This window comes from Artemia sp. Qi Xiang Cuo, chromosome 5 (assembly GCF_049724085.1).
Source record: "Artemia sp. Qi Xiang Cuo chromosome 5, ASM4972408v1, whole genome shotgun sequence".
Taxonomy (NCBI): domain Eukaryota; kingdom Metazoa; phylum Arthropoda; class Branchiopoda; order Anostraca; family Artemiidae; genus Artemia; species Artemia sp. Qi Xiang Cuo.
In genome coordinates this window covers 77,062,726-77,124,412 of record NC_142798.1, presented here as the reverse complement: position 1 = coordinate 77,124,412, position 61,687 = coordinate 77,062,726, and the positions used below count along the sequence as shown (strand labels likewise).

At 36.4% G+C, this 61,687-nt stretch overlaps 1 protein-coding gene across 2 annotated transcripts; it reads right to left on the bottom strand.

The window, feature by feature from the left end:
- Positions 1 to 2,038: 2,038 nt before the first annotated feature.
- On the bottom strand, positions 2,039 to 22,788 carry LOC148952552 (tRNA (uracil-5-)-methyltransferase homolog A-like). 2 transcript variants are annotated; one of them, XM_089089010.1, is made up of 2 exons: positions 22,746 to 22,788; positions 2,039 to 3,670 (listed from the first exon to the last, which is right to left on the bottom strand). In XM_089089010.1, the coding sequence occupies exon 2, from the start codon at positions 3,667 to 3,669 to the stop codon at positions 2,077 to 2,079; it is 1,593 nt and encodes a 530-aa protein (XP_088945136.1). In that variant the 5' UTR covers position 3,670; positions 22,746 to 22,788; the 3' UTR covers positions 2,039 to 2,076. The 2 variants fall into 2 exon arrangements, with proteins under 2 accessions (XP_088945136.1, XP_088945137.1); XM_089089011.1 differs by lacking the exon at positions 22,746 to 22,788 and adding an exon at positions 4,622 to 4,686.
- Positions 22,789 to 61,687: the final 38,899 nt, after the last annotated feature.

Genomic DNA, 61,687 nt, shown 5'->3' with positions numbered 1-61,687 from the left:
AAATTTAATGCCGAAACCACACCTATCTCTCTTTCTAGCAAACCTCTAAACAGACAGAGTAAAAAAATTGCTGTTTAAAAAGGCAAACATACTGCACCAGGCTTGATTTATGTTTAAGCACTACTGAACTGCATGCCTGCACAGCAGCACACCCTAATCTCTGAAAATGGGGAAAGCCAGGACTTACGTTGAAATCAGTGAGAATGAAGAAAATGAAAGAACTAGTTTTATTTTGATAAGAGCAGGGAATCATCAAAATTTCCAGCTTTCCAACAGAAAATTTGAAATTTTTTGTCGAGTGCTGCGTTCTCTCTTATATTTACAGTCATAAAGACCATTTCAAAAAAAAAAAAAAAAAAAAAAAAAAAAAAAAAAAAAAAAAAAATGCATTAGAGACGCAGTTTTTGGAACTAAGTGTAAAAAAACAACAAAATATTACTCTGGCATCAAAATAAGGTTTTCGAGACAACAGGTCAAATTATTCTCACCTTCTTGCAGCCTATACGGAAATAAAAATAAAACTATATGGATTATGAAGGTGATAACTACAGTCTAGCTATAGCAAAGTTTATCAGAGGATGTTGTGCTGAGTAGAACGGTAGGCATTCAGCAGCGCGTGTAACTTTATATAAGAGGGGTATTTCCGTCTTCTCACCCTCCAGTTCTTTCTACTAACAGTAAAATGTATATCACAATGCTTCGATATTATTATTTTGTGTTTAACACTGCCGTTACCATAATTAGGGGGCGCTGTGATTACTCATATTGCATATTTATTCCAAAAAGATTTACTCAACTGAAGAGAGGTCAGGGGGGGGGGGAGAAGTAAACCATCCACCAGTCACATACTAGTATGAAAGTTTGAACACCTGCGTCTCCAAATGCATTTTTTAAGGCCTCATACCCCCATTTTCAAATAGTCCATGTGCAAATACGAAATACTTTATAACCGTTAGCACTACTGTTTAAACAACATGTAATAAATTTCATTTTGTAAGGATACCTCATATGTTTAAGAATGATTGAGCCGTCCGGAAGCAGGACCGAGAGGTTTGAATAATTTCAAGCGGAGTAACCGTTTCTGAGGTTCTTCTCGGTAGTATTTTGGCCCCATTTGGCCCAAACGTGTTGTTTAGCAGCAGGGAATTACATAAATTAGCGCTTTGCTGTGGGGTTATCTCTTTAGTTATTTGAAGGGACAAAATAAATTTAGACTTCCATTCAAATGACTCCTCTCCCGACTTTTTATGGCCAATCGTTAAATAGAATCACATCTGGGGAAAAAAATAGCAAATAAAAATACATTTATGACCATCTTTCTCATAAAATCAGAACTGACCTGTTGAATTGGCTCGTGTAAATTTTCGCTAAGATCAAGCCCCTTTTTGGAGGTGTTTGTGTTTCTCCTCTTTTCTAAGAACTATCTAAATATTTGCATTTGCTAAGCTGTAAATTTTGACAGTTCACCCTGAAACAGATGAGTTTTACATATTTGGAATCAGCAAAAAAAAGCAAATTATTTCAATATATGTATATAATATATATATATATATATATATATATATATATATATATATATATATATATATATATATATATATATATATATATATATATATAAAAATTGCAAAATTACGTTTATTTATAGCTTTCATTTAAATGGGGTTGCTATTAAAAAGGGTTGCTGTTTACTTGCCGTTCATTACCCAAAACGGTCTAATAATAACAAAAACAATATGGTCAGTCTTCTTATCTGTTGCAGTGTAGGTTCAACTACTATGAGCAGCATTTTGAGGGGGGGGGGGGAGGCTATATATGTTACCGATATTTTTCCTAGAAGAGAGTGCTTCATGAAACCGTCTGCCATTTTGAGCCCCTCCCCTTTTAGAAGATTTTCTTTTCTTCCTCATTCAACCCATATTCCTAGCTTTAAAAGGGAGAGAGCATCTATGGTATTAAAACTCGAAACACATTCCCTACACACAATCCATTCCACCTATTTAAGACTGAAATCAAAATTAAATAAAAATCGACAAGCCAAAGTGGATATTTTAATTAAAGGTTAAAAAGCCAAAATTACCGTTCAAATAAAATGACTGTTTCACAGTGGGACGTATTAGGAAACAAATCAACTGGTATAGCCCTCTTTGGCACAAAAGGATCTCCGCTATAAGTATTAGAAGTAGCTCTACTCAGATCCACAAAGCTTTTCATTGCACACTTTGCATCACAAGAAACGTAAACAAGTCGCCTAATTTTGGAGGCTCTACGAAGAGCTTGTGTGCACTTTTGATGGAGTCCTGCTCGGGGTGGATCCACTATAGCAATTATTTCTTCTTCTTCTTTGAGCCCATCAAGTAAGTGGGAAATCTGTTCTTCTGCTTTGCCTGCAATGAATTCGCAATTTTCTATCGCATTTGCTTTTGCATTATATGTTGCATCTTCGATAGCAGATGGTATCAACTCAATACCATAGACTTTTTTGCATCTTTTTGCAAGACTTAAGCCAATAGTACCAGTACCACAACATATATCAAGCAGAACACTTTTCGAATTAACATTTGCAATATCCCCCACTAGCCGATAAAGGACTTCAGCTGCTTTAGTATTTACTTGAAAAAATGCTAACGGTGATATGCGAAATTCTAGATCACATAACTTTTCACAAATAAAATCGTCACCAGTTAGCTTTTCAAGAGCGACATCATCATTACTTTTTTTCACGCCCTGAAACTGCACAAAGAATGATGTGAAGATGCCACTATCAACTACAAAGTCTTGAATACTTTTTTTAAGCTCCACCAATTCTTTTTCCTCAAAATCCTGAGGGTGCATGACTAATATTGCCATCACCTGTCCAGCATCAGAAGTGCGCATCACAACATTTTTCCAAATACCAGTGTGATCCTCTGGATTATAAGGAGCATGCTCACTTTTTCTGACAAACTCTTCAAGTGAAATCACAGCCTCTATAGTTTTCAATGGTAAGTGTGACAGATGAGCAATAGGCCCAACAGAACAAGCGCCTTTTTTATAGCTTGCTAAGCGGAATCCTACAGTAGTTAAGCCATTTTCAGGATTAATCCCGATCGTAAAATCACATTTATTCCTATAATGTTCATTCACTGGAGAGGCAACTGTATCTTCTACAGGGCATAAATATTCTCGGGATTGAAAAAGAGAACGGTTTGCATGTTTTAGTTCATTTTTAAATGCGTTAAAGACATCCTCTACATATTTCTTTTTTAAAGAATGCTGCTCTGACAGAGGTATTCCTTGATACGGAAGTGTTACATTTTCAATCTTTTGAGAAATAGGAACTGATTCCTTGTCATCATCAACGTTTGAATTAACCTCATCAAACTTTCGTTTTTTAACAAGAGGGTCTTTCATAGGTTTTGCTATCTTTACCTCTAGCTTCGATCCTCTAAACATTACTCCATTAAGTTTTTCAATGGCTTTTTCCTTTTCTGTGTCATCTTTAAAGCAGACATATGCAAATCTTCCCATTGGCTTAATCTTGTGGGGTACGAATCCTTCTTTAGCTAGAAACTTTTTAAACTGACCCATTCCAAGGTATTTAGGGAGGTTTGATATTTCAACTTTGAATTTTTCTGATGTAAACCCTTCTCTGTTTAAATATGCATATGGATCTGTTTCGGCAGCCATTCTAAAATAAATAAGAAAATCAAAACGAAGAGAAAGTAATCAACTTAGTTTGAAAGGAGGGAGCGGGGGAAATTATTAGGATGCTAGCAGGCAACGTTTAAGCTTGGCAGAAGAGCAAACAGTCTCGGATAAGAATTTAAATGAGCGATAGATCTTAAAGAAATAATAGTGGTTGCGTATTGTAATTCTGTACCTTTAGATTTTACTTAAGGAGATTCAAAACCTTAAAAGTCATTTCGCAGCCTCAACGTCGGCTGACCGTTTCAAAGACAAAGGGTCCATTAGTAAATTCTCCCAGTGGACCACTTATCACTGAAAGATATAGATAATTTGTGGATTAACTATGAAATTTGACTGAAAGACAGTGAGATTGTGTTTCCCCTGTATTGACGAGGTTTTCAATCAAATGGAACTTCCAAAGCTGCCAAACTGATCAAATAATATTTTCTAGCAGGTAAGCTAGAATATTTTAAGGGACTACCCTCTCCTGAACTTTAAAAAGAAAATTATGCCTATTTTAATATAAAAAAAACAACATTTGCACTTTCTAATGATTTAAGTTTCATTAAAACTGAATATCTGTATCTCCAGCACAAAACGCGAGAAGTTATATGGCTTTCTAAGGTTTCCGGGAAGTCCGAGTCAGCTTTTAGTTTTCTGTAATTTATTTGGATTTCTTATCCAAGCTCTACAAGTTATGAAAATACTGCCTAATCAATTCTAAATAGTTTGGCCATACCAACCAAAGAAATTCAAATTGGACTAGCCAAGGTGATCCTTTAAGGTATGAATGATTTTATTCAGTGATTAAACCCGTACAGAGTATTTCACTATCCTTTAAGGTATCTTGTTGTTATAGAACTTTTTTTTTACTTGTATATGTGGTCGTACAATTTTAAGACATTGTCAGCTAAAAATAATTTACCAATTAGAAACAATTTTGTACTCTTACAGATCTTAAGTAAGTAAACCAGTGTTATAGACCTGTAGAGAGGTCATTACAGTGTGCACCAATCGATAAAATTGCAGAACACAGCACCTGGAAGATACAAACTAACAGCATAATAATAAAATGTATTTAAGATATTCCTAAAAGTAATTACATCAATAAGAGATAATAGGAATAATAAGATAGAAATATAATAATAATAACAAAATCATGACATACCGACATAGTAAAAATATAATAGGATAAGACATTAAAAAATATAGTAAAATTTTAGATAAAGGGGAAATATCTAGCTTTTCAAAAGAATAAGATTTATTTCAAGCTATTTAGCAGCAGTTATCAAACAGAGATAATAAAAATGATGAAAAGAAACACAATAACAAAAAAAAGAAAAACTTTCAACAAATCAACTAAAATAAAACAAATAGATTTCACTTCAAGAAAATAACACATAAAAGTCAGAGTTCAAATTATAGTGTAAATATATAGCAGTAGCGAAAAGTTTCTTCAGAAATGACGCATATCAAAGGTCTCGAAAACGGATCTGCGTCAGAGCAATAGATCTCTCATAATCCCATTGTAATGTGCTAAAAATTTGTCATTGCGCGTGCGCGAAAGGCGGAGTCATAAAGAGAGGTCTAGTTTGATGTGTGCCAAAAACTTTTAATGGAGAGCATAGTAATTTTTTCTATTCTTAATATTTTTATACTGTGGTTTAAACCAAGAAATCTTCTATATTTATTCGGCCTTTCAATGGTAGTGGTAAGACGATCAGTAGCTCCGTATTTTGCTTTTGTTATGGAATGTCTGGCTAAAGGTGGGAAGTTAAGAAGGTATTTAGAGTACTCACACTAACAAGAGTGGAGTGCTCCTTTATTCCTTTCGATAGAATGGGCCTTAAGAAAGATAAAGACCAAATGAGCAGGATTACAAAAAAAGAAGGGGTTCAAGTAAAAAACGCTTGAACAACAATTTACAGCCAACAAAGAATCCGTAACTATGGCGAACTTTATCTGCAAAGTGTTGAACAAGAGTCAAACCAGTCGATTTGAAATTTGATGCAAACAGAAGCCCCAGATGAGTAATAGTAATAAACACTTGATTACCAAGCCAAACAGAAGCAACAGAAGACTGTTGAGAACTTGAATCACACACAAGCATTTCCCTTTTAGTCTCAATAAACAAATGACCAATCTTATAAAAAAAAATTTGAAAACTGAGTGAAATCTTCCTCAACTCAAGAAAAATATCTACTAGGATTCAGAATATCACCAGAACAACTCAAGAGGTTAATATCTATCATAGGCAGCGCAATAGCGCTGCCTAAGTAAAGAACGATGTTGGCACAATGTATTATTTTTTGGGGGTTTTTGGTTTTAGACCAGGGCACTTCGTATCGAAGGAATTGTCGTAGAAACTTCAAAAAGGGCTCATTCGATTGGAAATTGATAATAGCCGAAAGTGATTGCAAGGCAACTAACACCCCCTCCACACCCAGGGCAGGGCACTTAGACCAGCGCACTTCGTATCGAAGGAATTGTCATAGAAACTTCAAAAAGGGCTCATTCGATTGGAAATTGATAATAGCCGAAAGTGATTGCAAGGCAACTAACACCCCCTCCACACCCACCATGTCCCCAAAAACATCCAAACAAAATTTTGAGATAACCATTTTGTTTGACGTAGTTTAAAGATCTGGAAATTATGTATTTGAGGAGGACACTCCCCCCAAAACCCTCAGGGCAAAGGTTGTAAGTTACGCCCTGGGGGCATAGAAGGTTTTTATAGAAAGCGTTGTTGTAGAAACTTCAATAAGAGGTCATTTGATTGGAAATTCAAAGGGCTAGTGCCCTTTTTAATAGTCGAGACTGATTGGAGGGCAACTAACCCCCCTCTCACGTCCAACATTTCCCTAAACTCATGCAATCAAAATTTTGACATATCCATTTTGTTCAACGTAGTTGAAATTTCTGGAAATTATGTCTTTGAGGATGATGACTCCCTCAGAGTCCTCAGGGCAAGGGTTGTAAGTTATTCCCTGGGGGCATATAAGGTTTTTATAGATAGTGTTGTCGTAGAAACTTAAAAAAGGACTCATTCAACTGGAAATTGAAAGGGCTAGTGCCCTTATTAATAGCCGAAAGTTAATGGAGGGCAACTAACCCCCCTCTCACGCCCACCATTTCCTCAAACATATTCAATCAAAATTTTGAGAGAGCCATTTTGTTCAACGTAGTTGAAAGATCTGGAAATTATATCTTTGAGGACGACAACCCCCCACAGCCCTTAGGGTAAGGGTTGAAAGTTATGCCCTGGGGCCATATAAAGTTTTTTTTATAGAAAGATTTGTTGCAGAAACTTCAAAAAGGGCTCATTGGATTGGAAATTGGAAGGGCTAGTGTACTTTTTAATAGTAAAAAGTGATTGGAGGGCAATTAACACCCCTCTCACGCCCACCATTTCCCCAAACACATCCAATTTAAATTTTGAGAAAGCCATTTCATTCAACGTAGTTTAAAGTTCTTAAAATTAGGTCTTTGAGGATGACAACCCCCCCCCCCCACAACCCTCAGGGCAAGGGTCGTAAGTTATGCTCTAGGGGCATATAAGATTTTATAGAAAGTGTTTTTCGTAGAGACTTCAAAAAAGGCTCACTCGATTGGAAATTGAAAGGGCTAGTGCCCTTTCTAGGTCAAAAGTGATTGAAGGGCAACTAACCTCCCTCTCACCACCACCATTTCCCCAAACGCATCCAATCAAATCTTTGAGATAGCCATTTTGTTCAACGTAGTTGAAAGTTCTGGAAATTAGTTCTTTGAGGATGACAAACCCCCCACACCCCTCAGGGTAAGGGTTGTAAGGTATGACCTGGGGGCATAAAAGGTTTTTATAGAAAGTACTGTTGTAGAAACTTCAAAAAGGGCTCATTTGATTGTAAATTGAAAGTGCTAGTGATCATTTTTAATAGTCAAAAGCGATTGAAGGGTAACTAACCCCCTCTCACGTCCACCATTTCCCCGAACACATCCAATCAAAATTTTGAGATAGCTATTTTCTTTAACTTAGTTTAACGTTCTGGAAATTAGGTCTTTGAGGATGACAACCCACAGAGCAAGGGTTGCAAGCTATGCCCTGGGGGCATATAAGGTTTTTATAGAAATTATTGTCGTAGAAACTGCAAAAAGGGCTCATTCCTTTGGAAATTGAAAGGGCTAGTGCTGTTTTTAGTAGTCGAAAGTGATTGGAGGGCAACTAAACCCCCTCTCACACCTGCCATTTCCCTGAACACATTCAATCAAAATTTTGAGATAGCCATTTTGCTCAACGTAGTTGAAAGGTCCGGAAGTTATGTTTTTGAGGATGAGAAACCCCCCACAGCCCCCCAGGCCAACTGTTGTAAGTTATGCCCTGGGGGCATTTAAGGTTTAAGGTTTATAGAAAGCGTTGTCGAAGAAACTTCAAAAAAGGCTCCTTCAATTGGGAATTGTGAGGGCTAGTGCCCTTATCAATGGTCAAAAGTGATCGGAGGACAAAGGCCCCCCTCATGTCCATCATTTCCTTAAATACTTCCAATCAACATTTTGATACAGCCATTTTTTTGAACATATTTGAAAAGTCTGAAAGTTCTGTCTTTGAGTATGAACCTCCCCCCCCCCACAGCCCTCAGGGCTAAGGTTGTAAGTTATGCTCTGGGAGCATATAAGGTTTTTATAGGAAGCTTTGACGAAAAAATTTCAAAAAGAACTCATTCGATTGGAAATTGATAGGGCTATTGCCCTTTTTAATAGTCGAAAGTAATTGGAGGGAGAACCGCCCCCCCCCCACGCCCATCATTTACCCAAATATTTCCAATAAACATTTTGATGTGGCCATTTTGTTCAACGCAGGTGGAAGGGCAGGAAATTATGTCTTTGAGAATGACATCCCTCACCCCATAACCCTCAGGACAAGGTTCGTAAGTTATGCCCTGGAGGCATATAATTTTCTTTATAGAAAGCATCATCATATAACTTTGGAGGGGGCTCATTGGATTGGTAATCAGACGCTCTAATGGTCTTTTTAAGAGTCAAAGTGATCGGAGGGCAGCTAAACCCCCCCCCCCCACACACACACATACATTGTATTACCCCAAAATATATCTAATAGAAATTTTGAAAAAGCCATTCTATTCAAAATAGTCTAAATATCATATAACAAGGCTTTCGGGGTTGAAACAAACCCCAAGGATTAGGACCAAGGGTTGTAAGTTATGCCCAGGGAGTATTTAAGGTTTTTAGGGAAGGGATGGTTGTTTTACTTTAGAAGAGGCTTGGTCTTTCTCCCTTGAAAAGACAACGTCAATATAAAACGAACGGAAATTTATAAAAAAAAAATTCCACAAAATAAGTTTTTCAAAAAAAGTAAAGAACTCCATCAAACCAAAAATGAACAAAAATAGAATCAAAGAATCTACCAAGCATACAACTACTACAAATCAGTATCAAGAAATAAATGAAACCCAAAACAAACAGAAATTAAAATAAATAACAGTCCAATTTAAAACGAGGAGAAATTAATGAGTAGGTTTCTAAGACCCTAAGCTTTCTAAAAGCCAGATTATAATTTTAGTTTACTGAAAATAATCTTTTAAATATTTTTATTTTTATAGCTATAAGAAATAAAACATCAATTAAGATTTTAAGTAATAAATATCAGCATATGTATATTAAACTTACAATGCACATTTTTTCAGTAAATTCATTTGAATTTTTTTCAGTAAAGTACAAATTATATTCTGGCTTTTAGAAAGCATAAGGGTTTAGAACCCTACTCACATTAATTTCTGCTCGTTTTGAGTTTTTCCAAGAAAATCCATGAAAAGGTTTGCCAAAAAAGGAATAAAAGAAGCTCCCATGAGTGAATCAAACAACTCTCTATAAAACTCTCCTCTAAAACAGAAGTAAAAAGAATATTCATTAATTAAAGTAACCAATTTCATTATAACATTAACATTCATACTAGGCAAGGTTACATCCTATAACAAATCCAAATGTTTTTGTATTGTATTCTTTAATATATATTTGCAAATTTTTAAATCACAATTGAAATACATAGAAATAACATCAAAACTGCAGAGAATAAATTTCTCTCCCAATGGAAAGTTATTTAATAGTTTAGTGAGGTCAGTAGAATTTCTTAAATAAGATTTTTGAGTTTCTAAAAGTGGATGTAAAATCACTGATAACCATTTTCCTGATTTTGGAAACAAGTGACTGAAAAGTTGATACAATGGGGTGGAGTGGGACACCATTCTTATTAATTTTGGGTAAACCATAGATTTTGGGTGCAGAACAGCCTCTTGAGTAAAAACTTATAGTAGAATTGTGGAGCTATTTGTAAATTCTTTTTAACTGCTTGTAATTCAGATCCTGTTGCCTTTATGTATTAGACAGTGGGGTCATAATTGAGTCTTTTATAAGTAGTCTTATCTGAAATAATGGCTTTCATTTTCTGTTTGTAAAGAAAACAAACAGGACTACAGGAAATGACAAAACTAAACCAAAGTGGATATTTTGCCTGTATGAAACAAGGTGTCTTTGATGCTTGCTAAGTCAGAATATGAAACAAGATTGTTTTTTTGGGTGGGGGGGGGGCAGTCAACAGCAAGTCAACACCCAGTCTCTTTAGTGTTCTAGTTATCCAGTCACTTTAATGTTCTCATTAAAGCAACACTATTTAGCTTATGTGGTGAAGCTAACACAGAAACCATGATATCAGAGACACAGCTATGGGGAAGAGGGGGCATTGTAAGGTGGGGAGTCTAAGTCTAAGGGAGGGGGACAACATGGAAAATTTACTTATTTACATTGGAAATTTAGCTTATGTGTCCACATTTGTCAGCATACTGGACGATTTTTAAAAAAAGACATTCTTTAAACCCCTCCTCTAAACCTGCAACCCTAGTTCCTCCCTTGTATCCAAACAAATGAGAGTATGCACAGCAGATTTGATTGACAGTCTGTTTGATAACATGCTTACAACTTCAACAAGTGAGGAAGAGGAGTCAGCAGATGATATTGATAAAGAACTGGAAAGGTACATGAGTCAGGCTGTTATTGACAGGAAAAAAAGCTATCCATTAGAGTGGTGGTAAATAACAGCAGTCTATCAAGAGACTGCCACAACTTGCTTGGATGTATCTCTGCTGTTCGCCCTTTTCTGTCTCATGAAAAAGAGTTTTTAGCACAGTTAGGAGCATTTGTGATGGCAAATAAGTTGTATAAAAGGTGAAAATGCTGAAAAGTTGTTATGTCTGCATTATAACTTGACCCAGTAGGACAGGACATATTAAGCACTATCCAGACTAGAACTTTATTTGGTTTAATTATTTTTCTAAATAAATCTTTTTTGCAATATTTGGAACCCACAGTGAACTATTGAGGCTGTTCTTTGGTGTGTAATAGACCAAGGAGAAACATATGGGTACAAACATGGGCCAAGATTGCAGGGTTTAAATTTAGGTAAGGTATTTCTTCTGGAGGGGAATTTATTGGAAAATTATATTGGTACAATACCGATATATTGGCATTGGACCCCAAAAATCCATATTTGTTGGGTCCTAATTGTAATATTTATGGTCCAAAACCCTTTGATGGAGTTTTACAATTAACCCTCCAATATGCTTCCCTCCCAGCCTTCTTAGTAAGTTTCATAAATTGTCTGCTCACCCCCAGGCTACTGCAACATTAGTAGAACTAGCAGGCTACCCCACCATTATGGAGAGATATTTAATGGCTCATTTAAGAGCTATTGCTCATGTCTATTTTTTTATATACAAATTCTACCATATGTAGGCTAAGTACCATATTGCAATAAAAATGAAACGGGTGATGCCATTCCTGCAAAACCAGGTAACAGAAATATTCTCTTTTTTGTTGAATTGGGGGAAAGGGGGGGGGATTCAAGAACATCTTCCCAGAGTTTAATTTAGGATCAAATTTCAGTGCTGAAGTTTTCAGTAATATATCTCTAAGCACTTGAGGCTAGCTGTAATATAGGCTTACAATGTTTGAATACCAGCTTGAAATTCAAAATAACAGAGGGCAAAAACAATGTATATCTACCCTCAATGATGTAATTGATATATGATGGCTGTTTTGTACCCTTAAGCAGTTCTCTCATTAAGAGCCAAAGAGAAGTTTCAAATTGTCATAATGTAACAAAGTAGATTTTATTATAGTCTACATAGGATCAACATATGGATATAATTTTACAAAAGTTAATTTTAATTAAAAACAAACAAAACTTAGTTTAAAAAACTAAGTTTTTCTGAAGGAAATTAAAGAGTAAAGTTGAAACTTAAAATAGACAAAAAAATTTGCTTCAGAGTCTATCTAACATATATTGTTAAAACTAGTGCAAATATACCAACTGATGATATATCTCTATGGTTGTATGATTATATGAAACTAGCACATTACCAGGGCTGCCACAGCTTCAAGTGGTGAAAAACAGGGACTTAGGGACCTGTTTTCAGTCAAAAAGGGACCTCTCTAGGGATCATTCTGGACACAAAACGGATGCCAAAACTCAGTTTTCAGAAGGCTTTTGAAAGAAAAAGCAGTGACACAACAGCAAATGAAACTTGACTATGAAAAATAAAATGGGAATGATCCTTTGCAGACATCTCTCCATGATCAGAGGCCAAATGATAATTAAGAAAGAGATCACATGAGAACCATCATGTCATGGGAGGAGCTTTTTCCTTCTTTTTCTGAATGCTTTACTTTCAAATACAAAAGTTATATACAAAAATATAATGAAAGAGATAACACAACAACCTATTTGTTTCCATTCTTTGCACTGCCTTCTACTGGAACAGAGATGTGATCAGTAGCTGTTTCTTTGACTCTAACTGCTGCTGGTTCTTCAAGTCCCAGCCTGTGCTAGCTGTGTGTCAACCATGTCCTTCTTTTTAGTGCATTTTTTTTAGCTTCCTTCAGTAACTTGTCTGTGGCCTGTTCCTTGAAACCAAATGCTTCTTTTTTTTCTTTGAGAGGTTTTTCGAGAGTCTCTATTGTTTGTCTTTTCAAAAAGGTTTTAGTGAACTGCTGCTTTCTCAGCCATTCTCTCACCTCCAAATCCTGCCACTCTTTCTCAGTTTTTCTTTCAAGGCTTTTTCCTGCTCTAAGGACAAATCATAGCTCTTTCTAGCAGATTTGACCAGTTTTATCAAGTCTTCAGTAACAGCAACATTTTACACACATCCTCCAAAGCTGCCAAATCTATCTTTCACAAACAGTTTTGGATTCAAATTTTGCTCATTCATTGAAGCTCTTGCTTTGCTGAGAACTTGCCCGGAAAAGGAGAAACCTCACTCAATGTTGGCAGACCTGTGTGAAACAGTCAAAGCATTTTTTATGACTTCAGACAAGTTTGAATATTTTCCTCCCTGGATTGCATTGTTCCACTTGTTGTCAATCCTTCCTAGCTCTGATGGAAGTCCAGAATAGCTTAAACTTGTTGACTAACATGTCTTTTTGCATTGCAATGGGTAACTTCCTGGCAACATATAACAAAACTATGAGCTGAAACTGGCTTTGAAACTTTACTGGGATGCAGAAAAGTTAACGCTTTCAACAACTGCTTTCTGTCAATTTCATCAAGGGTCATCTTCAGGAAATAGGGTTCAAGAGCTTTGGTTAAAAAATAAGTGAACTTAGTTTGCCCAAAGGAAAAGTTTTTGACCACTGTATCTCAGATCATTTTTCCATATACATCTGCTATTCCATTGGTAGATTTCCCAGAATAGTCAAACTCAATCATCTTCATAGCCCATGTACTTTCTGCAGCTGTTGTTTCATCTCACACTATGTAACACCTAGGTGCATGGGCAGTTTTGCCACTCTCCATGGAAGATACTACCAAGAGATGAAGCTGATTTGGTGTTAGCTTTATGGTAACATTCCTCTTATGTTCAGCAGTAAAGCATAGGAGCCCTTATGGCATACAAGCAATGAATTGCAGACAGAACAGTAGAAAGAGAACAGATCTCCTGGTACAGCTGTACACCACTCCTTCATTTGGTATACTGTTGCATCTTTCTCTTCCATCCAAGTCTCCCAGAATTTGCACTTTCCCATTCTAATTCAAACCCTAGACTTTAAAAATAAGAAAAGAAGCTAGTAGAAAATACATTGGCTATTACCAGAAATATATTCAAATAAAAAAGGGCTCTAAGAAGTAGGCTAGTCTAATAGTTCATGAAATGTATGTAAGCTAAAAATCGCACAAGTAACCTAGTTTTAACACCACCTCCTTTGTATTTCAACCCGTTCTCTTATTTATTTTTTTTCCTCTGTGTACAACAAAGTGGTACCCAGAAAAGAGATTTCCAGATAATTAACAAAACCAACCAAACCTTGCCACCTCCTAGCCTATTGACTCAAGGAGCAAAGGGGGTCACTCCTTTTTGTGATTTAAATATGGAACATGATCATCTCTTACAAGGTTGCTAGCTACCAATACAACCCAGATTAGTCTTTCTGCTCTGTCCAGACAGTAATGCAGTAGCCTATGTAATAACAAGTTTTGTCTTTCTTAGAGAAGCCAAAACAGGTTCCAAGAATCTCAATCAAAACAAAAATACTGAAAACCATATGCTCACAGGTATTGGTAGCCTTCAGGAAATAGAACTTTTAACCAAAGCAAGAAAAGGGACTTTGGGACCTTTATCAATTTAAGGGAACAATAAGGACCTTCACTCAATTATAAGGACTTTGTGGCAGCCCTGGATTACTGAAAACACAAAAGCCAAGTATGCAAAACAAGAATATTGATTTGGGAGTCAAAAGTGAGACAGAGCACCTGTACAAAATTTCTTTATAAAGGATACCAAAGAAATTACAGTGGCACATACAAAAAATTCATCAAATACAGCACCATCTACATATTTGATTTTCTCTTAGTACATGCTATGAGAAATGAAAATAGATGGCATTTCATCTAACAGCCAGAATCTTGAATTGAAAACATGCATTTAGAAAACTTTTCAAAACTGAAGAAACACAAGGCCTATTGCAAAAAATTTATACTCCTGTAGTTGAACAGTGGGTTTGACTTAGCTTGGATGTATGGGATACAGCAATCAAACCTTGCTGTAGCAACACACTGCACAACCAACATAGAGACCTTAGTAGTCAACAAGTGGGTCTAGGAGCAGTCCTGTACACAAGGAAACGTGTTAAGAAAACAATTCTTGCTTCATTATATGCAGAATAATCCTAGTTAACATATTTTGCAGGGGGAAAACCTTTAGGCCTATCTTTTCTTCTTTTCCTGTATTTCTAGTTTTTCTACCACATTTTTTAATCTTTGTGGCTTTTCTTGGTTTTGACAATTGTTTATAAACAAACACCCAAGCGCTTCTAACTAATCTATCTAAACTTAACCTAACCTTAACCTAAATTATCGCTAGGCCTATTTGTCTACTAATATGTTTTTGGTAGGTGACATTGATTGTATCTAACTATCCATATAAATTATTTAAAAACAGAAAATGCAGTCAAATCTATGTTTATTTTTCAAAATTTTGTTAAAAAGTTTGCACAACAGTGAAAGAAGTGAAGATAAAGGTTCTTCCCTTGAAAATTATGTAAACTAGGATTATTCTACATATTATGAAGAAAGAATTGTTTTCTTAACTTTTTCCTTATGTACTAGACTGCTCCTAGACTTATAACAAGTGTTGTTATTCTGATTAATTATTTTCTTTAGAAAAAAATTGCTAAAAAAAGGGAGAAAAAAAACTTGGAGAAAAAGCTTAGCTATATGCAGGATGTCTCAACTATAATTACTCTGCATATTCTAAAGCAAGAATTGCTTTCTTAACATGTTTCCTTATTAAGAGCTCCCAAGCTAGGCCTATACCAAAATCAAACTTATTTTAAAAATGGCAAAGTCATTGAACATCATATCAAAATAATGGGGTAAATTTCTAGGTGGAACTATAATTTAGCTAAGATGAAAGTGAAAATGTCATTTGATGCCTCTTTTGTAATTCAATAATTGCTTCTGGGGCTAGTTAGATCTTGAGCCCTTAAAGGGGCTCAAGTTATCAACACTAGTTAAGTTATTGAAAAGTGGTGAAAAACATATCATTAGTTTATAAATAAGTTATTCAAGAGTAATATATTCCAAAAATGCTTATTTATAATAATTCAAACCTTATTTATTAGACAAGTTAAATATAAGCTGTTTTTCTACTGTTTCAAGTTTTTCAAATGCCATCAACAAAAATAGCACTGAATTGTTTGATTCAAAACTTTGCTGTTGACATTCAGGACATATATTTTCACATTAGTGGGGTGGGGGTGGGTAAATTTCATGGTAACTTTGCAGTGGGCCATATAATTTAGCTAGGATTAAAGTGAAAACATCATTTGATGCAGTAAAATTCTACTTTAGCTACTTTTGGTTATCTTGGAAAGGGATTAGGTTAGGAAATGAAACTTTCAGGAATGGGTCTACTGGCTTAAATATGTCCCAGGAAGATATTTTGAAATACCTACCTCCACTTCTTTTCTCTACAGAGGGTCCTGACCTTTGATGAACTTTAAAAATCTGTGTGTTTTAAAAGTAAAACCTTGCAAAATAGATCTTTTGCCTAAATAAAGCACAACAAAATAATGTTGTTTTGTCAAAATTTCAATAGGTAGCCTAGCCTATAGACCTGTCATGTAGGCAAATTTCAGGACTCTCTAGAGGGAGAAGGGTAAAGATTTAGAATTGTGACTTCTGATAAGGAGACATGTTAAGAAAGCAATTCTTACTTTAAAATATGTAGGCTATAATGATCCTAGTTAACATATTATCCAAGGGGAAAACCTTTATCATCAAGTCTTTCCCCTTTTTTCCTTCTTTTTCCAACTTAAAGGAAAAAAAAATTCAATTTTCTCCATGCTAAAATGCAATGCATAAATCTTTTGAAATTGCCACTATAAATTGTTCTTATAGATAGCATTCATCCTGGTCATTGTTAATTCTGTTTTTTTTTTTCAATGATAGATAAAGCAGTGGCGTAAATACAAAATATTGCTATAAATATACATATACATACAGAGTATATACCCCTAACCCCCTAATGTGAAAATATATAACTAAAATTGCACTCTGCATCTAAACATAACCAAATGAACTTTACCCCAGCCCCTAAATATATCCAAATCAGGGTATATATGTGCACATCAGGGGGGTGGGGCAAAATTTTTTTGTGATGTAGATGAAGGTTATGTTTAGAATCAGAATGCAATTTTGGCTGTATATTTGCACATTAGGGGAGTGGGTTATAATAAATTTTTTTTAATGATAGAAAATGGTGTGGCAAAAATAAAAATTAAACAACTATTTACATGTTAGCTAAAAACGGAATTGAAAAGAAATGAAATGGGTATAAAAATTACCTTTTTTGATTCTAGGATGATCTAGCAGTTTCACCATCAGAGGGAATTGTACAGGTGATTAATTTATAATGATCAGATGATTTAGATGATTAAATCATAATTTGACACTTGATTTGACAGATGATTAAATAGAGACACTTGTGATGATAAATTTGATTTTTATTTTTATTGAAATTGCCATTATAAATTGTTCTTATAGATGGCATTCATCCTGGTCATTGTTAATTATGTTTTTTTTTTAATGATAGATAAAGCAGTGGCGTAAACATGGTGCCAGGTAAACATGATTTGGATGATGAGTATCAGGTTTGTATAGCTCAGCAGCCTGTAGCAATAGATGATGCAGTCTGGCCCCTTTATTGGGAAAAAAGGTTTTCCAACAAAACTTGGCAAGATATCCAGCCATATGTTTGTCCAATCTCTATACTTGGGGATCACTTCACACATTAAACACCATAGACATTCAATATTTTGTGTGTGGGCTCCAGTCACAGGGTCCACAAAATTCAAAGAATGATTGACAGTTAGGTGCTGAAAACCTCGTGTGCCTAGTCTATTGTAAGAGCTCCAACAATCAGATATTATAGTGGTTCCTGGAAGAATCCATTCTTTTATAATTTCAAGTAGTGTGATAGCTGTTTTGTTGGGAATGGGAATAATAAAAAACTTTGCAGTGTCTCCCTCAATTCCTCCAAATACCCACTGTCCTTCAATATAACGTCCCCTATTGTATTTTCTTTTCCCTATCTTCACTTCATCTATTTCAACTATTTTTCCAGGACCACCCAATTTACCACTATGTTTCTCAATAAAATCAAGGCATATTTCACAACAAAAACTTTGCCAATCAATAGCAGTTGCTGATGAAATGCCAATTTCATCAACCGTAAATTGCAGAATATGCAATCCTCTATCTAAATTGCAAAAAATCAGCATAATCTCGTTATTTGCTGATACAATAAGTTTGCACTTTTGCACCAAGTCCCCGTATTAAGACTTTGACTAAAATTGCACTTTTCTTTAAGAAGCTTATGTCCACATTGTTCTGTTCTTGTTTTTTTGACAGCAGAATGCATGTCGTGATTCATCAGAATGGCATTCAATTTGACATTGAGGGCAAAACATTTTAGTTGGCAAAATGTTATGATTTATCAAAAATTGCTGTACATCACCTTGACTTTGATGGTATAGTCTAAAGAACATAATTTTATTGTCACACAAGACACACAAATTTTTTGTTAATGGCATGATTTCAAACACAATTCACAATTTGTATAATTTCAATATGCCACTGCTTTTTCTTTAAAAACATGCTATGTCATTAACTAACAACAGCCAGGATGAGCACTATCTATAAGAACAATTTATAGTGGCAATTTCAAAAGATTTACACATTGCATTTCTAGCATGGAGAAAATTTAATTTTTTTTCTTTTAAGTTGGAAAAAGAAGGAAAAAAGAGGAAAGACATGATGATAAAGGTTTTCCCCTTGGCCAATATATTAACTAGGATCATTATATATATTCTAAAGTAAGAATTGTTTTCTTAACATGTCTCCTTATCAGAAGTCACAATTCTAAATATTTACCAGGAGAAGGAGTAGAGGTAGGTACTTCAAAATACCTTCCTGGTTCATACTTTAGCCTATAGACCCATCCCTGAAAGTTTAATTTTCCTAGCCTAACCCCTTTTCAAAATAGCCAAAAGCTACTAAAGTAGAATTTTACCTTTGAAGCTTGTTTTATACTTTTTCATAATTTATATAAAATACCTTTGGGGCCCCTTTAAGGGCTCAAGATGCAATTAGGGTAAATATTTACCAAATCATACTATTGAGTTACAGCTAAAGTGAATATACCACTTGATGCCCTTTTTTATGCTCTTTACAAATATAATAATCATTTTTGTTGGAAAGGAATTTAAGCCCCCACCCCTATATATACTAATTCAGGGTATATATTTGCACATTAGGGGGGCAGGGTAATTTTATTTCTGATGTAAATGAGAGGTAAGTTAAAACTTTCCCCCACCAACAATACTTTAAAGCCCAGCGCCGCTAGTGCCAAAAGCACCCAAATTCATTAATACTTTAGCGCCCAGTGCCCAGAACCCACAGCTCCCAACTTGAAAAATAAATACTAGCATTACCTTTAGCAGAGCAAATTTGTAGTCCATTTCTTCTTTAATTAGCAATTTAAAAAAGTATCATATCTGAAGTTAGCAAATCACAGATGTTGCGGATAGACACAAAAGAATTCCACATCTCACAAAGATATATTCAATTTATGCCAGCAAGTGCATTATGTCGGCAAGGTGAATATGGCAAAGAGAGATCATTATCAATTACAGGAGGGGAGATTTGACTTCTGTGGGCAAACGCATTTCACAAAGAGGCAATTTGCATGTTACAAATATTTGAGATATGTCATTCAGTGTTGGCTCCTGACAAATCAAAATGCTTGTATTACATACATGCGGGCTTTGGCCTTGCTTGGGCTTATTATCCATATACAACATTTTTATTCAGTGAAAAACAATGCCTCGGGAATTTACCATAAAATGTAATAGGTGCCCCAGTGTTAAAAGATTTTGTGACTTTTTTATTCAACAAAAACAATTGCCAAGCATCCAAGAACCCAATCAAAGAGAGATCATATCAAGTTACAGGAGGGGCGATTTGACTTCTGTCGGCAAACGCATTTCACAGAGACGTATCAAATTACAGGAAAGATCAGCTTTGGGTGATACAAATATTCAAAATATTTCATTCAGTGTTGGGTCACATAGACATAATATTAAATAAACACCAGATCGCATGGAATTTTGCAAGTTCGCGAGTTCCTTGCGCTTTTTCTTCTTTGCCTCCAGTAAACGAGTTAATTTTGACATTTAATTTCATTGAGATTTTGAGAATTGTTATTTCATGTTGCAAGAAAATACTTGGCGAAAAGCTGAATTTGCCTTTACACAGGTATGTTATTTTTATAAGATGCTTCTTTCTGATATTATTTTAGATGGAGAGATTTTAAGGGGAATTTTCACCAGGTTGGAATTGTCTAGAGTATCTTTCCGTTGGGGGGGGGGGGGTTCCACGAGAGAAATTCTCTCGGGAAAATTTTCTCCGGGATCAACTTTATAGTAGGAATGGGGTATTTGTGGGAAAACTTTTCCAGAGAGAAGGGGATTTTCTGCATGATTTAAAAACAAACAGATATTCTTTCATATGAAAGTGCGCTACAAAAAAAATTCATTCAAAATTGACTGCAAGAATTTTTCTTTTACAGGGGGACTATTTTACATGAGAAGAACTTTCCATGGAGGGGGAGCCGGATTTCCCGCCATTATTTCATAATAATCAGAAATCAAATAAAAAAACATTTTTTTTCCATCTTTCCATTTTTTTTTTAAATCCAAGTAATAGATTGGATTTAAAAAAGAAACTGAGTTTCTTTTTTAAACTCAGATATCCAAATATCATATCTAAAACCAAATATCATATCTAAAGTTAGCAAATCACAGATGGTGCGGGTATACACAAAAGAATTCTACTGAGGGGGAGCCGGATTTCCGGCCATTATTTCGTAACAATCAGAAATCAAATAAAAAAACATTTTTTTTTCAGCTGAAAGTAAGGAGGAACATCAAAACTTAAAACGAACAGAAATTATTACATATATGAGGGGGGGGTAGCGCCCTCCTTAATACCTTGCTGTTTGCGATGAAGTTTGCCTTTTTGCCCCAGTTCTTTAAAACTACTCATAAAACACAAGGGCCGTTTAATTGGAATAATAACCCTTTTAAAATGTTCTAGAAAAGTCAAAATTTAGCATCAAGAAAGAGGTATTGAGACAGGAGCAACCCCCCTCATACAGCACACCCAAGTATCAATTCATAAAATTAAATATTAAGTTATTTTACCTTTGGTACAGCAAATTCTTCTTTCTTCTTTAAATAGCAATTTTTACTGGAGGCAAAGAAGAAAAAGCACAAGGAACTTGCGAACTCGCAAAATCCCTTGCGATCTGGAGTATGTGTAATAATATGTCTTTGTGACCCAACACTGAATGATGTATTTTTTGAATACTTATAAACACCCAATGTTTATCTTTTCGGTAACATGATACATCTCTGTGAAATTCTTTTGCCGACAGAAGTCAAATCTCCCCTCCCGTAACTTGATATGATCTATCTTTATCTGGGTTCTTGAGCGCTGGGCAACTAGTTTTGTTAAATAAAAAAGTCCCTTGCCAACACAATGCACTTGCTGACATAAATTGAATATATCTTTGTGACTAGTAGAATTCTTTTGTGTATACCCGCACCATCTGTGATTTGTTAACTTTACATATGATATTTGGCTTCTGTCAGCAAACACATTTCGCAGAGACATATCAAGTTACAGGAGATATCAACTTTGGGTTCTTTCTGGGCGTTCAGAAATATTTCAAATATGTCATTCATTTTTGGGTTCTGATAAATTAAAAATGCTTGTATTACATGCATGCGGGTGTTGGCCTTGCTTGGGCTTATGATGCCCTATACAGTGTTTTTATTAAGTGAAAAATAATTCATACTTATATTTTCTGCGAAATAAGTATTCAAATAATCAATTTATTGTGAGTATGATTTTATTTTTAACTTGGGCGCCAGATTCAAAAGTAAATAAAAACCTTTGCTGAAACTGGATTTAGCTTCCAGGATCAAAGCTTTGATACTTTAGCTCCTCAGCTTCCAGAGTCCAAGCACCCAGGATCAAAAAAGAGCTTTAGACTTTGGGCCTGGGAGCTTATCCCCAAAATTTCAGTTCAGTTTGATCCTTCCTTCCCTATTTTCCAAAAAACAAATATCAAGTTTTGTGGGGATTTGCTTGTGTCAAAAATAGATACTGGACTCTAAAATAATAAGTCTGTAAGTGTCTCTGTGGTACAATGGTCGCTGTTCCTGACTGTCAGGTGGGAGATATGGGTTTGATTCCCTGTCAGAGAAAATTTTTTATATACTGCGAGTTCACGAGTTCCTTGTGCTTTTTCTTCTTTGCCTCCAGTAAAAATCGCTATTCAAAGAAGAAAGAAGAATTTGCTGTACCAAAGGTAAAATAACTTAATATTTGGCTTTATGAATTGATACTTGGGTGTGCTTGTATTTATCTTTCAAGTTGGGAGCTGTGGGCGCTATGGGTTCTTGGGCGCTAAAGTAAATGTTTTGGGTTCTTGGGTGCTAGTGGGAGCTGGGCTTTAAAGTATCGTTGATCTTTCCCCCAACCCCCCAATGTGCAAATAGCCTATATACCCTGAATTGGTATGTATAGGGGTGGGGGCTCAAATTCCTTTCAGACAAAAATGATTATTATTTTTGAACTCAATAATATGATTTGGTAAATATTTACTGCAATTAGCCACAGAAGCAATTGTTGAATTGTAAAAGAGCATAAAAGGCATCAAATGACATTTTCACTATCATCTTAGCTAAGATATAGTACCACCTAGAAATTTACCAATAATGGAAGGATTTACGAGGCATCATCTTGGTCTGACCAGGTAGGCCTATGGGGATACTAATACCATCCTAAGTCATTGAACTTGTGTAGAATTTCTTAATCTAAAATGCACATCTGTGGGTCAAGATAAAAATCTAGGTTAAGCAAATACACTCAGATGGACATTAAACTAATATCATAAAATACATACTTTTGATAGTTGTGCCTATTTGCGTGTTTTGAAGACTTGTGCGTTTTAAACATGCAGCGTTACCATAAGGTGAAAAATAGCAGATTTCTGAAAAATCCCTAAATCAACAAATAATTACTAGAATCATCAACACACTTTATCATTGTGATAAATGGTTAATTCGTTCCTTTAGCATGTTCTATATGGAAGCACTTATAGAAAGGGGTCAAAATTATTTCCCCCCTTGATGTTGAAAAATGCCTTTAGATTGGTGTTTTGTTTTTTTTACAAAGTAAAAAAATTGTCCTTCCCCACATAAATTTCAGTAAACTTCGGTTTTATCGTTCTTTTATTTAAAAAAGTCCAAGGAAAATCATTTTCTCCTAATAATTTTTCGTTTATTGGCGGAAACTGTTCCTTCTACTACGTAAGTCTGGACTCTTCATTTGAATCTATATTACTGTAAAACAACACAGTTTTGAATTATATACCATTCGTTTAAAAATATCATAGGTGCAAAAAAATGAAATCAGATACAATAAGAGCAAATTCTCACAAGGCTTAAATTGTTGTTGTGTTTTAGTCTTGTATATCCTGTGTTCATTTCCTGACAGAAATAACAAAAGACACGAGGAATGTCCTATTTTAAGGGATCTCTGACGTATCGATTCACATGTACTAGAGAAGAAAGTTTTTTTTTGTCAAAGCCTGTTCTTTGAAGGTGATTTGATTAACTTCAGCACGGAGAACTGTCTCTCAGCTAATACACTAGAATGTGAAAGTGACATAAAGTACTCGACTTCGTTTATAGTCTATCGCTAAATTTAGTCTCATTAGGAGAGGTAGCAGAACCCATCTCAAGATTAGCTTTTATAGAGGGTTACTAATTTTTCAAACATTAGAAGCAGTGGAGGTGGGCTTAGGTATTTAAACAAGTTTTTAATGCCCTAATTAGAGCAGAATATCTATTCCGTAAAATTTTATTCACCTCCGTAACAGCTAAAAGAGTCTAAACTGCACTTTAATCCATGAATCAAGCACGGACGTCTACCAAAAGTATTCTAGGGGGGTCAGAAACCAGAATAGCAGTGGTGCGGGGAGGAGTAGACGAATGCATTTTATGATAAAATCTGGTAAGACAAATAAACTTTTCAAAGAAAGAAAAGTACTTATTTTTATATAGGCTACCAAATGAAACAAAATTCAACAAAATTTTGAACGTCAAAGATTCCTAGCAAAGAGAAAAGTTCCTTTAATCTATAATGCATATACTTATCATCTATTTAATCTTAATATGTTATGTCAAAAACCTAGAATAAAAAACAAAATTAGACTTTAACCAAAATTACAGGATTTTTTTTCCTAGTGTAAAATAGTTATAGACTTGTATTTATGTATTTTCCAAAAGCCTTAGAATATGGTCATGGCTGTAGCACTTTTATTGGGGGGAGGGCTGAGTCCACATCTGACGAGTCAAGGGGCATCAGATATCTTTTAGGAGGAACGAGTATTGAAACATTTGTGCAAATACATGCCTACATCTATTTTTCAAAAGGACTGAAAACTTATTTTGGAAAATCATTTTATAATCGACACTGTGCGCCCAACAGAAAAAGTAAAGAACGGTAGTGCCTACACTTAGTCTTCAATAGTACATTTTTCTTTAAGCGTTAGCGAAGAAAAGTTATATTTAGCAAAGACATTACTTAGTTAATTTCAAGACCTAACACAGTACCACAGTTTATATAATTATCCAGTAAGTTTACCGCAGATGATTTCTGGCTCTTAATTCTCGGTGCGAACAAAAAGCTCCTCCCGCTTATTTCTGCACTTATTGTCCACTTATTGGTGAGCCGGCCAAGTGGTTTTGTCAGTAATTGTTCCGTAGGTGATTATTATTTGTCTACCCGTATTAAGCTCCTCCCGCTTATGTCTGTACGCTCTCTGGAGCACTCGCACCTCGGTCCGGGTTTTTATAATGTGTGAGATAGGGAAAGATCATACTGCTAATTCTATAAACTGTGCACAGTACATAGTAAACAATAGACACAAATAAAACAAACAAAAAACTAAGTACTGGTGCTAGATTTTTATTAAAATTAATTCAACAAACTTTTGCCCACTTTCTGGGCACAAATAGTAGTGTTTAATTTAGTTTTATACCTCCTCTAGTTGACCTAAGAAGTAAAACTTAATACCATTTGCAAAAAATTCAATCTGTGCCCTTTGACAGCTTGGACGCACTTACACTATTTTGGTTTAGTTAAATGTTAAGAGCAGAAATAGTAATAGAAGTAGCCCTGAAAGTTTGAACATAATACCCTCATTCGTTTTTGGGATTTTGCTGAGATGTCTTATTGACAATCAGCGTATACATAGTTCGTTTTGATTTGATCTTAATAATGGAGGAAAGATACAGGAAATAATGGTCAAACGCCAAAATGTTTAGAAAAATCAGCTGAATTACACACACAAACAAAAAACAAAATTCACCAAGACCTCCTTTGCACAAGTGTTCAAAATTTGCCCTTGAGGGGGGAAATGAGGAGGAAAGTCAATTTTTGTGTTTAAAAATATTTTGGAATTTAAATAGTCGTTTCCTATTAAATCAAGCATGCTGACTCCAAATCTGAATTCAGGTTTCCTTTTTTTTTTAGCCTTTTGCCCAATTACGCCCTAAAAAGACGGGGAGGGGGCTTTAAACTCGAAATTAAGAGGTCATCGTATTTTTTTATCGTAACCTATGAAATGAATGGTGGCGAATTCGAAAATAAAGTTAAAAACGTGATTTTAAGTAGTCAAGTACCTCATCTTACCTAAAACAGTTGTGAAAATATGAACTAGCTATTTTAATCATTTCTGGTCCATTCATCATTTCCTATCATTCTAGGAATGACGCCTTAGACTATGAGTCTCATACAGTTTAATTTAAATCAGTATTTTAGAAGCCTTCCCCCATCAGTTTGCGGTTTCTATTCCTTAGTGCCATTTTTTAGCTGATCTAATTACAGGAACCGTATACCATAGTACTTGCTACATGACTTGGTTCAAGGCTATATGAAAGGTTTGTGCTGTTTTATTTACTTCCAAAAAAAAAAGAAAAAGAATAAACTGGTATCCGCGAGCATTGAGTAGAAATATTTCGTGAGATATTGTCTAGAATTATGCTCCTGATTTTGGAAAAGAATGGACAATCATTTCTGATTTTCAATGATTTTCTGATTTTCTGATCTCTTGTGTTTGTTTTACACTTATGAATGCTAACAAGCGCGCTAGTCGAGCTGGAAAAACTCTAGTCATTACCTTTGACAAACCGCTCTTCTGGAAGGCAAAGTGCATCGTCAGTCCTTTTATTCAAAATAGTTCACACATCGCATATAAAGGCTTTTGAGGTTGATACAAACCAACAAAGCCTGAGGGTGAGGGTTGTAAGTTATGTCCCTGGGGCATTTAAAGTTCTTATGAAAGGGATGGTTGTATACATGGGCACCCATAAGGGGGGGCAAGGGGGCGCAATCCCCCCCCCCCCCGGCTGGATGTCGGGGTCTAATATTTGTAGTAATTTTATAAACTTTACGCAGAATAAGTTTTAAAAGAAAAGTAAAGAGCTTTATTAAGCCAAAAATGGGCAGAAATAAAGTCATATAATCTTCCAGGCGTAAAAATACCACAAATCACTATCAACAATGAAATGAAACTCAAAACGAACGGAAATTATAAGAAATTGCCAAGTCAAACCCAAAACGAGCAAAAATTAACATTACTAGGGCTGACGACCCCCATGCCTTCTCAAGACCAGGATATATCTTAGGTTATACTGAAAAAAAAAATGACCGTGGATTGTTAGTTTAATTTTGTCGATATTTATTCCTTAAAATAAAAAATGAGTAAAAAAAAATGTGAGTAAAAAAAGTTTTTTACTTATTTAAGTAAAAAAAATGAAAATATTTAAACATATTTTATTTTCAGTAAAGCGCAAATTATGTTCTGGTCTTGAGAAGGCATGGGGGTTTCAGCTCTACTAATGTTAATTTTTGCTCGTTTCGAGTTTGACTATATTTTACACCTTTTATATCGGTGATATTTTATATATTTTCGGTTTTTTTTTCTATACGAATCCATAGTTTCGCATAATTGTGGGGTTTGACATGCCCATTATTCCTAAAAACATAGTTGCTGGACCGTTCTACTATGCTGAACAAAATAGCTGTCTTAAAATTTTGACTAGATGTGTTTGGGAAATAAATCGGCTTGAGGAACGGGCTGATTGCCCTCCAATCTCTTTTTACTCTTGACGGAATACTAGAATCTTTAATACTGAATTGAATTATCGTTTTCTAATATTTCAACGATATTTCTAGCTTCTATAGAGCAGTGCTGCTTACGATATTCCTTATATATCTTTCTTAAAACAAGCATGCATACAGTTTTTTTATTTAATTGGAACGCCCCCTAAACACTTCTTAGAAGTTTCACCTTAATACTCTAAGCGTCATTAGTTACAGCAACTGTAGTTGTAGTACTAAAGGTATACTCGTAGTGCTCTCTGGCTAGTTCAAAATCCCCCACAACTTACTCTTAAAGGTCTAACTTAACAATATAAATTGTTCTCGGGATATTGCTTTGTCACCTTTTTGAAAGTTCACATGCTCATAGTTTCTTTTGATTTAGTTCAACGTCCGCCTAAATATTTCTTATATTTGACTACTAAAGACATTGTTATATTCTCTTTGGGCTATTGACTACAAAATGGCTGTCTCACAATTTTGATCGAATGTGTTTGGGGAAAAGAGGATATAAGGGAGAGGGGGGGGGGGGGGCTGTTTTCGATCCATCACGCTTGATTCTTAAAATGGAACTAGAATTATGCATTTCCAATCAAATTAACCTCTTCTAAAGTTCACAAGACCACCTCTTCATAAAAACCTTGCATCCCCCCGGGGCACAACTTAAAGCCCTTATCCCCATACTTTGGGGGGTTGTGTCAACCCCAAAGGCCGTGATATGAGATCTTTGGACTATTTTTGAACAAATGGCTATCTTAAAATTTCTATCGGATGCATTTGGGGAAAATATGACGTGGGGGGTATAGCTGCCCTCCGATAAATTTGACTCTTAAAAATGACCTTTCAAATTCCGATTTCCAATCCAAAGAGCCCTCTCCGAATTTTACATGACCACCATTTTCATTAAAACCTTAAATGCTCCCGGGGCATATCTTACATCCCTTGTCCTGAGGACCGCGAAGGGGTTCTCATCCCCAAAGACATAAAATCTTGACTTTTAAGCTACGTCAAACAAAATAACTCTCTCAAAATTTTGACTGTAAGTGTTAGGGAAAATGATGGGCGGGGGGGGGGGGGGTTGCTCTCCAATTACTTTTGACTATTAAGGAAGGCACTAGTCCGTTCAACTACCAACCGAATGAGCCCTTTTCGAAGTTTTTACGACAACAGATGACCATCTTAAAATTTCTATCAGATGCGTTTCTGGAAAATACGACGTGTGTGTGTGTGTGCGTGTGTGTGTGTGCGTGTGTGTGGGGGGGGGGGGTATTTGCCTTCTAATCACTTTGACTCTTAAAAAGAGCACTATTACTTCTGATTACCAATCGAATGAGCAATCTTTGAAGTTTATACGACACCCATGCCGCCAGGGCGTAACTTACAACCCTCCACCTGAGGGCTATATGGGAGGGGGGGAGTTATCCTCAAAGACATAATTTCTGGACATTTCAACTACACTGAAAAAAATGGCGATCTAAAAAATTATGATTGAATGTCTTGGGGAAATGATTGGTGTCTGGGGGGGGGGGGTTGAAATTGGAAGTTCTAGTTCCGTTTTAGGAGTCAATAGTGATGGAGGTCAAGTAGCCCCCCCAATGAAATGCATATAATTGAAATTTTGCGATGGCAATTTCTTTTAAAATAGTCCAAAGAACATACAAAAATGTTTCCAGGGTTTGCACAACCCCCCAGAGCTCTGGGGCAAGTTCCTTAAGTTATGCCCTGGGGGCATATAAGGTTTTTATGGAATGGAAGGTCGTATTAAATTCAAATGGGTCTCATTTGATTTTAAATTGGAAGTTATAGTGCCCTTTTTATGAGTCAAAGTGATTTGAGATACCCGCCCCCCACGCCCATCAATTCCCATAACAAATATCCAAACAAAGTTCTGAGATATCAATTTTTCAGCATTGTTGAAAGGTTCAATAATTATGCTTAGCAATAGTTGTAGTAGTATTAGTTGCAGTATGCAAATAGCACCTTTTTTTTCAACATCCCCTTCAACACACGACGAAGTTTTTAATTTAATACCATCAACCGGCCCTGAAGCATTGCTGATGCGCCCTCTTGACAACCTGTATGGGCATAGTGTATTTCGATTTATTTCAATACAGTTACAATATTTCAAAAAATTTTTGCCTTAATACACTTAGGTTTATTAGTTGTAGCAGTAGCACCCGTAAATGTAGCAGTAGCAGTGGGAGTACATTTCATACTAATAGTCTTAGTTATAGTAGCAGTAGTAGTAGTAGCAGTAGTTGTAGGAGTAGAAGCATTAGTATTATGATGCAAATATTTTCTCTTGGTTAGTTCAAAATCCCCCAAAACAAGCGTTGCAAGTTTTAATTTAACACACGAAACTGTCCCTAAGATATTGCTGGTATTTGCTTTTGACAACTTGCATACGGATAGCAAGTTGTCATCCGTGCCACAGAAATATCATCTGAAAATTTCACCTTCATACGTTGTGGATTTTGGCGGGTTCAAAACCCCTGTATTTTCTAAAAGCCAGAACATAATTTGTACTTTACTGGAAAAATCTTTTAAAAGTTTTCACATTTATAACTTTAAGAAATCAAAAATTAATTAAGATTTTAAGGAATAAATATCAGCATACGTATATTGAACTGACAATGCATTTTTTTTTCAGTAAATTCATTGGAATTTTTCAGTTAAGTACAAATTATGTTTTGGCTTTTAGAAAACATAAGGGTTTTGAACCCTAATCATATTAAGTTTTGCTCGTTCTGAGTTTGACTCATTTATTTATTTTAATTTCTGTTTATTTTTGGTTTCATTTATTTATTGATACTGATTTGTGGTGGTTGTATGCTTGGTAGATTATTTGATTCTATTTTGTTCATTTTGGTTTAATGGAATTCTTTACTTTTTTTGAAAAACTTATTTTGTGAAAAAAGTTTTTTTTATCAATTTTATTCAAGATTGAAATGAAAGCATGGGAAGCTAAATAGCATATTTGATTCAAGACTGAAATAAAAGTGTGGCGTGATCATGACATGTTTTATTGAAGACTAAATAAACTCGTGGGGCGTTCATGGGTTATTTTATTCAAGACAGAAAAGAAAGCGTGGGGTACTAGTAGAATATTTTATAACCCATCAAAAATATTTATGATATTGTATGATCCATGATCGTATGAACACTGATTATCAGGACGTGCTAGTGAGTTTTTATTTCATAAGCGCCAAAAGTTTTCAATTCCAGCCTCAGAAAGTTTCAATTTTTCTGACCTGAAAAGAAACCATTGTTTTTAACTTTTTGTTAAAAACAAAACACACAGTGCCACTTTTTTTTAAAGTGGCACTTTTCGGGAAACGTGACACTATTGTTACACTTTTTAGCAAACGTTGAATTTTTTTTTCAAAGTAGCACAATTTTACCAAAAAGAATTAAAAAAAAAAAAAACTGGAAGGGAAACTATCAATGTAGAAGCATATCACTATCCTTTCTTCTTTCAAATTCCATCTCTCTGTTTTAAGATTCAGAAACACTCTATTGCTATGTTTTCGTTCCTTCATATTAATCATAAATCTTATGCTTCGTCATCATCACATTGATCATAAATAACAGCCATTTCGTGAACCTGCTGATTAATCACCACCAAAAAAAGTATTGGACGCACGTCCTCCTTTTAGCTAATTCCTGGTCATGAAGTTTCGAGTATAACAAATAATAATTTCCTTAAGTTTTCTCTCCCAAGCACCTCACACGAAGGATATCCTACAGTTTTTGCCAAATAAATTATTTGAAAGAGTTAGTGTCTGATCGACTATTAGTTGTATTTATCATAGGGTCATCAATAGCTGAGATCTATGTTCACGGCATTTCGTTCAGTATTTTCAGAGAAAACGTTCAAGTACCCAGACGTACTGTAATAACCCAAATAGACCATTGTGTAGAAAAACTGGATGAACAACTCTCAATGTAGACGAGTATTGCTGTCCCTTTTTCCGTTTTCTCAAAAGAAAAAAAAAACGCTCGGACTGCTTTTTCTCTTTTCTTTTTTCTTTCCTTTTTCGTGCTATGAGCAAAAACTACTCATAATAAAAAATAGAAACAAGTACTCTGGGGGACGAATCCCCATTTTATACAGTAAGCACCATTTGCGCTTTAGTGGGTTTTAAGGGGAGGGCTGGAAAGTTGACAAGAGTGGAAGTGCTGCGCAAATCAGAGAATCAACACCGCATAAGTAAAATCAATATTACTTTTTTATTGTTTATGGATGGTATTAGAGCCGATTTTTCATGTTTGAACATTAAAAGATGCGGAAAACTGCGCGGAGATGATTCCAAGCGGATTGGCCAATGTTTTCAATTTGAAAAGCTTGTTGGTGTCGGCGCGAGCGATGCGAAGCATCGCGAGTGGCAAATTTTTGGAAAATGACACTTTTTATACGAAATTGACACTATTTTGCCACCCAAAGTGGCACCAAAAAAATCTGCTGAGGGGCAACCCTGGTTGATAGTACCCGAAAGCTTCCTTCTTAAAAGATATAAGGCCCGTTCTTTTGCACTAAGATCTTACATCCAAGATCTCACTTCTTTCTGCAAAGATTTCCGTTCTTTTAACTCATCTTTGTACTAAGATCTTACAGTTCACTGACGTTAGAAAAAATTGTGAAAGACGCCATCTTTCTGCTATATAGATATAGAACAATGACGAGAGAACTTTGATGATATACTCATCATTGTTCTCAGACCGCTGATCAGAGCAGAATGATGAGACGTTTGCAAAAGAACGCCATAAGATGTAAGATCTTAGTGCTAAGATTTCACTTTTAAGCGTTCTTTGTCAAAAGATGCAAGATCTTAGCACATAGATCAGTAAAAGAGCGGCCCTATAGTGTTGTCATTAAATCTTAAGCAGGATTGCCACTACGGTCAGTTCCTAAAGTGCTAACATTCGGTACAATGATTATTATCGGTGCGTAAGTCAAAAAATTTTGACGGGCTAAAGGTTAACTCTTGCTCTGACATACTGGGAATTTCCCAGTCAGCATGCTAGAATGTGTGTCATTTTTTAAGAAACTGTTCGTATATATACTTATTCTGTGTATCGGTTATAGACGCCGCGTCGATAAGGGAAGGCCGGCGGGGTCAAAAATAGCGGTGGCGTACCACCGGCACGATCAACGTTGTTTATAATTTAAATATATTTATCATTATTTTTTAAATATAATACCTCCCTAACCACTCCCCCCTCTGAATACCAGCTTGATAGGATACCGTCTCTACTTTAAATTAATTTTTTTTTTTGGCATTGAAGTTTCAACGTTTGAAGTTTCTACGACAACGCCTTCTGTAAAAACCTTATATGCCCTCAGGGCATTACTTAAAACCCTTGCCCTGAGGGTTGTGCGGGAGTGTCCTCCTCAAAAAATATTTTGTATCTGGAAATAAACTACAGTGAACAAAATGGCTATCTCAAAATTTTGATTGGATATATTTGGGGGAATGATGGGCGTGGGGGAGGGGCTAGTTGCCCTCCAATCACTTTCGACTATTAAAAAGAGTATTAGCCCTTCGAATTTCGAATCAAATGAGCCTGTTTTGAATTTTCTACGACAACGCCTTCTATAAAACCTTATATGCCCCCAGGGCATAACTTATAACCAATGCTCTGAGGGGTGTGGGGGAGTCTGCTCTTCAAAAACAAATTTTCTATCTGGAAATCAACTACGCTGAACAAAATGGATATCTCAAAATCTTGCCTGGATGTGTTTGGGGGAATCATGGGCGTGGGGGGGGGGCTAGTCGCCCTCCAATCACTTTCGACTATTAAAAAGGGCACTAGAAATCCCAATTTCCGATCGAATGAGCCCCTTTTGAAGTTTCTACGACGACACCTTCCATATGAAGTGCCCTGCTCTAAAGGAAAAAAACAATACATAGTACATTGTCCCAACATCGTTCTTATATGCCCTCAGGGCATAACTTAAAACCCTTGCTCCGAGGGTTGGGGGGCAGTGTCTTCCTCAAAAACACATTTTCTATATGGAAATCAACTACGCTGAACAAAATGGCTATCTCAAAATTTTGATTGGATGTGTTTGGGGAAATGATGAGCATGGGAGGGCTAGTTACCCTCCAATCACTTTCGACTATTAAAAAGGGCACTAGCCCTTTGAATTTGCAATTGAATGAGCCTTTTTTGAAGTTTCTACGACAACGCCTTCTGTAAAAACCTTACATGCCCCCAGGGCATAACTTAAAACCCTTGCCCTGAGGGTTGTGGGGGAGTGTCCTCCTAAAAAAATATTTTGTATCTGGAAATAAACTACGGTGAACAAAATGGCTATCTCAAAATTTTGATTGGATGTATTTGGGGGGATGATGGGCGTGGGGGGGGGGGCTAGTTGCCCTCCAATCACTTTCGACTATTAAAAAGAGTATTAGCCCTTCAAATTTCCAATCAAAAAGAGCCTGTTTTGAATTTTCTACAACGCCTTTTATAAAAACCTTACATGCCCCCGAGGCATAACTTAAAACCCTTGCCCTGAGGGTTGTGGGAGTGCTTCCTCCTCAAAAACATATTTTGTATATGAAAATCATCTACTCTGAACGAGTTGGCATCCCAAAATTTTGATTGGATGTGTTTGGGGGAATAATGGGCGTGGGAGGGGGGCTAGTTGCCCTCCAATCACTTTGACTATTAAAAAGGGCACTATAAATCCCAATTTCCGATCGAATGAGCCCCTTTTGAAGTTTCTACGACGACCCCTACCATATGAAGTGCCCAGCTCTAAAGGAAAAAAAATAATACATAGTAAATTGTGCCAACATCGTTCTTACATTCCCTCAGGGCATAACTTAAAACCCTAGCTCTGAGGGTTTTGTGGGAGTGTCCTTCTAAAAAATATATTTTCTCTCTAAAAATCAACTGCGCTGAACAAAATGGCTATGTCAAAATTTTGATTGGATGTGTTTGGGAGAATGATGGGCGTGGGGGGGGGCTAGTTTCCCTCCAATCACTTTCGACTATTAAAAAAGGCACTAGCCACTCAAATTTCAGATCGAATGAGCCCTTTTCGAAGTTTCTACGGCAACTCCGTCGATACGAAGTGCCTGACTGAAGAAGAAGAAGAAGAAGAAGAAAAAAAACACATTGTGCCCACATCGTTCTTTACTTAGGCAGCGCTGGTGCGCTGCCTATGAAAACCTAAAAGATTTAAAACATTATTTTCTTTTTTCCATGAAAATGACCATGTCAAGAAAAACGGACAGAAATTAATTTAAAAACTGTTTCCACAAATACGTTTTAAAAGAGAAGTAATGAGCTTAATTAAACCAAAAACGACCAGGCACAAAGTCAAGTAATCTTTTAAGCGTAAAACTACCACCAATCACCATCAATAAATAATAAAAAACCACACGAGAGTAGAACCCTATCAGGAGGTCCCATGTGGCACCCCTGCTGCCACCTATAACTTTTTTGCACCCCAAATAAGGGCATAGCCTCCCTAGGGAGAACACGTGGTTAATGGGGTCAATGACCTCTTTTTCCAAGGTCGATTTATTTGATGTTTCTATGTGTAATAACTCCGTGGCGAAGGTTGCACATGCGCATTGAATTCTAACGGGAACAATGTTATTGATCTAGGACTCGAGGGGGAAGTGAATTTCCGAGAAATTGATTGCGTAATCGAAGGGGAAGTGGATTTCCGAGAACTTGATTGCGTAATCGATCGTGAATGTCATGGTGTTCAGAAATAGTATTTGTTGTTGCTCTCGAGCCAAAATGTTAAGAGTTTCCCGGAAACAGTTAGATCACGTGTTTCCTTCTCAGCCAATCATCGAGTCAGATACATCCTCCTTCTCAGCCAATCAGAGACCTGCTTACATATGATTTTCCCTGTTACATAACAATTCACCCTTGAGATTTCGTATATAACGGGTATGCAATGTGATTCAATTATCAGAAAGTATTTTGACGTTGTGTAAACAACAATGGATAAATTTGATGAACTTGAAGCCTTGGCAACTTCAATTTACCATGTAAGTACATTTTTTATTTTCAAACGAATTTTCCCTGGACATCCGTACCTATATATTTCCATCTAAATCCCCCCTCCCTCTAACATTTTAGTACAAACAACGTATAGAAGATATACATATAATTTCCTTTAACAGGGGTACTTATCAATGTCCATCTCTAGCCCCCCGCCCGCCCCCCGTGTTTGAACAACACCCATGATCGCCCAAAGAGCAAGCATTTCATGAATTTCCTTCCCTCTATATTTCCAGCTAAATCCCCCTCCCTCCACCATTGTTTTAAAATCCCAAAGTCTCGCAAAAAGAAATATCATTTCTATAACGTCCGCCCCTCTATAGGTCCAGGTCAATCCCCCCTCCCTCCCCACGTGTTTTACACTCACAACGTCACTTATCAAGAACTACCCTTTCTATTCATTCCGTCCTTCTATATTTCCAGCTAAATCCCCCCCCCACCATTGTTTTACAACCAAATTCTCTCAAAAAGAAATACCATTTCGATAAATTCCTTCCCTCTATATTTCCAGCTAAATCCCCCCACCCTCCACCATTTTTTTAATACCAAATTCTCGCAAAAAGAAATAGCATTTCAATAAATTCCTTCCTTCTATATTTCCAGCTAAATCCCCCTCCCTCCACCATTGTTTTACAATCCCAAATTCTCGCAAAAAGAAATAGCATTTCGATACATTCCTGCCCTCTATATTTCCAGCTAACTCCCCCCTCCCTCCACCAGTTTTTTAAAAACAAATAATAAATCAAAACGAAAAACCCATTCTATAAAGTCCTTGCCTCTATATTTCCAGCTAAATCCCCCCCACCATTGTTTTAAAACCAAATTCTCGCAAAACGAAATAGCATTTCGATTATTTCCTTCCCTCTATATTTCCATCTAAATCCCCCCCTCCCTCCACCATTTTTTTACAACCAAATTATCGCAAAAAGAAATAATTATCCTTCCCTCTATATTTCCAGCTAAATCCCCCCCCCACCTCCCACTCTAATACAAACTCCACTACGCTATCTTTATAGTCGTTAGAAGACTATAAAATATGCTCTGTTTAACCATCTAAACCCCCCACTCCTTACGACTTTAATTCTTGCAATAGAAATAATACTCTTTATATCGATATAATTCTTGCTTTCTCTATTTCTATCTAAAGTGACAACCCTTAGCTATTAATAAACCGTTTCTATTTAAGCCACCGCTAGCTTGACTTAAACATTTCCGCTATGATTTAAACAGGTGATAATTACTGTCATCCCTTTAAAAGTACATCCGGCCTCATAATCCTTACGTTAGCGGCTTAACCAAAGGGTCTCACAGAAAAAAAGGATAATTTTGATCAAATTAACATCATAGCTTCTTCATCGCAAATTTGACTTTTGCTTTACTGAAAAGGGCCCGGTATTTTTAAGAAAAAGAATAAATAACTTTATTATGCGTAAATTTAATAGCATTTGATAACTGAGATTTTTATATTTCTATTATATTTTAACTTTTGCTTTACAGCCCATGGGGGGGGGGGAGGGGCTTCTTTGAGACAAATGTTTTCTAGACAAAATGATGGCTAGGTTAGGTTAGGGGAGTACTAATTTTCTTTCTATAAAAAGGGGAAAATTATTTTGAAACTAATTTTTTCTCTTCTTTTTAAGGCCAATTATGAAGAATGCGTGCCCCCTCCACACAAGAAAGCCAGAGATGACAAGACAGTCCCATCAGTGCCAGCCCCAATGCAGCCTGGGTTTAAGTTAAAGAGAGAGTGGACGGCTACCAACCCTGCCGAAGCTATGCAAGATCGTGAAATAGCCGGCCCAGTCGCGCAAGAACATAGCGACGCCGCCCCGTCCACCCTCCAACACGCACTACCCGGGCCATCTGGCACCCAAGTGCAGCCGGGATATAAAAATGTATGCATTTTTTCCTACCTTTCTATTTCTTCCAATTTTTAGTCCTTTTCAATCCCAATATAAACTTATCTCTGTGAGATATTAACCCCTATTACATATCTAAATATAATTTTTTGCAATGAAACCACTCTTTTCTAATCTTTGCTATCTCTTCGCCGCTATCTCATAATAATATTTTTAGCTAATTTTCTAGTTTACTCTTTGAGAACCTTTTTATCACAAAATGCTATTTTTGCTATAATATTATAGTTTTAAGTCGCTTAGAATTAAACCTTTTATTTCATCACATTAAAATTATGTCATATATATTAAAGGACATTGCCCCCCCCCCCCTTTTAAATCGGGGCACTGTTATCACATACAGTCAGCAGTCTGCTGAATCGGCTCGTAGTGAAGCCGAAAAGGGGTACTATACCCCGGACATAATTTCCTCATATAAAACTGCCTTTGCGTTATAAACTGCCGTTTTATTTAAACACAATGTTCTATGATGAGGCTATCAAGTACAGACCACGGTTTTTCAAAATCTGATTAGTTTCTACCCATTTCCTCCATCTCTTCGCTTTTCGCTTTTTTTCGACATTGTAAAATTAAAATTTCATAGATTTTAAAAGATGTTTTTCCCCCACTCAATATGTGTTGGACAGAGATTATAGCATTGCAATCTCTTACACATAGGCCTAAGTCTAATTTGCGTAACGATTGTCTAGACACACGCGCCATGATTTTGCATGGAGAGACATTCCTGAATAAGAATTAACGGTTCTCGAATTTAATTGTATTGTTTCCCAGAGAATACGCTTGGAAACAGAACAGACATGAGATTAAAAATAATCTAGGCTCATTTGGAGTCATAGACAACCTGTACGGAGAGTAGGCGAAACGACTTATGCCACCTAACAATACGGTTTTTTGGGGCATTTGGTAAACGGCTGGGCGCCGCGGCGTCCGGACGGCGCCGAGGGGTCCGGGGAGTGGGGTGGGGGGCAGGGGGAGGGGGAGCGCCGGGGGATGCACCACGGGTCAGGGAAGTGCCACAGGGATGCGCCACGAGTCAGGGAAGCGCCGGGGGGATGCGCCACGGGTCAGGGAAGTGCCACAGGGATGCGCTGTGGCTCCGAAAAGCGCCACGGGTGGTCTGGGACGCGATGTGGGGCAAGGTTAGGGGGGGGGGGCGCTGGGGGGAGCGCCGAAAAAAAAAAATTTTTTTTAACACTTTGAAAATAAACGAACAAATTGTTGCCTTACATGTCATATCTTAGATTATATTCAGTTGAATTAACCAGATTTTACTAAGCAATAATAATCCAAATTTTAAAAGCAGTAGGGATGATTTGAATACTTTGAAAATAAGCTATTTTTCATTTACAGGTTGTCCGGGTTCCGTACTCACCATCTCCCCCCTACTCGTCAGTTTGAGAAGAAGAGGAGGCACACATGGAGTCCCCCAACAATTCACTATGGGATAATTTACATCAAATTCCAGATAATATTGACTACTTCTTAGGTGATTTTTTAAATGTTGATTATAGCGCAGTTGAGCTGGTTGACTTGAGTGCAAACACATTGAAAATTTTAGATGATTTCACCCGGGACTTAACTGATAGCCCTCAAATCTCCGATAACATCTTGACTCCGCTTAGAACAACTGAAGTGGAGCATTTGCCAGATATTGTTCAACAGCTTGAGGGAGGGGATAATATACACGATGGAGAGGGGGATACAACTCTCCCAGACTTTCAGCTGTCCAATAGAATTTTAAATAATATAGTTGTTTTCACTGCAATGTTTGGTGACCCTTTTAAGTCGCTTTTGTATGGTAATTTTGCTTATGACCCTATAAAAATTGTGCATGCATATGTAGATAAAAATCGTGTACTTCTGGAGAATCAAATTCAATTGTGGGGAGGTAAGGATTCAATTAAGGTTTCCATTGTTCTAAAAGTGTTCTATTTAAATGAAGGAAAAAGTGAGGTTTACTATCATTTTATACATTCCGAGATGCGTTTGGTTTATTCAAATTTAGAAAATTTTGAGGGAGTTTTCATAGATTGGGTCGATCAAATTATAACGCATCTCGAGAACTATAACGAAAATGGAAGTGGCTCAGTAGTTTTATTTATTGAAAATTTAAGTGTAAATATTTGCAAATTTAAGAAAGATTTTATTTTAAGAGGGGGGGCTAGTTCTGAAAGGGATACTATTTTAAATTATAATCCAGATCTAGTAGGTTGTCATGGTGTCCAGTGGATTTGTTTTGAAACAGGTCATATGTGTTTCAGATATGCTTTCCTCATATCAGCATTTGAGCCTCTAGCTCGGGACGCTAACAAGACGACTTGAGCCCACTGGGCTATACACGGGAAAGAGGGGTCCGATTTCCAAGTTTTAGATTTTTCTTGCTTAGAAGGAAAATACCCAGTAACGCTACGAGCTATTGACATGTTTGAAAAGGCTAATGCCCATTTAAATATCGGCGTTACTGTGGTACAATACGTAACATAATTTGAAGATGGGGTTCGCTCTAAGAAGAAGGGGGTGATCGTCCCTATAAGGAGCCCGTCAGTTCATTTGGTTAAACACTGGGCAGGGTTGTTTGATACGCCGAAAAGTCAACATAATGCTATCGGACATTTAAACCAGATCACTGATATCAGTAGAGCTCTGGGGGTGGGTAAGACTAGGGAGGCCCGTTTCTACTGTCCCACACGCCTCTCTAGATTTTGGACTGAACTAAAGATTCAAAATCACATGAGGCATTGTAGCCGCCACGGCTACCAGACAGTGGAAACGGTTTCAGGGGATAGGGCAATTCTACGTTTCAAAAATTTTCAGAATACCCTTCTCCAGTGCAACAAAATATCTTTGGATTGTGAGGCTAAGCTGGTGGAGGTGAATGACCCTCAATATCCAAACCGAGTCAAAGAACACCGGGCTATTGCAGTGTCCTACGCCCACGCGCAAAGAGATAGTTCTAACACCATGCGGTTGTTAGAAATAGTTGTAACATTGGATGAGGGGCCTGAGTGCATGGACAAGGCATTGACTAAACTGATTGGCACGGCTAATGGTGCTATTTCTCGTTTGAGAAATACCCATTATCCACTGGTGCTGTCTGCCGGGGATCGTCTCGTAATTAAAAATCAAAACCTCTGTTTGGTTTGTACGGGGGTGTTTGCAGAGGTGGATACGGGGACTACCGGGACCCGGGGGGGGCGGAGTACAGTTAGCAATCAGGACCCTTTGGGGCAGGAAAAAGCCTCGGGGGGGAGTAATTTTAGAGGGGGTGCGCATCAATCGTGTAATTTAAATGTTAGCCAGCAGTTTTTTATCCCTGTTTTTATTCATAATTCCAATTATGATTAAAATTTATTTTACTAGCACTGGCACGTATGCATGGGGAGGGAGGGGGAGTAGATTGTCCATGGGTAAATAGTTCATTTACCTACAACATTATTCCCAAATCAGCCGAGAAGTTATTGCTTCTCGAACTGAAATGGCAGGTAGTGTATAATGGGCATACGTGTTGTAATAAAACCAGTTTTTTAGATTATATTAGTTTTTTCCCCAGGGCATTAAGTCAATTGATTAAAGTGCAGAAAAGCGACAATTTTGATAGCTTTCCCTTGCTTAAACAACACTTTCCAGACAGTGAAATGTATGACCTGTTGACCTGCAAAGGTATATATGCATACGATTATTACTGTTCTGGCGCACGCTTAAGTGAGGAGAAACTACTTCCAATTGAGGCTTTTTACAATTCACTGACCAACAGTGAATGCCCAGCCGCGGACTATGAGTTTGCCAAGAAGGGGTGGTCTAAAGGGAGTTGTAAAAATGGGTGGGATTATTGTAGACTGTACTTGGCCAGTGACGTTCTTACTCTGATGTATATACTCTCTAAGAACATAGACCAGATCTCTTCAGAGTTCGGGTTAGATATAGTCTACTATTTTTCCACACATAAGTTAGTTATGGATTTAATTTTAAAAATTAGAAGGGAGGAAATAGGCCTAATCACCGACATAGATCAACACCTTTTTGTAGAGCGTTCAATGAGGGGAGGTATGTTTTTCATGGGGATCGTGTCTTGTCAACCGATCCGAGCGGACAAAGCACCGGTGCAAAGTCAAATGCAGTGTTCTTGGACATGAACTCGTTGTACCCCTCGGCAATGTCACACTACTCTTTGCCGTGAGGGAACTATCAATGGCTTGAGAATCCTTTTGAGTTCCCCGAAATTACCACCGTCGAGGACAATGGACCACAAGGATGGTTCTTTGAAGTTGATGGTCACATTCCGCTGGCGTTTCACGACTCAGTCAAAGATTTTGTTTTTCCCTGTATCAATCGGCCGGTGAGCAGGGACTCTCTGAGCCCCTACAATCGTTCATTGGTTGAGGATATGGGGATGCACTGGACCCCCTCCAAACAGAAACTGATTGCTGATTTGGACCCTAAAGAGAATGTCGTTGTTCACCATGTGCTTTTGCACTGGATGGCGAACATTGGTTTCAAAATCACTAAAATACACAGGGTCCTACAGTTGAATCAGCGACCCTACTTGAAAACTTTTATCGACACTTTTGTCGATAAACGCTCTAGGGCAAATTCAAAGGTGGTAAAGGAAATGTATAAGCTCATCCTAAATTTAGCGTTTGGCAAAATGTGTGAAAGCGTACGGAACAGATCTCGCTGCGACGTCGTGACAGACCCTCTAGAGTGTGCACGAATTATTGCCGACCCCAATTTTACATCATTCACGAGCATAGAGACCGGCATGGTTCTTCTACACAGGCGAAAGCGAAATGTAGTACTGAACAAGAATATCGCAGGCGGCAGTTCAGTACTAGAAATTTCAAAAAGCTCATGTTGTCGTTCTTTTACAATGTGTGCAAGGTGCAATGGCCAAGGGAGGGGGAGGTTCAAGTTTACTATGGTGATACAGATTCTCTGCTGTTAAAGGTAAATGGGCCTGACTTGGATTTTTTAGGTGATTTAGAAAAGGGGGTGTACATCAGCTCATAAATGTATTTCACCGAATGGAAGCCATCGCTCTACCCAGAGTTGGTGAAACCTTAATCCCCCAACCAACTGTTGAAATTAAACTCAGAGATGGGGAGTGATTCAATATCCAGGGGGGTCTTCACAGGCCCCAAAGTTTATGGCGTGGACACTCATAGTGGGGAAGAAAAGAAGGCGTGTAAAGGGGTGCCTACACATTTTGTAAAGAGCAATTTCAACATGAGCGTGTACAGAGACTGTGTAGAAAGTAGCCTAGTGCCGAGAGCACAAGTGCTTGCAATTCGCTCTCTACAGTATAGAAATTATACTGTGAGAGTGGAGAAGAATGCAATGTCGTTTATATCTGACAAGGTGTATGTGCTCGAGAATGGTGTGAGTGTCCTACCCCACGGCCACTACCGTATTTCAGATCGAGTTGAATGCATTGACTATCGCAATCAACTTGGTCTGGATAAACTAACCTAATCTGACTAACCACTAACCAACTTTTCACTACCATAACTCAACCTCATCTAACCCACCCACTAACCTAACCCGTAGCAGTGACGACAACTATTTTTTTTCCACCGCCACTCCAGGGGGGAGGGGGGGGGGTCCCTCCCCGCGGCCGCCCAGGGGGGGGGGGTCCCGCCCGTGGCTGGCCGGCCTTCGGCCCCGCGGCCCCCATTTTTAAATTCACCGTAATCAAGTTCAACTGTGCTACTAGTTCCCTGAGTTTGTGTATTTTCTGTTGTACAAAAAGTGTTATTGTATAGAAAAGTGTTTAAGTTGACAAAAAAAGTGATGTATAGAAAAGGGTTGTTGATGATGGACAAAAAGTGTTTTTTATTGTACATAAAGTGTTTTTCAAGACAAACGGTGTTTTTTATTGTGCAAAAAGTGTTTTTAAAGACAAAAAGTGCTGCTAATAGACAAAAAGTCTTTATTTATAAAGTGTTATCGTTGTTCATGTTGAACAAATATAGTTTTCATGTTGACCATGAAATTTTCTCAATTGTTCTTGTGAACAGTTGTTATTATTTTTATAGTTGTTCATGTTGACTGCAAATATTTGTTTTCTTGCAGTGTCGAAATAAATACTGCCATGAAATATTGTTTTTTGTTGTTCTTGAATAGATAGATCTATGGGGAAAATTATTGCTACTTATTCATTGAGTACATATGATTTACAGTTATTTGCAGTCAGACTGTTGTCAGCAGCATGTATCAATTTAAAACACCCTTCAGATCATTTCTATGTGGACCCTCAATGTCGGGGAAAACAACACTTTTAACTAGAATAATTCAAAATTTCGATAAAATGTTTTTGGAAAAGCCGAAAAAAATCTACTTTTGCTATAGTCTCTGGCAGGAGTCCTATGATAAAATAAAAGCTATTACCACAACCTTACCAATACAATTTATACGAGGACTTGATGTTTTCAATAGTAGTGAATCGAACTCGTGGTTGATTATTGATGATTTGGCTGAATCCATTGAACAGTTCTCACAGGAAATGCTACAACTGTTCACCGTTCGCTCTCATCATGAACAGATTTCCGTTACCCTAGTTCTACACAATCTGTTTCATCAGAGCAAATGTATGCGAACCCTTGCTTTGAATTGCACTGTCTATATTATCTATCGAGTCGTGCGTGGTTATATCGCGCGCAAAACACTCAAAAATCACAAATAACCCCGCGCCCCTAAAATTCTATTTTCAGCGTACACACAGGCGACTAGCAAGCCCTACGGTTACAATTTGCTGGATCTTAATCAGAGCACGCCCGAGGATGTACGTATAGTCACCGACATTTTCAACAATGAAATTACAGTATATCTACCGGTGAACAGTAGAAAAGACTATCAGTCAACATTATGACACTGAAGAAACTACACGAACAACGACATCTGTTTTCCGTTTTAAGTACTTCAAAACCACTGCTTAGGAAGGCTATACTCAAACATAGGGTTGACAATGATTTCATTAATCTAATATCTGAACTTCTTTTAAATTTAACTGTGGGCAATGTTCAACTGCCAGATGGTTTTAGAAAACAGACAAAGCAACATCGTTCCACTGTACGCGCATTGGCTTTTAAAAACAAAGGAAAAAATTTTAAAAGAAAACGGCTCCTTCAAGCGGGCGGTAGCTTTTTCACACTTTTATTGCCAATAATTGCAGGACTTGTAAACAGTTTTCTCTAGATGGCAAAACCCTATAAATTGACACCATTTGAACTTGTCCTCTCGCCCATCGAACATTTTGAAGACAATCTAATAAAATTCATTAATGATGAGAATATTGCCGATGACAAAAAACTGCTTTTACTTCAAGATGCATTGCGACGTGTGGACAAACATAAACTGTATCGTGAGAGACCTGTCGCCGATCCCTCTAAACATGAAACATATCCTCAGGATTCTGTAGCATCATCAAAGGAGAAGGAATTGAATTTGATTGTATTGAAAATTGGAAACCTTTTGTCATTGACCTATCGAGAACAGAGTAAAAGAGTATTATCATATCTCGTGTTGGAAACTGGTGGTGATCAAGTTCAACTCGAGAGCACAGGGAAACGAATTATAATTCAGGGAAAAGTTATAATCTAGTTGATTTAATTTGTGATAGGGTGACGAATCGTAAAGGACTCTTATCCTTTGACGATAATCTATACACCTTTCTATGTGTAATAAACTTCCCCAAAAGTCTTATTGGTAATAAGCAAATTCTAAAGAAACTAAGAGAATATAGTCCTCCAGCAACACCATTTAAAATAGAAGAAGATTCAATATTTGAAGATACTATCAGCAGCAATGATTTTACAACACCTGTGGCTGCTAGTCAAAAGCTAAGACGAATTGATTCGCCCGCCAGTGTGCAAAAGGGGAGTGGACATTACACTACGTGTTTATGCTCAAAATGGATGAAGTTTTGAAAGGTGTCTATGAAAATATTGGCGAAGCGGTGAGTTTAAGTTCTCCCAAAACGCTTTCCAAAGTCTCCGGCACCACCAGATTGAAAAAAGCAAAAGAGTATCTAGAAAATGAATCGAGTTACACACTACATCGGAATCACAGGCTTCGCAGTAAACATTATCGAAAAACTAAAGCCTTTTTCCCTCTGCATATAATCCAAGCGGACCTTTTAACTTTAGATTCACGTCAACGACGTCATAATGCGCCCTACAAATATATTCTAGTGGCAATCAGTATCTTTAGTCGCTATGCCTATGCCATTCCACTACGATCAAAGAGAGGTGTTGAAGTTGCTCGGGGCATTGAAAGTATTCTAGAACAGGATTCATATAGAAAAATTCAATCGGATCGTGGCAGCGAATTTGTTAATCCCCATGTGCAAAGCGTTCTTTTGAAATTTAATACAACACTTTATCATAGCCACAGCCCGATAAAGGCTGCTGGATACTATATATGGATACTCCAGTGTCTTACATTAAAGACTATAGATCTCAAGTTGAAAAATACATTATCTGGTGGACTATATGTTGATCATATATTTCTGATTTATAATAAACGACTTCAGCGAACTCTTCACATCTCTACACCCCCGGGGTGCCCCAATAGATACCCAGCATATTCAACAGTCATAGAGAACTATTTCAATGCGGAAAAGGAGAACAAAACGAAGAAATTGAATGTTGGTGATACTGTTCGAATTAATAGAACCACCAATATTTTTGAAAAGGGGAATTATTTATGGAGCACCTAACTTTTTAAAGTGTTTAAAATCCTAGACACCAAACCCATAACTTATTGACTGTGAAACACCAAAGATAATGATATTTTCGGTGGTTTTTCTGACTATGAAACTGCAAAAAGTTAGTAACACTAGTGAAAGGTATCAAATTGTAAAGATATTAAAGAGACGTACTCGCCATGGTAAGAAGCAGTTGTTTGTTCGCTGGCTAGGATACAACTCAGATTTTGATTTTTGGGTCAGTGCTGAAGACATTGTCAATGCCCAATGATTTGTATGTGACTTTCATGTCCAATGTTTCAGATCCACTCTACAATGATCTGAATAGAACAAGTGATTTTAGGACGAAACTCTTTCCCACCATCAAATTCGACGGAAAGTATGAAGTGGCTCTTGTCGACTGTATTCTCAAAAATACCTATGACATCCTGAGAAAGGATCGTAAATATGAAATAAAATTAGACCCTATGATTGGCCTCCGACACCAGGTGATCAAGAACAAATTCAAAAAATCAATTGGATGGAGTATCCATATATTGAATTACCCTACGAGGAACTCACCTGTATGAATGATTTATGTCGTACTATCAATAAAAGAATTTCCGCTCGTAAAAAGGGGGTTTTTCATTTCAACTATTCAAATGAGGAGGGCAAGATCTACATTAGTTCACCTATTGCCAGTGAAAAGGTTATTCTCAATGATAATCTAAAGGATGTTCTTGGCTTTAAGCTCAATATAATCAATGGTAAAAGTGCCGGGAAACACTAATTTCATTTTTGCTGACTATCCGCCTGCCTTCTCCACAGAAACTTGTATATTTCTCTATGCTTCATTTGTGGAAACATCTCGGGTTGGTAACTCAAATGTTCCCCTCCTACGAGTTCTTGAACGAAAAACCAATCAAGAATATATTCATCACTACAATATAAAGCATCTTCAGTATATTCCAGTAAACACTTCCTATTTGGAACTCTGTCAGTTAACACTAAGAACCGAATTGGGTGATCCCATAGCGGTTTAAAAGGGTTTGGCTGTGATTAAATGTCATTTTCGACCCATCGTTCAACAGCAAGATGTCTAATAAAAAAGTGGTATTCACTTGTCCTGATATTGACTGCTATGTTAATACTCTTAGCCCAAGACAACAGGGTAATGGAATGGATTATTACAAAGGTCGTACTACAATGTCTGGCTATGGTCTCGGTAGTTGGTTTGCTAACCTTTTTCGGTCCTCGCTACATCTGGCCAGGAAATATATTGTACCGGCCGTGACAGCTTATGCATGCTCTTCACTATACGATTGGGGCTCTGGTAAGGATTTAAAAAAAAGTGCTTTAGAAAATCTTATGTCCAGTGCGCGAACCCTTGGTGAAGGATTAAAACAGAATGGTATAAGTTTAAAAAGGTCAAGAAACAATGCATCACTCATCAGTCTCTACTCAGGACGGAAACGTAAGACATCCCTTTTGTCAAAGAAAAGAAGGAAAAAGCCGACACGTGCTGTAACCAGAAGTCCCAGGAAGAAAATTGTCTGATCGAAACTAGATTTCTTCTCCTAAGATGTCCTAGCTACCGCATAAGGATTCTCAACCTTCAATCACCGCCTCATTGAATCTATTCAATGCCGAAAATGTTGATGTGAGTGTCAAGCATGGATACTGTGAACAATTTTATCCACAACAACCCCTCTCCGACAATATTCACTTTAAAATTTATTCCAATGAAGACTACTTTATGGATTTATCGTCCACATTTATACATTTACAAATTAAAGTCCGAAAATCCGATAATACAATGCCAATTTAGGCCAATGGGATATACTATGAAAATTGCATACTACATAATTTATTTTGTCAAATTAGTGTCTACATCAATGGCACGCTGGTGAGCACAAGCAACAATCTCTCAAATTATACAAGCTATGTGCAATTCATGTTGATGAAACCCAAGTCATACAAGGAATGGAAAGGAACCTCTAATGGATATGAATATATTACTAAGACTGATAGTACAGATGCACTTAAAAATGCTACAACTAGTGAATTACATCTAGTTGGAAAAATATATCATGAAATATTTAATATACCCCAATAGCTGCCCCCCAATATTAAAGTGGATATAAAACTGACGCTTGCACCATCCAATTTCATATTGAGAAAAGAACTTGCTGCCAATCCTGATGTGAGTCTATCCCTCATCTCGGCACTTCATCACTTCATGTACGCAAACAGCAGGTTATGAGTTCTGTTGCTTTGGCCTTGGAAAAACTGAGAGCCAATGGCAACAATATTAAACTACTTGTTCCTCATACAATCACCAATCAACGTCATATTGCAATGGGCTCACGCACCTTCACCGATTCATCCTTTATCAATGGTGAAATCCCCTCGAAATTGGCTTTGGCCTTTGTAAAAAGCGCCAGTGCAATAGGATCATGGACTGAATGTCCGCATAAATTCGAGATGTTTGGACTTTCATCTCTTGTGTGCAAAGTAAACGGCATCCCACTCTACAATCTATCTTCTGATAGATCCTATAGAACATTGTACGAGTTGACAATGCAAACCCTAGATCATGATTCGCAACTATTTGAAAATGGTATAACCGAAGATATGTTTGCTAAAACACATGGTATCATTGTACTGGATTTGTCGGGTACACAGGATATGAGTATCGTACGTATGGGGAGTGTGCGTTTAGAGTGTACATTTACCGACCCATTGGCTGAGAGTATTGCCCTAATCTCACTAAACCAATATGAAACCTATTAGGAAATCACTCCCGAAGGCAGTGTTCTACTAGACTTGGCGCCATGAACACCAGTCAAATAATCAGTGTATTTAATATGGACCCCTACATGTCCCAGTACAAATCCATTTGTCTACCCTCGGACTATCTTGGGAAAATTCAAAGTGTCAACAATACCTTGATTATTGTTAATAGCAGTCCGTCGACTGTGCTGACGGGTCATTGGCTGTGCATCTTTCAAACAAAGAAGACGATCGAATTTTTTGATCCTCTTGGTCTACCCTATACATTCTACACACCTCACATCAGCAAATATATTGAGAGCAGTGGGAAAACTATTATTCAAAATCGGAACAGAGTACAGGATCTAACGACTAAAAGCTGCGGCTTCCATGCACTACTATATTTTGTATTCCGATGTCCTGGCTATACTTACAAGCAGTTTCTCCACATTTATGTTGACAATCCCCGTCTGAACGACTTTCTAGTAGAAAATATCCTCTCAGACCTATATAGTATTGATTTTAGTGCCCTAAGAGTAAAGTGCTTAAAAAATGTATGTGAATTTGTTAATTAATAAAATGTATATATATACAACAATGTCTTTCAATCTACACTTTAGATTTATTCATCTTTAATGTATAGGCAACTATCGCGAACCAATGATGCCGATAAATCATTTGTATTCACTGTATATAGATATTGATTGGCTAAAAAGTCAGGGTCACATATTCTACAGTACAATATAACTTCACTCTTGTCATATCTCTTTGTATAGTCAATTATACTATTTGAATTCATATTATGAAATTCAAGAGTTTCAATCTGTCTATTTGAAGCAATATCACATACAATGTTTTCAAATGTTGAATCACATTCTGTAACTGCCAAATAAAAATAATTTGGTTTATAGTCATAGTAGGTGGTGTCATCACAACGATGAAGTAGAAACCATATTGTCTTGTTACCCCAAAAGTTGAATCGTAGACCAGATTCCTCTTCCCAGAATAATTTAAATCCGCGACGATAACAATCTCGTAGAAATAAACTGAAATCACGTTTGGGGTTCTTTCCAATCATAGCGGGGTAAGTATTCTCCCACTGATCAAATTTATCATAGTGACAATTGGAGCACAGGTGCCCTCTAGGATGTGAGTCACACACCTCCTCAAGACATGAATTACATCCTTTAATTTGTACTGCATAGCCTCTATGTAATTTACAAGGATTACATAATTTACACTTTTCACTATAGGCATCAATAATTGTACAATTCTCACATTGATTCCAACTGCCAAGAGTGTACATGCACAATAGACATATATAGAACATTTTTCGGTTTCCAATGTCAACTCACTCACAGCTAAAACGAAACTGATCCTCTTCATTCGATAAATTCAACGAGAGGGACATGGGGGAGAGAGGAGTAACTCTGTAACGTTACCTCTTTTGAATGATGGGGGAGCCATCTACATTGAATCCATTGGCAATGTTTTCAAAAGTATATCCACAATATGATTCTGCCTTGTTCCAATTAATATATCAATAAATTGAGTATAAGCATTTGAATCACATTTTAAAAGTTTCATACAATAGTCCAATGGGGGGGAATCACTCTTCATTATATTGTCATGTGCTTCCTGAGAGAATATCCTGCATTGAAGAGATAACTTTAGAAAATCATCATCCAAAATCAAAAGTTTTTCCATAAACACTAGATTCAATCTAATTCTTTCTTTCTCAAATTTATTCATTTTTCAATACTCTCACTCCGACTGCTGACTCTAGACTGCTCCTGATTCGTTGGGATACACGTGATACTGTTTCCCGTTATCGGATCAATAAAATTTCCAATCGATTATGCAATCAAGTTCACGGAAATCTACTCCCCCTTCGATTACGCAATCAATTTCTCGGAAATTCACTTCCCCCTCGAGTCCTAGATCAATAACATTGTTCCCGTTAGAAATCAATGCGCATGTGCAACCTTCGCCCCGGAGTTATTACACATAGAAACATCAAATAAATCGACCTTGGAAAAAGAGGTCATTGACCCCATTAACCACGTGTTCTCCCTAGGGAGGCTATGCCCTTATTTGGGGTGCAAAAAAGTTATAGGTGGCAGCAGGGATGCCACATGGGACCTCCTGATAGGGTTCTACTCACGAGCAGAAATTACAATTAATAACCAAGTCAACCACAAAATAAGTAGAAATCAACATAACTAGGACTGACACGCTTCCCTCATGCCCTCTTAAGACCTGAATATAATTGACACTTCACTGAAATAAAAAAAAATGAACGTAGATTGACAGTTTAATATACATATGCTCATCCGTATTTCTTAAAGTCTTACTAATTTTTTATTTATTAAAGCTAAAAACCCAAAATCATTTAATATGTATTTTGTTTTCAGTAAATTCAGATTAACTTCTTGCTTCAAAAGGTATTGTGTACGTGAGTCCTACCTATGTTAATTTCTGATCGTTTTAAGTTTGACTCGGCTATTTATTGTGATATTTTCACAATAAATATGAAAATTTCACAATGTGATATTTTGACTCGGCCATTTTTGTTTTAGTAGAGCTCCTTACTTTTCTCTGAATGACTCATCTTGTGGAAAAATTCTTTGAATTAAATTTAGTAAAAATCAAGCATCAGTACTTAATTTTATGTGTGTTTTATGCGCGTGTAGGACTAGGTCTAGGTCTAGTCTCTAGGTCTTGAAATTAACCAAGTAGCGTCTTTGATAAATGGTAAATTTTCTTTGGTAAATTTTTGGTAAATTTAAGGAAAAATGTGCTATTGAAGGCTAAGGGTTAGCACTAGCTTTTTTTCCATTGGCTGTTCAGTGTCAATTATAAAATGATTTCCCAAAATAAGTTTACAGTCATCTTGAAAAGCAGATTTAGGATTGCATATTTCACAAATGTTCCAACGCTCCTTTCACCTGAAAGAAATCCGATGCCACTTGAATTCCCAGATATGGATTAACTTTCACTCTTCCCCCCTAATAAAAATACTACGCCCATGGCAATATTCTAAGACTTTTGGAAAGTATTTAAAGACAAGTCTATAACTGTTTATGTTGGGAAAAAATTCTGTAATTTTGGTTTAAGTCTGATTTTTTTTTTACTCTAGGTCTTACAGAAACATTTTAAGATTGAATAGATGATAGGTACATGCATTACAGATTGAAAGAACTGATCTCTTTGCCCAGAACCTTTCACGCTCAAAATTGTTTTGAATTTTCGTTTCATTTGGTATGTATAAATTAAGTAATTTTCTTCCTTTGAGAGGTTTAATTGTCTTAACAGTTTTATCCTAAAATGCATTCGACTACCCCTCGCCACACCATAGCTATTCTGGTGTCTGACCCCTTGGAATATTTTTGGTAGATGTCTGTGCTTGATTGAGTCATTAAAGTGCAGTTTAGACTCTTCCTTGTCTTGGAAAGCTGTTACGGAGGTGACTAAAATTTTACCAAATAAATATTCTGCTCAAATTAGAGCATTGGAAACTTGTTTAAATAATTATAATTTAGGTATTACTAGGTTTAAATACCTTATTTAAATACTGATAAGTGCATGCATTATGGATTAAAGGAACTGGTCTCTTTGCAAAGAATCTTTGACGCTCAAATTTTTTTTTAGAATTTTGTTTCCTTTGGTACGTAAAAATTAAGTACGTTTATTCCTTTGAGAAGTTTATTTGTCTTACCAGCATTTATCCTAAAACATATTCCTCTACCCCTCCCAACACCATTCCTATTCTAGTTTCTGACTCCTTGGTATGCTTTTGGTAGACGTCCGTGCTTGATTAAACCGTGATAGAAAATTTTACGGATTACATATTCTACTCAAATTATGGCATTAGAAACTTGTTTAAACACCTAATTCTACCTTCACTGCTAATATCTTGAAAAATTAGTAGCCCTCTATAGAGGTTAATCAAACAGTTCGTGGTAACGAACTGTAAGTAAGGAGCGACCCGGCTCAATGGTAACCGAAACTCTAGAAAACGGGTTACTGATACCAATAGATATATCAAAAGAATCAGATTTCAATGCTGATTTCAAATATATAACTTTCATCAAGTTTAGTGCTACCCATCAAAAGTTAAGCGCCTGAGAAAATTTGGCTGATTTTCAAAAAAAGGGGGAAAGACCCCCTAAAAGTTATAGGACCTTAATGAAAATCACACCATCATATTCAGCGTATCAGAGAACTCTACTGTAGAGGTTTCAAGCTCCTATCTACAAAAATGTGGAATTTTCCATTTTTTGCCAGAAGAAAGATCACGGATGCGTGTTTATTTGTTTGTTTGTTTGTTTGTTTGTTTGTTGTTTTTTTTTCCCCAGGGGTGATCGTATCGACCCAGTGGTCCTAGAATATCGTGGGAGGGCTCATTGGAACGTAAATTAAAAGTTCTAGGGCCCTTTTTAAGTGACCAAAAAAAATGGAGGGCAACTAGGCCCCCTCCCACGCTTATTTTTTTCCCAAAGTCACCCGATCAAAATTTTGAGATATCAATTTTTTTCAGCATGGTCGAAAATACGATAAATATATCTTTTAGGATGACTTAATCCCCCGAAGTTCCCAGAGGGAGGGCTAAAAGTTATGAACTTTACCCAATGTTAACATATAGTATTGGTTATTGGGAAGTATACAGAAGTTTTCAGGAGGTTTTTTTTCTGGTTGAGGGTGGGATGGGTGGGTCGGTGGTTATGTTGGAGGATCTGTTCATGAAGGAAGATTTCATGGGGGAAGGGAATTTGCCATGAAGGGGGCACCGGACTTGCCAGCATTATTTATTGGTTATTGGGAAGTATACAACCATTTTCAGGAAGGATTTTTTCTGGAGGGGGGGCTAGAGGAGGGGGTTACTCTGGAGAATATTGCCGTGGAGGATGTTTCTTTGGGGTAAGGGACATTTCTATGAAGGGGGTGCCGGATTTCCAAGCATTATTTAAGAAACGATCAGAAATTAAATAAAAAAAAACAAGTTTTTTCAACTGAAATGAAAGAAGTAATATTAGAACTTAAAATGAACAGAAATTATAACGTATGTGAGGGGGTTCTCCCCCAAGTCAGTACCTCGCTCTTTACGCTACAGTTTTTTTTTAGTGCTTTCAAAAGAGCTATCTATTCTAATTAAACGGCCTTTGTTATTCAGGGGTTTGTGAATAAAAATTTTTTTTAACTTTTAACGTAAAGAGCGTGGTATTGACTAAGTGGAGAACCCCGTCATATAAGTAATAACATATACGTAATAAAAAAAACAATAAAAAAACAAGCGATACGGCTCAATAGTAATCGAAACTTTTAAAAACGAAATTTTGATGTCAATAAATGCATCAAAAGAATGCGTTTATAATGCTGATCCTAAATATATAAATTTTATTCAGTTTAGTATTACTCATCAAAGGCTACGAGCCTGAGAAAATTTACTCGATTTTTTAAAGAGGGGGGAAAAATCCCCTGTAAGTGAAAGAATTTTAATGAAAATCACACCGTCAGATTCAGCGTATCAGAAAACCCTATTACATAGGTTTCAAGCTCATATCTGCAAAAATCTGCAACTTTGTATGTTTTGTCAGAAGAAAAATATACGAATATAGACGTTAGTTACGTAAGTTAATTTGTAAAGACATCCATTTAGCAAAAGAAAGGTAAAATTTTTATACAAATAAAAGCTGCATTAACTAAAAAACGATCAGAAATTAAATAAAAAAACAAGTTTTTTAAACTGAAAGTAAGGAGCGACATTAAAACTTAAAACGAACAGAAATTATTCCGTATATGAAAGGGGCTGTCCCCTCCTCAACGCCTCGCTCTTTACGCTAAATTTTGACTCTGTCTCACAACTTTATTTTTTAAAACAATAAAAAACTTTAGCGTAAAGAGCGAGGCGTTGAGGAGGGGACAGCCCCTTTCATATACGGAATAATTTCTGTTCGTTTTAAGTTTTAATGTCGCTCCTTACTTTCAGTTTAAAAAACTTGTTATTTTTATTTAATCTTGAAATGGATCCTGCTAAGTCTCCTAATAAGACAAAATTTAGCCATAGACTATAAACGAAGTCAGCGAATAAAGGCTTAAAATGAAAGCAACTCCGAAAATATGAATTATAAAAAGGTTGTGTATTTTATAGTCTAAAACAAGAATTTTGTTAATAGACCCATGTTATTTTCTTACGAAGTTTTATATGATTTTCTTAGTAATTTCTCACGAGCTGTTGGTTAATAAATCCCAAATGATGCTAGTTTAAAGAAAAACAGCCACATTTTGCGTTACTTACAGCCTATAGCTAAATGCAGACATCAGATGGGCTGGTATAGAGTTGAGGGTGCAGTGATTACTATACTTAGAAAAAATATTGATTGGGGGAGCGCTATATTTTTCCTTCTGACACCTGATATCTTTGTTTTGAGATTAATATTACAGTTCCTAGTAACGAAAATAAAGTAGCCTAATGAGGGACTCGGCCCAATAGCAACCAAAACTCTAAAAAATGAAATTTTTTTCACAAATAATAAACCAACGAAATCGGATTTTTATACTGTTTCCTAACAAAGAAAGTTCTTCAAGTTTAATATAATCCAACAAAAGCTACGAGACGAAAAATTTGCGTTATTTTTAAATAGGGGGTAAATATCTCCAAAAAAATAATGATCTTAATGAAATTCATACCCTCAAATCAGCATATCAGAGAATCTTATTTTAGAGGTCTCTTATCTATGAAAATGCGAAATTTTATATTTTTTTTCCAAAGAAAGATGACAAATACATGTTTATTTGTCATTTTTACGCTTTCACCAGGAGGGGTCGTATCGCACCAATGAACCTAGACGACTGAGAGAGGGCCAAGTCTAAAATAAAAGTATTGGTGCCCTTTTAGGTAGTTCCACTTAAGAGAGGAAAACTAGTCTCTTTCCCATGCCCCTTCTTCCCTAAAGACATTGGGTCACAATTTTGAGAATGATATTTTATTCAATATAGATGTAGGTCCAATTGCTCTACCTTGGGGCTGACATGCCCTTCCACAGGCTCTGGGAAAAGGCATTTTCTTAGACATAAATTTACACAGAAGAGAGAAGGGGTCTCCTTGCCTGATTTGAAAATTGAACAGTAATGAAAAGTTATCATTAAAAAAAAATGAAAGTAAAGACCAAAATGAAAAAAATAAAATAAACAAAAAGTATTCCATAAATGGCGGGTGGCCCTCTCCCCAATCCCTTGCTCTTTACGCTGAAGTCTAACTTTTATGTTCCAATCCCTTAAGAATGACTGCTGAAACACAAGATGATTTAAAATAACTTTTTTTTAACGCTATAAAGCCTTAGCATAATGATCGAGTGATTCAAAAGAGGACAACTCCCCTCATATATCTAATAACTCCTGTTCGTTTCAAGTCTTAATGCTGTTCCTTACTTACAGTCGAAAAACATTTTTTACATATTTCAAAAATCTAAAAACCATTTACTTTTAATCTAGTTGAACTAGTAATACAGTGAGTAATGGTCCGCTTTCTGAACATAGTGGTTTCTGTTTCATTTTGTTGATTTTATTTATTATTGTAGTTTTGCCTAATTGCCTTGACTATGTATGTATTTTCAAAAAAGCCATCGGGCCAAAGGAAATGGTTTGATTACCAATGAAGTATGTTTTGAGTACCAATGAAGTTTTACAACTCAAAGAATTTTTTTCTTTTCACATTACTTATTTTGTCCTTTGCAGTAGTACGTCAGCAAAAATTTGTCCACTGCATTCTCCTATCTGTGACAAAAAAAAAAAAAAAAAAAAAAAAAAAAAAAAACGAAACTAAACCCAACGGTTGTCAATCCACATAGAAAACCATATGGCTTCGAAGCTTTCATGTGAATACATTATAAGGACATTTGCCTCAAGAAAAGCACAAAAAACTAATCTTCAATCTACAGAATAGTAATAGTTATATGTAATTAAAATTGTAAGTGTATTGCGTCATGGAATCTTTGAGTCTTTTTAACCTTATTGTATATTTTAAGACTTCCCTTAAAAAATATGCTAATAATAGTAAAACAGATTAAGTAAATAAATAAAGAATAAATTAATATATTGTTTTGAGAAGTAAAATAACCTCAATTTAATATCTATTATGGGTTTCCTGACCAGGGACACCAATAGCCCATTCCTCCTTCGGTTGCTGACAGGTCTAGGTCCGTCACTATTCTTGGCAATCAGCGGCACGAAACAAGACACTTTTTAGTTTTGATTCTTTGATTGGAAAAACAAACTGAAATTGACCAAAGGATTCGTAAAGCAAAAGAAGGAAAAAGATTGCGTTCTACGTATTGAAAGTGGATTTTGCCTCAAGCCTCCCTTTTATTTTTATTTACAACATGATATACAACACTTGATATTTGACATACCCGGTACTATTACTAGGCAGCTTGTCTCATAAAAACAAAATCTTAATTTCAGTTTAAATTTTAACAAATTACTGCAATTACTTAGTAATTTCTTATGAAAGCTCTCAAAACATGTTTTGGCTTATAATAAAAATTTTATGAATATATAGAATTTATAACCTACTATAATTAATAATTTTACTAAAATAATATTTTATTTTAATAACGGTTTCTTTGTTTAGCTAAAAACAATTGACAAAAAACAATATGCATTTGAAAATACGAGAGATAATTTGAAGAATCTAATGTTTAGTTGGCAATGTTTGACAATTTCTGGAGAGCTTTAAAATTATGGTGTGGTTTTTCCGACCTTTAAGTCCGGAGCTCTGAAATATCTGAATTGATGGCACCAGAAAGCTTCATTCTAGAAAGAAATAGAGTGAAGCATAAAATTGAACTAAAAATAAGCACATTGTTTGACAAGAAACTTAATACGTTTTTCAAAGGAATCCCTTTTAAGTTAAATTTCTTCAATATGAGATTTTTGAGAATTTGTGCAGGCCTCAGTCACAACCGTTATGGAAAAATACATGATTAAATTCAAAATTCAGCAAGCGAAATGGATGTGGATGATTTTAATAACTGGCCAGTTTGCCCCCCTTCCCCGACAGAAATTTTGAGTCTTCAAAAATCTTATCAAACCTAAGATAGGCCCACATAATTCAAGCATCCACAGAAAACGATTTTTTTTGTATACCTGTCTTTTTGGTACTATATTGCTGATTTTTTGGTAAATATTAAGCAGTTCATACTATTGACCTATGAATATAGTAAATATACCACTCGATGCCTTTTCTTATGTTCTTTTGAAATATACTAATTGCTTTTGACGTAAATTCACTTTACTCCCAACCACTAGGGTATACTCTTTCAGGGGGGGGGCTTGTAAAGTTCATATCCAACACAAAGGAATGTTAAATTTGGATTCAGGATGCAATTCTGACTGTAGAGGTAAGTTTGAACTTTATCCCCACCCCTACCCCTATGTGCAAATACATACCCTGAATTGGTAAGCCTATATTTGGGTGGGGTGAAGTGAATTGCGCCTAAAACGATTATTATATTCGGACAGAGCATAAGAAAAGGCATCGAGTGGTATGTTCACTTTATTCATAGGTCAAAAATATGAACTGCTCAATATTTGCCCATTTTTCATTGTCATTTTCAATTGGCTCGAACATTTTTGGCCCTGAATTCATTTCTGAAAGAGTTATTCACCTAACATCAACTGCTTTCCAAAATAGCAAGAAGTGTCTAAAGTCTAAACTACAAATTTAGGCTATCCCATATTTTCCTAATTTACCCTTTTATATTATTTTGATAGTATGGGTCCCATGCAAAGCAAATTTTTGGTCCCCTGGTTGGTAAGATAAGATGTTTATTTCAGAAAAATGGCTATCACAAGAAGATATGAGTCATTCACGCTTTTTTAAAATGGTGTACAGGCCTGAAGTCTTTGCAGAATTTTATCAGTTTGAGATTAGAATTTAGTAGGTTTATTTTGGTTGTTGCTTCTACATCGCCTTGCTTCATGTTTCATACTCACTTTTCCATTTCCATGAAGAAGAGTTGTGACCAACAGCTTCCAACTTCCTTCTATAAAACTTGATTTGAATTCACCACGTTTTCACTGGTTATCTATGCTTTGATCTACTTCTTGGAAAATGCTTGAAAAATTGAGAAAGACGCCTGGGGAACGGCACAGGCATAGATAACGGAGCTCATACCCGCTAGCTGTTCTATGTTTTGCACATAAATAGTTTATTTTTTTGCTTCGCTTAATACTTTTTCTATCATCATTTCGTAAAAGTGTGCAAAAATGAGTGCAAAGAGCAAATAATGGGCAAAAAGAGTGCAAACCCCGTCCGTGGTGTGAAAGAGAGCAATGAAAAAAGGAGTTTATTCAACACGAAAAGTGTGCAAGTTGGCAACCCTGATTCAGAGCTCTGAACTAAAGGTCGGAAAAACCTCACCTATATTTCAAAGGTCTCCAAAAATTGTCAACCATAGATTTGATTCTTCAAATTATCTCTTGTAACTTCAAACGTATATTGTTTTTTGTTAATTTTTTTTTCTAAACAAAGAAACCATTATTAAAAAAAAATATTAGTTGAGTAAAATTATTAATTATAGTAAGTTTTAAATTCTATATATTCATAAAATAAGGACTTAGCTTACTGTAAAGTGTGTTATAAAGACATAATCGGATGTGTGGCAAACGTGAGGTGCCATCTTCGTACAAACTTCTACAAGAGCTGGGTTCAGAACAATCAGACATAAATGCTGCAGTATGAAGACCTCCCCAAAAGATTACATGCTGAGTCTATAAATTGAAGCCTGCTTGAAGCTTACGTCGTGGATCGTCTTGGAAGACATTCCCATTACAAAAATGAACACTTTAATCCCAGTCCTAGGAAATGCTTTTGGAGACTCAGAACTTTGTAAAATCTTTAATTAGGTCAGAACAAAAGTTAAGTGGGATAAGTTGACACGTCATTGTCCCTGTAGAAAGAAATATGCTTTCTTAGGAACTAAAGAAATGCCGTATCTCTTTAATAGTTGACGAATCTACCGATAAATCTTGGCAGAAGGTCTTGGTCCTTATAGCAAAGTAAAAAGAATCCAAAGATACAGTGCGGGAAGACTTTCTGCGGCTTTTGCCAGTAAGTGATACCAGTTCAGAAGGGCAAAAACGTCTAATACTTGGATATTTGGAAAGCCTAGGAATACCTTTGCAAAATTTGATGGCAATTGGCTTTGACAATGCCAGTGTTAACATTGGACATCCAAAAGGTCTTGGTATACTGTTAAAAGAATATGTGCCAGATTTGTTTGTGCTTGGCTGCACTAGCAATTCCCTCGCTTTTTGTTCTGCATATGCAGCTAAGAAGTTGCCAGATGGAATTGACATTTCTATTCGTGACAACGTTGCATATGTGGCAAATAGCCCAAAAAGGCAGGATGAATTATTAATCTACCGAAATTTCTCCTTAAGCAGTGGGACTCGCTGCTTTTATTCTTTACCAACCATGGAGAAGGTGACTGCGCTGGAGATAGAGGAGCCGAAGAAAAGGCTAATAAAATTCTTGCTTTTATGCGTGATCTGTGAAAGTTATTAAGTATTCTCTTTCACTTGCCTTACAAAAGATCAGTGCACTAAACAAAGAGTTTCAAGATGAGGGATGACGGATTCACAGGCTTTTGGAAAGTTTGCGACAGACGTATCTGTTGCTCCTCAAGTGCTTTGCTCACGAAATGTTGGTTAATAAATCCCAAATGATACTAGTTTCAAGAAAAACAGGCAAATTTTGTGTTACTTACAGCCTATAGCTATACACAAGCATTAGATGGGCTGGTATAGAGTTAAGGGTGCTGTGATTACTATACTTAGAAAGAACATTGATTGGGGTAGCGCTCTATTTTTTTATTCCGACACCTGATATCTGTGTTTTGAGATTAATATTACAGTTCCTAGTAACGAAATTAATGTAGCCTAAAGAGTAACTCGGCCCAATAGCAAACTTAATGAAATTCATACCCTCAAATCAGCATATCAGAGAATCTTGTTTTAGAGGTTCCTAGCTCTTATTTATGAAAGTGTGAAATTTTTTATTTTTTCCCAAAGAAAGATGACAAATGCGTGTTTAGTTGTCATTTTTACGCTTTCCCCAGGAGTGGTCGTATCGCACCAATGTACCTAGATGACTGAGAGAGGGTCAAGTCTAAACTAAAAGTATTCGCGCCCTTTTTAAGTGAATCCAAATGATGAGAGGACAACTAATCTCTTTCCCATGTCCCTTCTTCCCCAAAGACATTTGGTCACAATTTTGAGAAAGACTTTTTATTCAATATAGATGTAGGTCCAATTGCTCTATCTTGGGGCTGACACGACCTTCCTCTGGGAAAAGGCATTTTCTTAGACATAAATTTACACAGAAGAGAGAAGGGGTATCCCTGCCTGATTTGAAAAACGAACAGTAATGAAAAATTAACATTAAAAAAATTGAAAGTAAAGAGCAAAATGAAAAAAATTAAAATAAACAAAAATTATTCCATAAATGGCGAGTGGCCCTCTCCCTAATCTCTTGCTCTTTATGCTGAAGTCTAACTTTTATGTTCCAATCCCTTAAGAATGACTGCTGAACCACAAGTTGATTTAAAATAATTTTTTTAACGCTATAAAGCTTTAGCATAATGATCGAGTGATTTAAAAGGGGACAACTCCCCTCATATATCTAATAACTCCTGTTCGTTTCAAATCTTATTGCTGTTCATTACTTACAGTCGAAAAACATTTTTTTATATATTTCACAAATCTAAAAACCATTTACTTTTAATCTAGTTGAACTAGTGATGCAGTGAGTAATGGTCCACTTTCTGAAAATAGTGGTTTTGTTTCATTTTGTTGATTTTATTTATTACTGTAGTTTTGCTTAATTGCCTTAACTATATATGTATGTATGTATTTTCAAAAAAGCCATCGGACCATAGGAATGGTTTTATTACCAATGAAGTATGTTTTGAGCACCAATGAAGTTTTACAGCTCAAAGAAGTTTTACTTTCAAGGTTTTCCTAAAAAATTGATGCAAGACCCCCTACTCAGGGAATGGCAAGTGCCGGATAGAATAGATTGGAGTAAAGCATACCGCAAGTAGAGCAGCGAGATAATTAAGGGCATCAAAGCAACTATGCTTCGTCGTTGGCCTCTTCTGCGTGGGTTACCAAAGAAAATCTTCCTATTTGAGTGATGGACACACTTCTACAAATTCTCAAGTTTTATGTCAAAGACTCTCAAGTATTAATAATTTAATCTATGGAAGAACGAAGACC

Excerpts from the sequence above, each read along its gene's own strand:
- LOC148952552 (XM_089089010.1), bottom strand. The coding sequence starts at position 3,669 with ATGGCTGCCGAAACAGATCCATATGCATATTTAAACAGAGAAGGGTTT.